General features: G+C 47.8%; 1 protein-coding gene across 2 annotated transcripts; it reads left to right on the top strand.

Annotated features, from left to right (window-relative positions):
- The first annotated feature begins 22,132 nt into the window (after window positions 1-22,132).
- On the top strand, window positions 22,133-49,419 carry LOC142310221 (lysozyme C, milk isozyme-like). Of its 2 annotated transcripts, none has more exons than XR_012754108.1 (3): window positions 22,133-22,239; window positions 26,607-26,682; window positions 49,209-49,419. XR_012754108.1 is itself a non-coding variant. In XM_075347709.1 (3 exons), exons 1-3 carry the CDS (start codon window positions 25,901-25,903, stop codon window positions 49,300-49,302), a joined length of 228 nt encoding a protein of 75 aa, XP_075203824.1. In that variant the 5' UTR covers window positions 25,876-25,900; the 3' UTR covers window positions 49,303-49,419. The 2 variants fall into 2 exon arrangements, 1 of the variants encoding a protein (XP_075203824.1); XM_075347709.1 differs by lacking the exon at window positions 22,133-22,239 and adding an exon at window positions 25,876-25,958.
- The last annotated feature ends 22,670 nt before the right edge of the window (window positions 49,420-72,089 follow it).

The raw sequence follows: 72,089 nt of genomic DNA, 5'->3' as shown, positions 1-72,089 counted from the left end.
TTGTGTGCGACATGCTGGTGTAGCGCGGGCACACCTTTCTTAGAGAAGTAGTGGCGACTAGGCATCTGGTACTGGGGCACAGCGACAGACATAAGGTCTCTAAAATCCTGTGTGTCCACTAGGCGGAAAGGCAGCATTTCGGTAGCCAACAGCTTACAGAGGGATAGAGTCAACCTCTTAGCTTTGTCATGGGTCGGAGGAAGTGGCCTTTTATTTGACCACATCTGAGGGACAGAGATCTGGCTTCTGTGTGTAGACGGTGTTGAGTAGGGTGTCCCTGGAAAAATGCAGGTTTGTGAGGAAAGTGCAGGCGGAGACATGATGTTGCCTTCATCCAACGTTGGTGCTATCGATGTCTGAGAGAGCTGTACACACTCACTTGTTTCCCCTTCCAAACCAACTGACGACCTTACAAGCAAACTGCCTGTTGCGGTTACAGTGGTGGAAGTTTTGCGTGGAAAAACAGGTGTGACAGCTGTCCCCACAGTCCTAGAAGATGAAGAGCGCGCGGATGCACTGGAAGGGGCGGGCGGTGGATGGTTCGCTCCGCTAGCCGGCATTGCAGCACGGTGAGCTTCCCACCGGGACTTATGATATTTATTCATGTGACGATTCATGGAAGAAGTTGTCAAACTGCTGAGGTTTTGACCTCTACTAACAGAATCATGACAAATGTTACATATCACATGAGTTGGGCGATCTTTTTCGATGTGAAAAAAGGCCCAGGCTAGGCAAGGCTTAGAGGCCATGCGACCTGTTGATCCACCCCGAATAATGCTCATAGGCAGAGTGGTGGCTGAGGATGCAGTTGTAGACGTGCTACCAGTGCTCCGACTCTGTCCAGGAAGGCGCAAGGTAACTTCGTCGTCGGTTGCATCCTCCTCCACCGCCTCTGTTGACCTCCTCGAGTGCCTGACTGGGGGTTGACAGTAGGTGGGATCTAGAACGTCATCATCAATTGTTGTGTTTGCACTCCCCTCCCCCTCAGACCGAGCCTCTTCTTGCCCTGACCGAATATTTAAGTTGTCATCCCAATCGGGTATCTGCGTCTCATCTTCATCAGTATGTTCCTCATTGTCTATAACCACAGGTGTTACAGTTTGTGACAAAGGGTCAACATTATGCTCAGAAACTTGGTCCTCACGGCCTGAATCTGAGTCACAAAGGTTCTGGGCATCACTGCAGACCATTTCCTGTTCTGTACTCACTGTAGCTTGGGAGCAGACCTCTGATTCCCAGGCTATAGTGTGACTGAACAGCTCTGCAGACTCAGCCATCTCAGTTCCACCATACTGTGCAGGGCTGATGGAGACTTCAGAGCTGGGAGAAATCAAGTGTGATTGGGATGACAACTCAGAGGAATGGTGTTTTTTGGATGCGGTACTTGAAGTGGCTGAGAGGGCACTTGTTGGACCACTTGAGATCCATTCAAGCATTTTCCTTTTTTGCCCATCATCTACCTTTGTTCCTCTTGTTCGTGTCCGTAAAAAAGGGAGCACATCGGATTGTCCACAATAAGTAGTAGACATCTTACTTTTGCTAGTAGATGGTCTATCTTCAGCAGATGATAATGGAGCTTTGCCACCTTCCCCACTGACAAAACATTTTTTGCCTTTTCCACCACGCCTCTTCCCCTTTCCACCAGCATCTGTCATTTTGCCACTCATGTTGATTGCGACAAGATTGTGGACTGAAAATGTGGTAGTAAAAATTGAGAGGTGGTGAAGATTGCAGTGGTGGTCTAGCTTTATTAACAGCAGAATAATAAAGAATAAATATCCCTGACAATGTAACTTAGTTATAATTCGTTGGAGTGTGCAACGCAGGCAGACGTGCTGCAAATGTCTTGGCACTAGTGGGACTATAGCAAAGTCCAATAGCCACGTATAGGATGCCACTAGGTACACTGTGTGTTTGCTAGTATAATGGCTGAGTTTAAAAAACTTGGAGTGTGCAATGCAGGCAGATGTGCTCTGCTAATATCTTTGCACTAGTGGGACTATAGCAAAGTCCAATAGCCACGTATAGGATGCCACTAGGTACACTGAGTGTTTGCTAGTATAATGGCTTCGTTATAATTAGTTGGAGTGTGCAACGCAGGCAGATGCGCTCTGCAAATGTCTTGGCACTAGAGGGACTATAGCAAAGTCCAATAGCCACGTATAGGATGCCACTAGGTACACTGAGTGTTTGCTAGTATAATGGCTTCGTTATAATTTGTTGTAGTGTGCAACGCAGGCAGATGCGCTCTGCAAATGTCTTGGCACTAGTGGGACTATAGCAAAGTCCAATAGCCACGTATAGGATGCCACTAGGTACTCTGTGTGTTTGCTAGTATAATGGCTGAGTTTAAAAAACTTGGAGTGTGCAATGCAGGCAGATGTGCTCTGCTAATGTCTTTGCACTAGTGGGACTATAGCAAAGTCCAATAGCCACGTATAGGATGCCACTAGGTACACTGAGTGTTTGCTAGTAAAATTGCTTAGTTTAAAAAACTTGGAGTGTGCAATGCAGGCAGATGTGCTCTGCAAATGTCTTGGCCCTAGTGGGACTATAGCAAAGTCCAATAGCCACGTATAGGATGCCACTAGGTACACTGAGTGTGTGCTAGTATAATGGCTTCGTTATAATTAGTTGGAGTGTGCAACGCAGGCAGATGCGCTCTGCAAATGTCTTGGCACTAGTGGGACTATAGCAAAGTCCAATAGCCACGTATAGGATGCCACTAGGTACACTGAGTGTTTGCTAGTATAATGGCTTCGTTATAATTTGTTGTAGTGTGCAACGCAGGCAGATGCGCTCTGCAAATGTCTTGGCACTAGTGGGACTATAGCAAAGTCCAATAGCCACGTATAGGATGCCACTAGGTACACTGAGTGTGTGCTAGTATAATGGCTTCGTTATAATTAGTTGGAGTGTGCAACGCAGGCAGATGCGCTCTGCAAATGTCTTGGCACTAGTGGGACTATAGCAAAGTCCAATAGCCACGTATAGGATGCCACTAGGTACACTGAGTGTTTGCTAGTATAATGGCTTCGTTATAATTAGTTGTAGTGTGCAACGCAGGCAGATGCGCTCTGCAAATGTCTTGGCACTAGTGGGACTATAGCAAAGTCCAATAGCCACGTATAGGATGCCACTAGGTACACTGAGTGTTTGCTAGTATAATGGCTTCGTTATAATTTGTTGGAGTGTGCAACGCAGGCAGATGCGCTCTGCAAATGTCTTGGCACTAGTGGGACTATAGCAAAGTCCAATAGCCACGTATAGGATGCCACTAGGTACACTGAGTGTTTGCTAGTATAATGGCTGAGTTTAAAAAACTTGGAGTGTGCAATGCAGGCAGATGTGCTCTGCTAATGTCTTTGCACTAGTGGGACTATAGCAAAGTCCAATAGCCACGTATAGGATGCCACTAGGTACACTGAGTGTTTGCTAGTAAAATTGCTTAGTTTAAAAAACTTGGAGTGTGCAATGCAGGCAGATGTGCTCTGCAAATGTCTTGGCCCTAGTGGGACTATAGCAAAGTCCAATAGCCACGTATAGGATGCCACTAGGTACACTGAGTGTGTGCTAGTATAATGGCTTCGTTATAATTAGTTGGAGTGTGCAACGCAGGCAGATGCGCTCTGCAAATGTCTTGGCACTAGTGGGACTATAGCAAAGTCCAATAGCCACGTATAGGATGCCACTAGGTACACTGAGTGTTTGCTAGTATAATGGCTTCGTTATAATTTGTTGGAGTGTGCAACGCAGGCAGATGCGCTCTGCAAATGTCTTGGCACTAGTGGGACTATAGCAAAGTCCAATAGCCACGTATAGGATGCCACTAGGTACACTGAGTGTTTGCTAGTATAATGGCTGAGTTTAAAAAACTTGGAGTGTGCAATGCAGGCAGATGTGCTCTGCTAATGTCTTTGCACTAGTGGGACTATAGCAAAGTCCAATAGCCACGTATAGGATGCCACTAGGTACACTGAGTGTTTGCTAGTAAAATTGCTTAGTTTAAAAAACTTGGAGTGTGCAATGCAGGCAGATGTGCTCTGCAAATGTCTTGGCCCTAGTGGGACTATAGCAAAGTCCAATAGCCACGTATAGGATGCCACTAGGTACACTGAGTGTGTGCTAGTATAATGGCTTCGTTATAATTAGTTGGAGTGTGCAACGCAGGCAGATGCGCTCTGCAAATGTCTTGGCACTAGTGGGACTATAGCAAAGTCCAATAGCCACGTATAGGATGCCACTAGGTACACTGAGTGTGTGCTAGTATAATGGCTTCGTTATAATTAGTTGGAGTGTGCAACGCAGGCAGATGCGCTCTGCAAATGTCTTGGCACTAGTGGGACTATAGCAAAGTCCAATAGCCACGTATAGGATGCCACTAGGTACACTGAGTGTTTGCTAGTATAATGGCTTCGTTATAATTTGTTGTAGTGTGCAACGCAGGCAGATGCGCTCTGCAAATGTCTTGGCACTAGTGGGACTATAGCAAAGTCCAATAGCCACGTATAGGATGCCACTAGGTACACTAAGTGTGTGCTAGTATAATGGCTTCGTTATAATTAGTTGGAGTGTGCAACGCAGGCAGATGCGCTCTGCAAATGTCTTGGCACTAGTGGGACTATAGCAAAGTCCAATAGCCACGTATAGGATGCCACTAGGTACACTGAGTGTTTGCTAGTATAATGGCTTCGTTATAATTAGTTGTAGTGTGCAACGCAGGCAGATGCGCTCTGCAAATGTCTTGGCACTAGTGGGACTATAGCAAAGTCCAATAGCCACGTATAGGATGCCACTAGGTACACTGAGTGTTTGCTAGTATAATGGCTTCGTTATAATTTATTGGAGTGTGCAACGCAGGCAGATGCGCTCTGCAAATGTCTTGGCACTAGTGGGACTATAGCAAAGTCCAATAGCCACGTATAGGATGCCACTAGGTACACTGAGTGTTTGCTAGTATAATGGCTGAGTTTAAAAAACTTGGAGTGTGCAATGCAGGCAGATGTGCTCTGCTAATGTCTTTGCACTAGTGGGACTATAGCAAAGTCCAATAGCCACGTATAGGATGCCACTAGGTACACTGAGTGTTTGCTAGTAAAATTGCTTAGTTTAAAAAACTTGGAGTGTGCAATGCAGGCAGATGTGCTCTGCAAATGTCTTGGCCCTAGTGGGACTATAGCAAAGTCCAATAGCCACGTATAGGATGCCACTAGGTACACTGAGTGTGTGCTAGTATAATGGCTTCGTTATAATTAGTTGGAGTGTGCAACGCAGGCAGATGCGCTCTGCAAATGTCTTGGCACTAGTGGGACTATAGCAAAGTCCAATAGCCACGTATAGGATGCCACTAGGTACACTGAGTGTTTGCTAGTATAATGGCTTAGTTAGAATGAGTTGGAGTGTGCAGAGGACAAGAGGGTACAGTGGCAGGATTGTGGTGCTCTGGGTAGAGGAATGGAAGCCTGCCTTTCTATTCCCTCCTAATGGTGAAATGCAGGGAGGAAATCCCTGACCTGGGCTACACAGACGCTGTTGCTGTTTGCAGGACCTGTCACCTATGGCTCTCTGACCCTGCCGGTACGAGCCCTTAAAAGGACTGCTAGAATGTGCTCTCCCTAAGCTGTCTAACGCTGTGTATGCAGCGCATACAGCTGTATCGGCGATAGGACAAAGGACGGAACTGCGACAGTGATGTCTGACACCAAAGACGCAGAAGGCAGATAATGGCGATCGTGAAGAAAATGTCCGGTTTTATAATGCAGGGACATGTGACATGCAGATCCTATCACACATGCCGTTGCTTCTCTGCCTCAAAGTCCACTTAGGTGTGTGTGTGTCTGTGATTGGCTGACATGCTGGCCAGCCCCACAAGACGCGCGCGCTTAGGGAAGGAAGACAAGAAAAAAAAAAAAAAAAATGGCGATCGCCATTATAGAAACAGCAGTGATCTGAAGGCGCTGTTCACGCACACTATACACTGAAATGTGATAATAGTTTGATTCACAGAGTGACTTACACTATTACAGCAGAAACCAAGCTAAGATTTAGCTGTTTTTTGGCTGCTAGAACCGTTCTCGAACGTTTCTAGAACTATCGAGCTTTTGCAAAAAGCTCGAGTTCTAGTTCGATCTAGAACATGCCCCAAAATCACTCGAGCCTAGAACTGGAGAACCACGAACCACGAACCGCGCTCAACTCTACCACCCACACAATTGTCATGCCTGGAAAAGACACCCATAACCGCAACAAGTCATGCTTAATATCTTTTATCAAAATGCGAAAAAGCCGCTCACCCAAATAATTTCCTCGACACGTAAAACCAAAATGTCAGGGGGCCAGCCCAAATGGGCATAGTTATGTATCTCCTGCAACAACGTATTCCACCCCATACCCCTGATCCCAAGCCATCCGACAAGAGCCCTATCCCTCTGAAAAAACTAGCTGTCTCCTGTTCCTTCTCGTATCTGCTCTCTGTGCTCCCCAGTACACATTAGAATGGCCCAGGATCCAGACCAGGTAAGAAAAAGGGTGGGGGGTGTCTGAAAAACAAAGCACTAACAAAAATACCAAGTAGCTCCAATACAAACACAAAGAATGACACCCCCCCCCCCACGCCCACTGCTATCAGAACCAGTCTTCCGATCAGTTGCCCATGAAAACCCTTGGGAACCTACGACTTACAACGCTGAGACTTCCATCGACCAATCTGTTTAACTGTCTCAGCAGGGAGACCACACATAGAGGCTTCCATCGCCGCCCCAATACGAAAAGAATACAACGCAAACATCGCCGAAACCAACCCCAATGATCTCAAACATGCCCAAAAACACTAATGAACTGATATCTGGACAAAAAGACCCGTCCTCGCGACATACCAATGGACCATCCTGACTCGGGTGGATCTTTGCAAAACTCAAAAACACACTGCCAATGGCACATCCCTGATGCCGTAACCTTCCCTAAACGAACCCGTCTGCCTGCCCCTACTTGATCCGTTTTTGATTTCTGGATCCAAAATTCGATCCCCATGCTCCAAAATTAGGACGTATTTAAATTAGGACTTAAATTGGGCGTATTACCCAAGCCCCCGGGGCACGTCATACTGGGAAATACCAATTTGCCAATACGCAAAGCCCCGAAAAACCGCCAACGAAAAAACAACCGGAACAAGGATACCTCAATGCAGATGTACAAACTACTCGCAATACCCTACCCAAACATTCCAATAAGGTGAATAACACAGGCCGTCTACCATCACGTGGCCTATGGCCCCCATGAAAACCTTTCAGCGCCTGAACTTCCCAAAAATTCTTTGTCAAATCCTGTACACCTCGCAACCAGAAATCGAATGCCAAACCTGCAATCAAACGACTCAACTTTGTGAAAGACCAACCTGTTATCGCCACTTCCCCCAATTTTCGCAGGAACAGTCCTAACTGAGAATCCTCAGTCAGCATGCAACCACCCAACCACTACTCCCAGAGAACCCATGTAGCCTGATACGCCGCCCACGTGGTACCAGCCAAACAGCCCGAATCAGTGGCCTTGCTGCTTGAAGACCACGCTCCAAAGCTGCGCAGGGGACTACAAGCTGCTGCCGTCCGCCTCTACCGCAAAATCCCGGAAGCGATCTCACTGAAAACAAGAGAGGAAATCCACTATTAGGTTCTCTATACCTGGTACCTGAGCTGCTGTGACACGTATTAATTTCCAAATAAATAAAGACCAGCTGCCGCAACCCCAGAACAACTTGTGGGAGAATATGCCGAGCCATTATTAATCGCCAGCACCACCCCCATATTGTCACAGTTGAACCGGATTTACTTATTCGACAACTGGTCCCTCCCCAAATGAAGTGCGACCATCATTGAAAAAAATTTCCAATAGCGACACATTCCTTGTCAACCCCTCCGCCATCCAACTTTCTGGCCACCAATCCGCACACCACTGACCCTGAAAAAAGGCCCCGAAACTTGAGTCACCCGCAGCATTTGTAAACAATCCCAATTTGAAATTATCCACTACCACATCCTTAAGCAACGAACGACCGTTGTCCTGCTCCCCAAAAACTCTTCCCAAACCGACAAGTGCACTCTATGTTCCGCCGACAAACGTATGTAGGGGTGAGGATCAAGCACTCCAGCTGTAGCGCAAGCTAGCCGATGTGAAAACTCGGCCCATTGACATTACTCGACACGCAAAATTAAGTTTTCCCCAATAGTGATTGAACCTCCTTTAATTGTAATTTCCTCACCCGGCATGCCCTTGCTACCTCAACCTTAAGCGTGGCAACCTGTCGTCAGGAAGCCGAACCTCCCAAATCACTGAGTCAATTACAATGGCCAGAAAATAAATACAGGTATTTGGCCCAACAGTTTTTTCCAGGTGCCAAAGGCACCCCAAAGCCTCTCACTATCCATTCCATTGCTGCTAGAATGCTGGTAACTGTGCCGAAACAGCCAATCCCACACACCAAAAATTCATCCCGGTAAGGTACCAGTGATGCCAAACCAGAAACATCATGCCCCACCCATTTTAAAAAAGAACTAAAGGTTTCATTAAATGTGCACGATACTGCACAACTCATTGGTAAGCAGGGGTCTCCAAAACAATCTCGCTCTCAAAAACAACCCAATAACCGAACACTGTTTGGATGAACTGGTCAGAGCCAGAAAGCTGCCTCAATATCTGTCTATTGCCATCAACACACCCCTCCCACAACTCTTTACCTACTTTGTAGCCTCATCAAATGACGTATACACCACCTAACGAAGCTCAGCCAGTATACCATCATTCGCCTACCCCTGGGATGAGACAAATGGTGGATCAGCCGAACTTTACCTGGCTCCTTCTTGGGCCCCACCCCGAATGGCGAAACCACAAAATTAGAAAAAGGTAGGAGGGTCCTAATTGTGCCCCCCATTCTCCCCAACGCCACCTCCTTTCCTAACTTTCCACCTACCACCGCCACATGTTGATACGCCGAGGGAGATTCCTGGTTGTCCCTGGAATTTCAAAACAGGGAAAGGAATCCTAAAACCCTCCCCAAAACCCAACCTCAAAACTTCAGCTTTGTCCTTATCAGGATCCCTATTTAGGTACGGAAGCATCGCAGGTAAGCTCACCGGTGTCTGACCCTTGGACGCCCCATGGGATGCTCCGTTACAATGGGTGCAGAGGTGTTCAAACAACGGCAAGTGGCACCGAACTTGCATTCCCTCTCATTAACTTACCAACACGAACCTGACTTCTAGGACCCTGTCTGTCCGTACTGACCACTGGCACCCCAGCTTCCTGACCGGCCGGGGAACCCGGCCCCGCCCTGAAATGACTGCCCATATCTGGCTGCCGCCATCACCCACAACCACAAACCTATATCCTTCTGATCCCATCTTATGGATGGACGGTAGCCATCCTCTGATGAAACTGCTCGTCATAACGGGTCTACCCCCCATAAATCCTATAGGCCTCACCAATCGAGCCCATATAGCAAAACAAATGAAAAACAATTCTCCGGCGCCTTTTCGCCAATTACTCTTGCCCAAACTGCAATGCCTGCAACCAATTAACAAATGTCTGAGGAATCCAGCACCATCGCCACTTCTCCACATCTTCCTTCTTGCTATCGCCTTTTCCCCTTTGTCAAAATACATCTTGTCACCTCCGTACTCTTTTCTGTTTGAACTGACACTAATACTAGGGAAGAGATACTCCCAACTGTGGACTCACTAGCCGCAATGACGGACGAATGAACCCAAGCCACCACTGGCCCCGGGGTTTTTCCTGGCCCCCAATCCGTGCCTGCAACTGGCGAACGCAACTTAAATTCTGACAACTCCCCACTTAACGCATTCCCCCCAACACCCGCTGGCACCCCCAATCCTAACCCCAGCTGACCTGTCACCCCCCCTTACTGTGTACCTGACCAGCATGTGAAGACAAACAAGACATTGAATCATACTCACCAGGCTGCACAAAGGTAGAAACCCCGCCAGCTGGACCACCTGCATCCTGACGTCCCTCCTGCCGATCTAGCATGACTTGACTCCTCCCATCTGACTCTGCTCCATTGCTTGTGTAGCCGCGCGGCCCGAGGACCCCACCGGCCGCATATCCTGGACCTGAATCAGTAGCGCCGACCAACAGGGGGAGCCACGTATTATCCTCTGGGCTCTCCAAGCACGGCCCCCCTGCCCCGCTCCATGTGGCCCCTCTTCCAGACAGGGCCTCTGTAGCCGCAGGCCCTGAATGCCAGGCCCGATGCATTTCCGACCGCAGCCGCCTGGCTCCGCCCACCTCACAGGGATCCATCCGGGGTACTATCGCTGCAGGGAGGGGCTCAGGGCGCTCGGCAGGTACATCACCAGAGCGCCCCGCCGCACCGCCGACGTCACTCGCAGACAAGGCGGCAGCAGGCCCCGTCCCCGAACTCCAGCGCAGGCCTGCTAACCACCGCTGGGCCCAGCCGCCCATTAGAATTCCTCAAAGGCCAAGGCCTGCTGAACCTCTCAGCTCGCGGCGTCCGGCCTGGAGGGTCCCCGGAGGGGCTTCTGTGGCGACGCTGGGCCCTGGGAGTCAGGTCAGGCGACAGCCTCTCTGGCGGTCCAGACCTCCGGGGGCGCCGCTGTTGTAGGGATGCAGTCCCTGCCCCCACCAGACTCCCACCGGTGATCCCCGCTAAAGTGTTCTGCAGCCACCTAGGGGGATGGTCGCCGGCAGCAGCTCTCATGCTCCAGGAGCTAATCCACAGACGGGGATGGGGACTCTCACTCTCACTGGTGTCCCAGAGCGGGAAAAGTGCCACTCCTCCCCAGGCTTCACATTTTAACTGTACCCTGACTTACTCCCCCTCCCCCACCAGTGACATCATGACCTCTACTCCAATCAGTGTCATGCTGGCCTCCACACATGCCCGGGGGGAGGGGGGTCAGTGCTCCGGCCATTCTGGAATTTTTGATTTTTGAAACTTAAATGCCGGACCACAGCCTGTGTGCTGCATAGACTGTAACTCCTTGGTGTTTTAACCCCTTCACCCCCAGCCAATTTTCCTTTTGCTGGTGTTTCTTTTTCTCTTCCCTTCTTCCGTGATCTGTAACTTTTTTATTTTTCAGTCAATCTTGCCATGTGATGGTTTGTTTTTTGTGAAACGAGTTGTACTTTTAAATTAAACCATGAGTTTTACCATATAGTGTACTGGAAAAAGGCAAAAAAAATTAAATGTGGAAAAATTGCAAAAAAAGTGTGATTCCACGATTGTTTTTGAGATATTTTATTCACTGTGCTCACTATATGGTAAAACTGATGTGTGATGCCTCAGGTTGGTGCAAGTTCATGTAAGAAAAAAGAGAACTCTGGCACTCAATATACCCCGTAAGAAGGAAAAAAACAAAAGCAATGATTCAATCTTTTTGCTTTTATTGATTCAAGTGCATAGTGGTATATAGTCCGTACAAAACAGAATTTGACGTTTCGGCCAGATGGCCTTTATCAAAACCGGACCGTCAGATGGATTGACACTAGAGATGAGCGAACCGGTCGCGGTTCGGCTCGAGGTCGGTTCGCCGAACGGAGCTCCTGTTCGAGTTCGGTTTGTCGAACGTTCGACAAACCGAACTCGAACTGCATAGTAAACAATGGCAGGCAATCACAAACACATAAAAACACCTAGAAAACACCCTCAAAGGTGTCCAAAAGGTGACAAACAACTCACAACACAAACACATGGGAAAGTGACAAGGACAAATTCTCATGTGAAAACAAAACAGTGTTACGAGGAAAAAGAGGACGAGACACAGATATAGGCATGGCATGCCCTTCTAAAATCATGTAAAACACCGCAAGGTGACTCCAAGCGGAGTCTCCCTTTTTTCCAAAATTTGGGCCACACAGACACCCCTTCAGTGGCAGCACTTGTGCCCCAGTTGTACACTTCACAACTAGATTTGCATCAAGCACATTCAAAAATACGCCATATTTAACCGTCCCCAGGATGACTCCGGGGTAGGTAGTAAAGTCTTTCCTGATCCCAGCTCTGTTCATCTTGGATCATTTTTAAAAACAATGTAAGTAAGGATTACTCCAAGCGGAGTCTCCCTTTTTTCCAAAAATTGGGCCATACAGACACCTTATCAGTGGCAGCACTTGTGCCCTAGTTGCAAACAGGATGTTTTGATTTGCATCAAGCACATTCAAAAATACGCTATTCTTAACCGTCCCCAGGATGACACCGGGGAAGGTAGCAAAGTCTTTCCTTATCCCAGCTCTGTTCATCTTGGATCATTTTTAAAAAACACAGCAAGCAAGGGTTACTCCAAGCGGAGTCTCCCTTTTTTTCCAAAAATTGTGCCCCACACACACCCACCCATTCAGTGGCAGCACTTGTGCCCTAGTTGTACACTTCACAGCTAGATTTGCATCAAGCACATTCAAAAATATGCCATACTTAACCGTCCCCAGGATGACACCGGGGTAGGTAGCAAAGTCTTTTCTTATCCCAGCTCTGTTCATCTTGGATCATTTTTAAAAAACACAGCAAGCAAGGGTTACTCCAAGCGGAGTCTCCCTTTTTTCAAAAAATTGGGCCACACAGACACCTTATCAGTGGCAGCACTTGTGCCCTAGTTGCAAACAGGATGTTTTGATTTGCATCAAGCACATTCCAAATCCACAAGCATTTACTCTCCCCAGGATGACACAGGGGTAGTAAATTCCTGGTGGATCCATGACTTGTTCATTTTGATGAACGTCAGTCTGTCCACATTGTCACTGGACAGACGCGTGCGCTTATCTGTCAGCACACACCCAGCAGCACTGAAGACACGTTCAGAGACAACGCTGGCAGCTGGACACGACAAAATATCCAAGGCGTAACTGGAGAGCTCTGGCCATTTTTCTAGATTTGAAGCCCAAAAGGAGCAAGGCTCCATTTGCAAAGTCATGGCATCGATGTTCATTTGGAGATACTCCTGTATCATCCTCTCCAGCAGTTGACTATGTGTCAGAATTGTTGTCTCTGGTGGCCTTGCAAAGGAGGGTCTAAAAAAATTATGAAAAGATTCCATAAAATTGCTGTTACCAGCACCAGATACAGTCCTACTGGTACGGGTAGACTGTTGAAGATGACGAGACCGTCCCGTTTGTCAAGTTACAACTGGGAGAATCACTCCCTGCACCTGCACGGTTGTTTGGTGGAAAAGCCGAGCTAAGATCGAGTAACAGCTTCTGCTGATACTCCTGCATACGTGCGTCCCTTTCTATGGCTGGAATTATGTCACAAAATTTGGACTTGTACTGGGGATCTAATAGTGTGGCAATCCAGTAGTCATCATCACTTCTAATTTTGACAATACGAGGGTCATGTTGGAGGTAGTGCAACAAGAAGGCACTCATGTGTCTTGCGCAGCCATGCGGACCAAGTCCACGCTGTGTTTGTGGCATAGAGGTGCTACCCGTTCTTTCTTCCTCTGACATCTCCCCCCAACCTCTTTCAACTGAAATTTGACCAAGGTCTCCCTCATCCGCTGAGTCTTCCATGTCCATGGACAGTTCGTCCTCCATTTCTTCATGTTCTCCTGCACCTTCCTCAACATTTCGCCTGCTACTATGCGCCCTTGTTGATCCCTGTCCCCCATGGTCCCATGCCTGCTGCGTTGGTGATGATGAACGTCTGGACCTTGGTGATGTTGTTGTCCCTTGCGCATATGAATCCTCCTGTAGTTCCTCCCCTTCCTGTTGTCCCACCCCCTGACTCCGAATAGTGTTTAGCATGTGCTCCAGCATGTAAATGACTGGAATTGTCATGCTGATAATGGCATTGTCAGCGCTAAACAAATTCGTCGCCATGTCGAAACTGTGCAGAAGGGTGCATAGGTCCTTGATCTGAGACCACTCCATCAGGGTGATCTGCCCCACCTCTGCATCTCGTTGGCCCAGGCTATACGTCATGACGTATTGCACCAGGGCCCGGCGGTGCTGCCACAGTCGCTGTAACATGTGGAGAGTCGAATTCCAGCGTGTCGCCACATCGCATTTCAGGCGATGAACCGGCAGGCCGAAAGACTTCTGGAGAGATGCAAGTCGCTCAGCTGCGGCGGTTGAAAAGCGGAAGTGAGCAGACAGTTTTCGTGCCCTGATCAGAAGGCCATCTAGGCCGGGATAGTGTGTTAAGAATTGCTGGACGACAAGGTTCAACACGTGAGCCATACAAGGCACGTGTGTCACCTTGCCCAGGCGAAGGGCCGCACCCAGGTTTGCAGCATTGTCGCACACAGCCTTACCAGGCTGCAGGTTGAGTGGAGACAACCATTTATTAAACTCTGACCGCAGAGCTGACCACAACTCCTCAGCTGTGTGACTCCTATTCCCAAGACATGTCAAGCTAAAGACCGCCTGATGCCGTTGCGCTCTGTTGCCAGCATAGTAATGAGGGGTGCGTGATTCCTTCTGCGCAGTGAGAACGCTGGTGGCCTGATCAGGCAGGTTTGGGGCGGAGGTGGAGGACCCAGATGAGGTGGAGGAAGCAGAAGCAGTGGCGGAACTTGGACAGACAGAGGATTGACACACAAGTCGTGGGGACGGCAAGACTTGTGCAGCAGACCCTTCACCATCTATCACCATAGTTACCCAGTGCCCAGTCAGCGACATGTAACGTCCCTGTCCATGCTTACTGGTCCAAGTATCGGTGGTGAAATGCACCCGTTCACACATAGAGTTTCTCAAGGAAGCGGTGATGTTGTGTGCGACATGCTGGTGTAGCGCGGGCACACCTTTCTTAGAGAAGTAGTGGTGACTAGGCATCTGGTACTGGGGCACAGCGACAGACATAAGGTCTCTAAAATCCTGTGTGTCCACTAGGCGGAAAGGCAGCATTTCGGTAGCCAAGAGCTTACAGAGGGATAGAGTCAACCTCTTAGCTTTGTCATGGGTCGCAGGAAATGGCCTTTTATTTGACCACATCTGAGGGACAGAGATCTGGCTGCTGTGTGTAGACGGTGTTGAGTAGGGTGTCCCTGGAAAAATGCAGGTTTGTGAGGAAAGTGCAGGCGGAGACATGATGTTGCCTTCATCCAACGTTGGTGCTATCGATGTCTGAGAGAGCTGTACACACTCACTTGTTTCCCCTTCCAAACCAACTGACGACCTACGAAGCAAATTGCCTGTTGCGGTTACAGTGGTGGAAGTTGTGCGTGGAAAACCAGGTGTGACAGCTGTCCCCACAGTCCTAGAAGATGAAGAGCACGCGGATGCACTGGAAGGGGCAGGCCGTGGATGGTTCGCTCCGCTAGGCCGCATTGCAGCACGGTGAGCTTCCCACCGGGACCTATGATATTTATTCATGTGACGATTCATGGAAGAAGTTGTCAAACTGCTGAGGTTTTGACCTCTACTAAGAGAATCACGACAAATTTTACACATCACATAATTTGGGCGATCTTTTTCTATGTCAAAAAAGGACCAGGCTAGGCAAGGCTTAGAGGGCATGCGACCTGCTGAGCCCCCCCGACTAGTGCTCAGAGGCAGAGTGGTGGCTGAGGATGCAGTTGTAGATGTGCTACCAGTGCTCCGACTCTGTCCAGGAAGGCGCAAGGTAACTTCGTCGTCGGTTGCATCCTCCTCCACCGCCTCTGTTGACCTCCTCGAGTGCCTGACTGGGGGTTGACAGTAGGTGGGATCTAGAACTTCATCATCAATTGTTGTGTTTGCACTCCCCTCCCCCTCAGACCGAGCCTCTTTTTGCCCTGACCGAATATTTAAGTTGTCATCCCAATCGGGTATCTGCGTCTCATCTTCATCAGTATGTTCCTCATTGTCTATAACCACAGGTGTTACAGTTTGTGACAAAGGGTCAACATTATGCTCAGAAACTTGGTCCTCACGGCCTGAATCAGAGTCACAAAGGTTCTGGGCATCACTGCAGACCATTTCCTGGTCTGTACTCACTGTAGCTTGGGAGCAGACCTAGGATTCCCAGGCTATAGTGTGACTGAACAGCTCTGCAGACTCAGCCATCTCAGTTCCACCATACTGTGCAGGGCTGATGGAGACTTCAGAGCTGGGAGAAAGCAAGTTTGATTGGGATGACAACTCAGAGGACTGGTGTTTTTTGGATGCGGTACTTGAAGTGGCTGAGAGGGCACTTGTTGGACCACTTGAGATCCATTCAAGCATTTTCCTTTTTTGGCCATCATCTATCTTTGTTCCTGTTGTTCGTGTCCGTAAAAAAGGGAGCACATCGGATTGTCCACGGTAAGTAGTAGACATCTTACTTTTGCTGGTAAATGGTCTATCTTCAGCAGATGATAATGGAGCTTTGCCACCTTCCCCACGGACAAACCCTTTTTTTCCTTTTCAAGCACGCCTCTTCCCCTTTCCACCAGCATCTGTCATTTTGCCACTCATGTTGATTGCGACAAGATTGTGCACTGAAAATGTGGTAGTAAAAATTGAGAGGTGGTGTAGATTGCAGCGGTGGTCTAGCTTTATTAACAGCAGAATAATAAAGAATAAATATCCCTGACAATGCAACTACGGCCCTTAAACTGGCAGCATAAATTGCTAGTATAATGGCTTAGTAACTATCAGTTTGAGTGTGCAATGCAGGCAGACGTGCTGCAAATATCTGTGCACTACTGGGACTATACAGAAGTCCAACAGCCACGTTTAGGATGCCACTAGGTTCACTCAGTGTTTGCTAGTATAATGGCCTAGTAACAATGAGTTTGAGTGTGCAATGCAGGCAGACGTGCTGGAAATATCTTTGCACTAGTGGGACAATACAGAAGTCCAACAGCCACGTTTAGGATGACACTAGGTACACTCAGTGTTTGCTAGTATAATGGCTTAGTTATAATGAGTTTGAGTGTGCAATGCAGGCAGAGGTGCTGCAAATATCTGTGCACTACTGGGACTATACAGAAGTCCAATAGCCACGTTTAGGATGCCACTAGGTTCACTCAGTGTTTGCTAGTATAATGGCCTAGTAACAATGAGTTTGAGTGTGCAATGCAGGCAGACGTGCTGGAAATATCTTTGCACTAGTGGGACAATACAGAAGTCCAACAGCCACGTTTAGGATGACACTAGGTACACTCAGTGTTTGCTAGTATAATGGCTTAGTTATAATGAGTTTGAGTGTGCAATGCAGGCAGAGGTGCTGCAAATATCTGTGCACTACTGGGACTATACAGAAGTCCAATAGCCACGTTTAGGATGCCACTAGGTTCACTCAGTGTTTGCTAGTATAATGGCCTAGTAACAATGAGTTTGAGTGTGCAATGCAGGCAGACGTGCTGCAAATATCTTTGCACTAGTGGGACAATACAGAAGTCCAATAGCCACGTTTAGGATGACACTAGGTACACTCAGTGTTTGCTAGTATAATGGCTTAGTTATAATGAGTTGGAGTGTGCAATGCAGGCAGACGTGCTGCAAATATCTTTGCACTAGTGGGACAATACAGAAGTCCAACAGCCACGTTTAGGATGCCACTAAGTTCACTCAGTGTTTGCTAGTATAATGGCTTAGTAACTATCAGTTTGAGTGTGCAATGCAGGCAGACGTGCTGCAAATATCTGTGCACTACTGGGACTATACAGAAGTCCAATAGCCACGTTTAGGATGCCACTAGGTTCACTCAGTGTTTGCTATTATAATGGCTTAGTTATAATGAGTTTGAGTGTGCAATGCAGGCAGACGTGCTGCAAATATCTGTGCACTACTGGGACTATACAGAAGTCCAACAGCCACGTTTAGGATGACACTAGGTACGCTCAGTGTTTGCTAGTATAATGGCTTAGTTATAATGAGTTTGAGTGTGCAATGCAGGCAGACGTGCTGCAAATATCTGTGCACTACTGGGACTATACAGAAGTCCAATAGCCACGTTTAGGATGCCACTAGGTACACTCAGTGTTTGCTAGTATAATGGCTTAGTTATAATGAGTTTGAGTGTGCAGAGGACAGGAGGGTATAGTGCCAGGGTTGTGGGGCTCTGGGTAGAGGAATGGAAGCCTGCCTTTCTATTCCCTCCTAATGGGGAAATGCAGCGAGGAAATCCCTGACCTTAGCTACACAGACGCTGTCTCTGTTTTCAGGACCTGTCACCTATGGCTCTGACCCTGCCCGTACGAGCCCTTAAAAGGACTGATAGAAAGTGCTCTCCCTAAGCTGTCCAGCGCTGTGTATGGAGCGCATACAGCAGTATCGGCGATAGGACTCAGGACGGAGCTGCGCCAGTGATGTCTGACACCAAGGACGCAGAAGGCAGATAATGGCGTGCTGGAGGAAAATGTCCAGTTTTATAATGCAGGGACATGTGACATGGACATCCTATCACACATGCCGTTGCTTCTCTGGCTAAAAGTCCACTTAGCTGTGTGTGTGTCTGGGATTGGCTGACATGCTGGCCCTCCCCACTACACGCGCGCGCTTAGGGAAGGAAGACAAGGAAAAAAAAAAAAATGGCGATCGCCATTATCCATACAGCAGTGATCTGAAGGCACTGTTCCCGCACACTATACACTGAAGTTTCATAATAGTGTGAGTCACAGAGTGACTTACACTATTACAGCGGAAAGCCAGCTAGGAATTAGCTTTTTTTTTTGCTGCTAGAACCGTTCTCGAACGTATCTAGAACTATCGAGCTTTTGCAAAAAAGCTCGAGTTCTAGTTCGATCTAGAATAGCCCCCAAAATCACTCGAGCCGCGAACTGGAGAACCACGAACCTAGAACCGCGCTCAACTCTAATTGACACGGTAAGTTCTATTGTAATAATTCAAATAAATGTGTCTACATATCATATGCAGAAGCCTGATGGCAATGATGTGACGCCCTGGCACCGCCAGGTGGTCACACAAAATAGGCCCCCGAACAACACCTTCCCTCACATGGTAAAACCTTGCCAACCAAATCCTAGTCACCCCGCTCAGGGTAGGAATGCCACACCAGTGGGCGGGATCAGGAGGATGGAGAACACCCACCTAGGGGTCTAGAGAACCCGGGGCGGGAAAACAGTCAGTTGAGTTGAGTTGAGTTCAGTGAAGTGAAGTGGCGTTAAAATCTATGAGTATAAAACAAAGTTGCTTTTACATAGTCATTATATAGACTGGTTAACTATGGTGGGTGTAAAAGGGTGATAGATACGATTAGTGAGGATAGTGTTAGTTGTTTGCTATTCTCAAGGTAGGGACAACTATAGTAGTTGTGCTTCTTACTCAAGTAGTTTTTTAGAATGAATTGTAGGGAGATTGGGGACAAACTATCTATCCCTCCCTTTCACCTACCTACCAGCGGAGGTGCACCATACATTGTTGGGTACCCCCCGCTCCTCGTCGTCCTGAGAAGGAGGATGGAGAAACAGTCAGGGGTGGACATACAATTGGTGCAACCTGTTCGGCAGCACAAGGGCGCAAGAGTTAAGGGGGCCCATTTCTATCTCCAAAGCAGTTGGAATTGTGCATTTTTATGAGCTCTTGATCTGCAAATGGCCCATATATTGTTCTTGCACAGGGGCCCTTTTCTGTCTGGGTCCACCAGTCACAGGTGACTGCACAAGTGACAAAAAAGTTAGTATATTATGAGTGTTAAAATTGTTTGACAGCTCCTTGCAGTCCCAGAAACTGAATTATCACACGACATAAGAATCATACTTCATTGCATTGTCGCTGGAGCTGCTATCTCTGGCGCGGCTGTCACACTTGCTTCCAAGTCCGCAGTCAGTGCAGTGAATATTCATGAACATAATGAGTGGGCCCGGAAGCAAGTTTCACAGAAGTGTGAGAGACAGATGAGTATAGAAATAGTTTTATTTTTCAGTGACACATCTTTCCTCCGCTATGTGTCTCACTGATGTCGCATGGATCACATCAGTGTGCGGTCCATGTGACATCCGTGCTGCCGGCGGAAAACGTACATGTTCGCCGTATGGAACACATGCACACACTTGTGCGCCAGATGGAAACACGGTCCATGTTAAAGCATGGATGTGTGTGCGAACCTATTGATTTTAATGAGTCTACATGTGTCCGTGTCTTCGGTACGTGTGAAAATAGAAGATGTGTGAAAGAGCCTAAAGGTGACTTTACACGCATCAACATCGCTAAAGCGATGTTGTTGGGGTCATGGAATTCGTGACGCACATCCGGCATCGTTAGCGATGTCGTTGCGTGTGACACCTACGTGCGATCGGAAAAGGTCGCAAAATTGCTCCAAATCGGTGATCGCTTACATGCCCTCCTATTCCCAGTTACTGTTGCTACTACAGGTACGATGTTGTTCGGCTTAGTATCTTAGATCTTAGACTTAGTGATGTTGCTGTGACACTGAACGAACCACCCCCTTAGAAAGGAGACGGTTCGCCGGTCACAGCGACGTCGCTAGGCAGGTAAGTACGTGTGATGGGTCCGTGCGATGTTGTGCGCCTCGGGCAGCGATTTGCCCGTTACGCACAACCGATGGGGGCGGGTACTCATGCTAGTGTGACGCCCTGGACTAGCCAGGTAGTCACAGACAGGCCCCTGCACAACACCAACCCCCCTTAATAAGGTAACAGCAGCCACCCTTAAAACCTAGTCACCTCCCTCAGGGTTTAATGTCCACACCAGGGGGCGGAGCCAGGCAGTTGGCCACGCCCACCGAGGAGTTCACATGCCCTGAGGCGGGAAAAACACAGTTAGTTGGTTAGTAGTTGGAGAGAGAGTGAGTGGAGGTGAAAGGAGGAAAGCAGAAAGAGGAGTAAAGCTGTCCGGTGTCCTGGGTCGGAGCCTGGGCACTTTGGCTAGGAGGCAGACAGTGGTGGCTGCCTGCAGGAGCTGGGATTACAGCCGGTGGAATCGTAAGGGACCGGGGCAGGGTAGTGGCCCGCCGATACCAAACCGGGGAACCGCTTAGAAACCGGAGCACCAGTTTAAGGGTACTCAGACCCTGTACGAAGCCCAGAAGCCACTGGACCGAGTCGAATTCACTGATTGGGGTCTGGATTCTAGGTCCTTTCCCCACCCAAGACTCGAAGGAAGACAACAGCCCAACCAGAGGGATAGAAAGCAACCGCCCAGGCATCGAGATCCCACGGGCCAGCGTCTGGGGGCAAGCGGGCTCTACTGGCACATACAAAGCTGGGGAGCGGACTACCATTGCTCAGGCATAGGAGTCAAATTTTTAATACAAGTGATGTGCAGGAGAAAGGCGACAACCACCAACCTAAAAAGGGGAGAAGCGCAGCCGGCTGTGGGCATCGTCCACCATCTTGTTTGGTTTACCAGAGATTCCAGTGTGTCTGTAATAGTGAGTAGAGCAGTGCCCTCGGGCAGCACACTGCACCGACACGCCAGCACGCACCCGCATCCCCTCGCCTCAGCAGCCTTTTCCCTAGGGCCCCCGGGACCATCATCCCCTACCCACGGAGGGGTCAACACCCAGCTGCGCAACACCATCCCCGGGAGCCTAGTCAATGGCAGCGGTGGTGTCCATCCATTCACCACAACCCGTGGGTGGCGTCACGAACCCTAAATCCAAAAAGAAAACCCCTTCAAAGCACCAGCCCCCCCTTGCAGAGCGACGTGACCCCCGGGTTCGGGGGCGCTCGAGCCACCGACACGCGAGCCCGGATCCAAGCGGATCGCAGCATGTAAAGCGGCCTTAAGGCAGAAAATCAGGCAGCTGCAGTTTTTAATAAAATAACAAATTGCTCAGTATTCACTGTCTCCTGGTCCATCTCTGAGTCTTTGGCACTTCTTCCAGTGTCTGGTATTGGCTGTGGAGCAGAGGGCACGGCAGCCAATCAGTGAACTCAGTAGCTCTGACAGTGAAGACTGAACACCATCATTAGCGCTGCTGAGCTTGCTGATTTGCTGCTAGTCTGTCAACATGACATTAGAGCCATAGCCAATACTGGACACTGAGCGCAATGTCAGAGACTCAGCACTGGGGATGAGAAATATACAGCAGGTTGTTATTTTATTACAAGCTGCAGATTTTGTGAAACAGACAAACTCTTTAATAAAAACTCAAACAATGATGTGTACCCAGCGCGGGCTCCAGGGCTTTACCTGTAGGGATTGTGTGGACACATTGTATTACTATAAATATGAACACTGCAGATCTATCCCCGCAACACATCGACATGAAGATCATAATTGTCCTGATCTTTGCAGCTGTCGCTGATATAAGTTGGGCAGTAAACTACTGCAGCTGGATAACAGCAATCAAAAAACATACCCAGGATGAGAATGTGATTGCAAATCGTAAGCATATCTTTTATATAATGTATATTGTGCTTTATTGGTCTAGACATTCTATCTATTTATCTATTTATCTGTCATCACAAGAATCAATTAATCTGTCTTGTGTTTCTCCATGCATTTCTCAGTTATCTGTTTATCCATCTGATAATCTGTACAAAAAAGCAGTAATCTCCAGGTATCCAAGTGAAAAGTGGGGACTTGTGTTAGCTTTTTTTCCTTCAAAAAGATTTTTATTCAGTTTTTCCATATACATCATATACATGTGTCGTTCTGACAAACAATGTAGTTTATTGATCACATTTAAGCATAAATAAATGTTTATAAAGGGATAAGATGTACAATAAATACCACTTATCCATAGTGTCAAGATTGTTTGGACATCATTGTGGAATCTGGTGCCTATCTTACTGATAAGACATCAAAATGGTATGAGCGTTTTTACTTCAATGTGTTCCATGTTGAATAATATTTTATATTTGGACTGGCAATATTTGCTAGTTAGAACTAAGACATCTTTTGGCCACCAGTAACAATACTTGAACCACATCTGGTATGTTTCCAACAGGAGACGTCATGAAAAAGTCAACCATAGGGATTTTGCCAGTTGGCTTCTACCAATTTTATAACTTCTTTCCAGAAGGTAGTTATAGCATTGAATGACTAAATACAATGAGCCTGATTCATTAAGACAGGCGTTTTTCACACTAGTCTTAATGAAGGCATTGGCTGGAGTACAATGGACCTAATTCATTAATAAGAACATGCCGCTTAATGAGTTGGGTGCATCTGTTAATTGGTCTAAGACTGGAGTACATTTCTGGAGTAACTTACGCCACCAAGGTGGTGTAACATATCCAGACTTTGTTGGCCAACTGTTGACATGTCCCGTTCCACCTATGCTCCATTTATATTGCCATAGCTGGCTGGTGTAACATATCTAGACTGTTGGTCGACTGATGACATGCCCCGTTCCACTTATGCTCCACCTATATTGATATAGCAGGCTGGTGTAAGATATCCAGACTTTGTTGGCTGACTTTTGACACAGCTCGTTCCACTTATGCTCCACTGATATTGACATAGCTGGCTGGGACTGTTGTGTAAACTCAAAAAGTCGCAATATTTTTACAAAACCTCCAAGTTGCAGAGTCATAAAAAGGAACTTGTCACGTGGTTTCATTATGACAAACCAAACACATCTATGTTAGGTCACTGTAAACCAGAATTAATCCATTGTTTTCTTCTTTTTGCAATCCTTCAGGGGATTGGATGGATAAGCTATTCGAAGGTTGGGTAGAAGTGTTTCCAGTCACAGAGGGATAGTAAAAAAAAAGAAAAGCCAATGTAGATTACAGATAGTAAAAAAAATGAAAAGATCTATGTAGATTATGAATAGTAAAAAAATATAAAGGTCTATGTAGATTACATAGGGTAGTATCTACTTCAAGCTCATTCTTAGGGCTCATGCAGTTGAGCATATAAATTGGACATGTGCTCATTCAATAGGGATGTTCTAATGCACAATTTTAGTCTTGGCCTGACGCCTGTGAGAACAAAATGGCAGCATGCACTAGGGAGCAAGAAGAATCAAGGTCACTCAGATAAGAGTGATCTATCTTTTTTAGGGATCAAAAGTTGGTGGAAAATTAGAAAGAAGAAGGGAGAGCTATATGTGCATGATCAAGCTCTCTGCACTTGCGACTCATTAGCATAAAAATGGAATAGACGTTTACTTTAGAACACAAGGAAAGACCGGACCTTAGTTTATCATAGATGTGAGCTGTCAAACCTTCCGCTCCTATCATGGTTTCTAATTAATTAGATTTGTGGTCGTTTGTAATATTTTGGAGCCTTTGTTAAACCCCCCCAAAACACTACTTGGTAATATGGAAGAAAATGGGAGGCATTTAACTTGTATCTTTCCGGTATTTCTGGGAAGGTCTGATAACATGGTTCCTCCAAAAGAAACAAATCTTTCATGCAATCTATAACCCTTTCCCTTTATGGAATGATTTATTGGAAGACACTTGATGGAAACCCCAGTGACCCCACAATCTTCAATGTTTTGGAAGTCGAACTGGTAGCCACATCAGCTCCCTCTAGGCATTCCAGGCCAATGTGTAGTTTCTCACATCCTGAGTTATTTCAGAAAAATTAGCATATGTACCAAATCCACTAGATTCCATGGAGATGTCAATCTTACCTCATAAATCTATTACAGTAGGTTTATCCAGATTACACAATCTTTTAGGAGGCTTGCTACATTATATTTGTTAATGTGAAGTTTATTCTTCCTAGCTTTTTGGGGCTCTATCACACATCCGTGGAAAACACACACGTTTTCATGGACGTGTTGAAAATACGTATGGCCCTCCATGTGCCGTTATTTTGACACATTTGTGACAGCACATGGAGATAAGAACTTTTTACTCACTGATCCGCAGTGCTGCTGTCCATGGTGCTGCTGTCTCCGGCGCTGTGGTCACACTTGCTTACGAGTCCGCGGTGCAGTGAATATGCAATGAGCATGATGAACAGGCACTGAAGCCAGTGACAGCAGTGTAAAAGACAGCAACGCTGGAGACAGGTGAGTGTGACATGAGTGCTGCCGGAGAAAAACGGACTTGTCTCTGTGCTGAACACACGGACACATGTGTGCTCCATACAGACACACAGTCCTTGTGAGCACACTGATTGATTTTAATGGGTCTGGACATGTCCGTGAATCTGGTATGTTTGAGAATGGCGTCATATGTACCGGAATCACTGACGTGTAAAGGAGGCCTTAGAAACATCATTTTCCTCAAACAATTCTTAGGGGCACTTTGCACACTATGACATCGCAAGCCGATGCTTGCGATGCTGAGCACGATAGTCCCCGCCCCCGTCGCAGCTGCGATATCTTGTGATAGCTGCTGTAGCAAACATTATCGCTATGGCAGCTTCACATGCACTCACCTGCCCTGCGACGTCGATCTGGCCGGCGACCCGCCTCCTTATTAAGGGGGTGGGTCGTGCGGCGTCATAGCGACGTCACACGGCAGGCAGCCAATAGAAGCGGAAGGGCGGAGATGAGCGGGACGTAAACATCCTGCCCACCTCTGTCCTTCCGCATAGCCGGCGTGAGCCGCAGGATGCAGGTAGGAGATGTTCCTCGCTCCTGCGGCTTCACACACAGCGATGTGTGCTGTCGCAGGAACGAGGAACAACATCGTAACATCAATCCTTCCGAAATTATGGAAATGACCGACGCTACACCGATGATACGATTTAGACGCTTTTGCGCTCTTTAATCGCATCAAAAAGGATTTACACACTACGATATCGACTGCGACGCCGGATGTGCATCACTTTCGATTTGACTCCACCGACATCGCAGCTGCGATGTCGTAGTGTGCAAAACCCGCCTTAGTCTTTTTGAGGTCTAAGAGAATGCACTTTTTATCTATCTCACAACCTTCTTCTGCTCTTTCTATGTATATTATTATTATTATCTATCTACTTTAACTTCAGTATTGTTAATTATAAAGTTATTTTAGTCTATTTCCATGTTTGTCGTTTTCTCCTTTCAGTCATGTGCATAATTGACCATGGCAGTGGGTTCAATGAAATTAAAAAAAAAGACAAATATGACTATGGTGCTTTCAGAATAAATTCTCGCATGTGGTGCAATGACTATAAAACCAAAACTGAAAATCTTTGCAATATGTACTGTGCTGGTAAGATTTTTCTCCATAATCTGACAAATCCTTGTTGTATATGAAGCTTCCAGTAGGGATGACTGACCAAAAATGCCCATCCTTTGTATCTTAAAGAAGCACTCCCATCTAAGTTTTTATTCCCTTAATAAATTGTAATCATCATATTATATAGCACGGTGTACTTACAATTGCTCATTTTGCCCTTCTACCCAGGTAATCCTTCTGTTTTCAATTAGGTCTATGACATCATGTGATTAAAAACTGTCTTCCAGCAATGTCAGCCCCAGTCCTCCCTGCATTTGCTTGACATTGTTAAACCATGTGAGCACTCCAGTTAAACAGAGGCTGCTGGTAGGTTGCTTCTCTCACACTTCTCTGAAACAAAACTTGGAAAAAACGCACACGTCCAAGGGAAGTGTGAGCGCTGCAGCCCATCATCAGTTGCTGATTGCCTGTGATGTCTTTGTTTCATACTATTGTCATGCGAGTTCAGGGAGACCCTGCTCCAATGTCATTGGAACGTCATTGGTTCGAAAGGGGTATTAAGAGATTTTTTTTTTCTTTAAATGTTCATAAAGCATTTAAGAGGGGGTTACCCAAGTAGTGGACCACCCCTTTAGTACTATATATCATTTTTTACATCTAATGTTGTGTTCTTTTGTTTAGACATACCAAACCAAAACCTAGATGGTGATGCCAAATGTGCTGTCCAAATTGCAAAAACCCAAGGATTTACTGCCTGGTAGGTCTTATCTCAGATATGATACAGAATTGTAGGCACTTTCTGCATACTATACATATTACTCTTGCCATATAGCAATCCGCACATGGCTGGGAGAGAAATGGATTGAGGTTAATTTATACCACTCCCTATAATTGAGATGTCATGGGGATTTTCAATATCTTAATCAAGCAAGCCATAAAAGTGTACCTGTAGAAACTAAGGTTTGGCATTTCCATTGATTTGTAGATTCATCAAAGCTATAATACTACACAACTTGAAAGCTTTGAAAACTTGCAAAACGTTTGCACAACACAAAAAATGTTGCCACTTTTGGTGTTCTCCCTCCATTTTGGAGCTGCTATAGGTGGAGCTGTGAGGAGTCGGAGTGGGGCTGTGTTTACACCCACTCTCTAACTCATAAAATCTGTCAACATTTTCTACAGTAGAAATACAACTAATTTCAGGCGCAGCGAATGTAAGTGCATGCCACTAACCAGCAGCAGTACATCCTCGGGCCCTTCCTGGTATAATGTCCACATTGTTTATATAATGTATTCCATTATTGGCCGCTTCCTGGTATAATCTTCTGCATCCTGAGCCCCTTTCAATAATATTGTCCCCCATCCTGTCCCCTTTAACAATGATGCTCATCCTAGTTTAATATCCCCAATCATGGGCCCCTTCCTGGTATATTGTCCCCCATCCTATACCAATGTCCCTCATATGGCCATGCTGTCCTCTATCCTGGGCCACTTCCTGCTATAATAACCCCCATCCTCAACCCTTATCCTGGTATAATGCTCCCCATCCAGGACCCCTTCTATCTATAATGCCACCAATTCTAGGCCCATAACTGGTGGACTACCGAGACCCACCTCACCGGTTCCCCTCCCCGCTGTGCCATGAATGACCACACATGGATTGTCTTTTATTTTGTACTTTATTGAAGGTATCTACGTAACACCATTCAATATTGATATAAAAGGGGGGTTGCTTGTTATTTTGGCCATAGCTCTATCCACAGGCACAAATCCACCTTAAACCTGAGGGAGGAGGCCCGATACCTACAGCCGTCCGTGGCAGGTTGGCTCTCACCAAATCCCTCTTCCACCAGCTGTGACTTCTGAACTTTGTAACAAAAACCTTCTTAAGGGAGGGAGGGCGGGCGATGCTCACCCTGAGGGCAGATTGTTCTAAGAGGAAGGATGGACTCCAGACGCTGCTTATAAGGTCTGGGGGAGGTCCCAGGACAGAGAAGGGGGGAAGCGGGGGGCATTGCACAGCGGGGAGAGGAGAGGTAAACATGGGGGCCGTAGCAGGGGCTCAGCAGTCAGGGGCAGCGGCATCAGCCGCAGTGCCCTGCAGACTGACGAGACCCACCCACCAGTCGCCCTCCCCGCTGTACAATGAATGAGACCACACATGGATTGTCTTTTCTTTTGTACTTTATTGAAGGTATCCACGTAACATCATTCAATATTAATGTGAAAGAAGGAAGAAGCAAATCCAGCGGTGTTCCTCAGTAAGCAGAAGATGTGAGTAAAATCATGTAATTTTATTGAAACATTTTTAATTATTAAATTAAATTAAATTTTTAATATTTTTTAATATTATTTTTAAATATTTTTTCAATAAAATTACAAGATTTTACTCACATCTTCTGGTTACTGAGGAACACCGCTGGATTTGCTTCTGCCTTCTTTCACATTAAGCTTTTTTGGATTGCTTCTTCCTAAATCATGAGCGGGTCCCACCAGTTTCAAACGGAATCCAGCAGCTGATATAAGGGTAAGACGGCTCCTCCACATTATTTGTTTTGTTTCTACTTGAAGTTTAAGGTAATTGTCCAAGTCTGTTTTTCACCCTTAACAATTTAAAATTCTTACAAGGAAAAACTCTGTGGTGTAGTGAGAAATTCTTTTTGTGGACATGGATACTTATGCTGCACGATTGAAGCTGTCAGCTTGTATTTTTAAAAGCCCTACTAACAATACTATGGATACACCTAAGGAGTTAAGGGTACTTTACACACTGCGACATCGCTAGTGATCTCATTAGCGATGTGAAATTCTAGATCGCAAGTGCGATCGTTCGGATCGCACATGCGTAAAATGACCTATGTGCGATCTTGTAAGATCGCACTTGCGATCTAGAATTTCACATCACTGATGAGATCGCTAGCGATGTCGCAGCGTGTAAAGTACCCTTTAGAGGAATTAATGGAGCATCTGGAATATAAACTCCGTAAGGAAACAAAGATCTGGAGGGACCAAAATACGCTCCAAAGTTATTTGGCGGGAGGGGAAACTTGGTGTTTGGTAGGGATCAGGGGGTCAAATTAGGTCTGGCCTGATATAGCGGTAGAAACAGTTTGATCGCCATCGCCCTATCCGCTGTATCTCTTCATTCGTGAAGCCGGCCATTGCTGCCTAGGTTGCTGCGCCGATGCGGAAGGAGTGCATGCCATAATCTCCTGGTTGTAGACCCAGGTTGAATATTGACATTTTGAGCAATGCCAAAAACTGTGTCACCGTGATCTGGGATCATCTGCGAACCCGAAAGGGAAAGGCTATTCCTCCGAGTCGCTGCTGCGCTACTGTGCCCGACACGCCACTGGTATGTAGATGCTTTATGTATAGAGCAACGGAATTGCTGAGAAAGACCAGGGACACCTGGCTAGACAGCGGTTGAGCTATATTGAACCATTCATCCCAAGCCTAGTACCCGCCCCCGTTGGTTGTGCGACACGGGCATATCGCTGCCCGTGTCGCACAACCTCGCTTAACCCTGTCACACGCACTTACCTGCTCTGCGACGTAGCTCTGGCCGGCGACCCGCCTCCTTCCTAAGGGGGCAGGTCGTGCAGCCTCACAGCGACGTCACACGGCAGGCGGCCAATAGAAGAGGAGGGGCGGAGATGAGCGGGACGTAACATCCGCCCACCTCCTTCCTTCCTCATTGCCGGTGAAGGCAGGTAAGGAAATGTTTCTCGCTCCTGCGGTGTCACACACAGCGATGTGTGGTGCCACAGGAATGAGGAACAACATCGCTAACATCCTGAAAACGATTTTTTGTTTCAGGACGACATCTCCACGGCAAACGATTTTGCCCTCTTTTGCGATCGATTAAGATCGCTCTTAAGTTTTACACGCTGCGATCTTGTTAATGACGCCGGATGTTCGTCACAAATAACATGACCCCGACGATAATTCATTAACGATATCGTAGTGTGTAAAGCCCGCTTTACCGTACGAATTCCACGTTGATGGAGCAAGAGATGCCTGAGCCAACGGCATCAGCTGTTCTCGGGGACCGTCCAGAGGAACTGTGGACACTTCTGGCCATTGTTGTCCGATTCTGGGTGCATTGCTCGAAACTTCTGAAAATCAAAAAGCGATAAGGCATCAGCAATACTGTTATCAATCCCCAGTACGTGGCTGGTCCTGAACCAGATGTTATGTTCAAGGCACATGAGAACTAAGTATCGCAGAAAGCTGATCACCGTCGGGGAGGAAGATGCGAGGTGGTTAGCGGCGTGGACGACACTTATTTTGTCAGTCCTGAAGCGGATCCGTTTTTTCGCCAGCTGTTCGGCCCAAAGAGCCGTAGCTACTATTATGGAGAACAACTCAAGTAGAGTGATGTTTTTTGTCCAACCTGACAGGCACCATGTGTCGGGTCAGTGACTAGTGCACCAATTGGAACCTAGGAAAAATCCAAAACCGCTGGACCCGGTAGCATCCAAAAATAGAGATATATCAGAGCTGGAAATATCCTGTTCATGGAAACACGTGTGTCCATTGTAAGTAGCTAGAAAGGACCTCCAAACACCCAGGTCCTTACGTAGAGATCTGGTGATGCGAATCCTGTGATGCAGGGCAGCTATGCCCCTAGTGGCCAAACATAGCCTACGGGAAAAGACCCTTCCCATGGGCATGACTCTGCATGCGAAGGCAAGCAAGCCTAAGAGAGATTGCATTTGCGCCAGGGTTACCTTGCGATTGGCGCAGAACCCGTCAGTGAGTGATGTGGGTTTTTTTTACCTTTTCCAGAGGTAACCGAAACGTCATGTTAGTTGATTCGATTTCGATTCCCAAAAATGACAGGTAGGTCACAAGATCAACTGTTTTTTCGGCTGACAGCGGATTCCCAAACTTGTCTGCTATGACCTGGAACGACTCTAATGCGGCTGAGCATGCTCCAGAGTTTGCGGGACCAAGGAACAAGAAATCATCCAGATAATGGGTGAGAGATTTTATTTTTGCTACGTCCTTAACCACCCATTCCAGGAAAGAGCTGAAGAGCTCGAAGTGTGAGCAGGATATGGAGCAACCCATGGGAAGGCACATGTCATAAAAGAATTTCCCATTCTGGTGGCACCCTAATAAGTTGTGGCAATCGGGATGCACTGGTAGCAGATGAAAGGCGGACGCTATTTCTGATTTCACCATGAGTGCTCCCTGCCCGGCTTTCCGGACAAGGTTAGACCGCTTTATCAAAAGACACATAGGAAACCGTTGAGTCCTCTGCGGGGATGCCGTCATTCATTGACCTCCCAGCCGGGAAGGACAAGTGGTGTATGAGGCGAAATTCGCCCTTTTCTTTCTTGGGCACTACCCCTAAGGGTGAGACGTGAAGGTTTGAAAAGGGTATATCTACAAATGGGCCTGCTACGCCCATTAGTTTGCTCTCCAGGACCTGTGGGAGGTCCCGGGCAGATTTGAGGTTGGGGGCGAAAGTTGGTTCTGAGGAGAAAACAAAGGGGATAAAGAAACCGTGGGTGAAACCGTCCCTGATGGTGTTAGCCGTAGCCTTATTGGGGTAACCTTCTAGCCATGGTTCCATCTCGTGCGCGTTCACTGGAGTCTTTGGGACCTGGTAGCGCAGTTTTGTTGTGGTGCCTGGCTGGTTGTTTGTTGCATTTGCAGGAGGTGTGGTTGCCCCCGCACGATCAGCACTCGTGTTTGTATTTGCAGAGTCCCTGAAACTTGCAGTGGCCTTCGTTGAAGAGCCAGCAGCAACCGGGTCTGCGGACGTTAGCAGCTCCCAATGTAGCGTGGTGGGATAGAAAGGAAGGTGGCCCAGGAAAGGATTGTTGGGCCTTTTGCGCCATCATAAGTCTGAGCCATGAATCAGTGGCTTTCACGCCCCAGTCCAGTTGGGGTAGGAGTGCTAAATGTCTCCTGAATTTCTCACCATACTTCCACTACGCAGAACCCCCATGGGTTTTAAATGAGTTGGAAATGGTGTTGCAGTGTGTGAAGAGTTCTGAGCAGCGTTCGAGGTGCTTTTGACCCATCGCGCACCCCAGAACGCAGATAGCCTGCAACCAATTATTTTTGGTCTTGGCTACAGTAGGTTTTTTGCGAGTGGGCGATCATTGCCTCGTCTTTCTTTGTCAATAGTGTTCTGGTCCACTGATACTAATGACCAGATGTCTACATATTCGTTTGCCCACATTTTTTTGTATAGTATCGGGGTTAGGTGTGTTCCTAGCGGTGATACGCCACAGTAAAACATGTCCCTGTGTAAGTCAGGTTGCTGTGTTACCTCTGGGAGTTGGACAAACGCGGGGTTGACCAGAACGATACCCGATGGTGTACGACCCGCTTCACTCACTACCCCTGGATGGGCCCCTCCTGCCCATGCACTGGTAAAACTATACTCACCGGCCGATGTCGTAGGTTGGTCCGCTGGCGACGCGTCTGGTTTCGTTGTTCAGATGCTGGTTCAACGTGTGAGCGGTGGATAGAAGACCTGGAGGGCCACTTAGCGAGCGGCTGCTGCGTGAGTCAGATGAAGTAGTGCTGGATGGTGCGCGATATCTCCTGCGCGATGCCCTCTCGCTGCGCTTGGAGGAACGAGAGTGGCGATTCCGCCGTCAGCACTGGGAATGGCATTTGTGGCTCCCTCGGCTCCTGCTGCGGGGGGTGGATGTTGATCTTCTGGGCTCATGACCCCTAAGGGGCTCCCGACGGGGAGCCGTCATGCGCTGCTCAGCTGACCCCACTGGGGAGGCTGGCAGGATGGGCAGTGGGTGGTCTTGCGAGGATCGGCAGGGAGTACAGGGGGTTAAAGCTAGTGGCTGGGGAGTACCTTGTGTTTCTCGCTGTCCTGGTGGTAGGAGGGAGCATGGGGGTGTTATAGGTAATGATGGGTCCTCCGCTCCGTGGAACTCCATGCCCTTGGTAGAAGATGCCTGGTTATGGTGCCCATAATGGTCCCCGCATTGCTGGTGTGAGTCTGTATATGATGGCTCCTCCACTGATGAGCTTCTGCTTTTAGAGGCTCCCATGGTGTGACCTGGATGCTGGGATTTGTTAATGGGGCAGTGGACTCTGTTGCTTGGGGGATGCGTCGAGGCTGCTGGTGGCCAGTACGTTCAAGCTGAAATGTGCTCTAACGCCGAGCCGGAAGTGACGCTGGAAGACATGGGGCTTGGCTTTTTGGTGTGGGAAATTGTTGTTTCCCTTTAAATTTCGCACTTTCCCGGGCCGTGATGTCAGTTCCGGTCCGGGATCTGGAAACTGGAAGTGACGTGTGGTCACATGGGCGCCGCATCACAGGAAGTGATGCGGCGGCCATGGATACCGAATGTGATGGTGAGTCACATGGGGGCTGCCCCATCCTGTGGGACGCACCGCGCTGCGAGACCGAAAGGGGGAGGTGCACAAGATGGCTGTGGGGACCACGCGCTCGGGGAACCCGGGGGCTCGCGAGCTAGAGGTGAGAGCGGACTGGTCCTTCTGGAACGGGCCGCCCTGCGCCTGGGGTCTGAAGTGGGGCTCAAACGCTGCGGTGGATGGGAGGGTCTGGAAGACCTGCGCCCACCGCTGCTGGGAACCGGCAGGAGAGAGCTGGTGCCCACAAGGGAGGCAAGCCATTCGGCTCCCTCCTGTCCGATCCTTTCTCTTACCGCTGCTTCCAGGGGGTCCATCAGCGATGCTCACCCTGAGGGCAGTTTGTGCCACTCTTTTGCAAATATATATATATAAAAAAAAACAAAAATGTTTATTCTTACATATTTCCACTCACTCGACAAGTGGTGTCATCTTTTGTATATAGAGTCGACTACGATTTGGTGTACGCCTGCAGAAAATGTACAGTACCGAGCAAAAGTTTGGACACACCTTCTCATTCAAAGAGTTTTCTTTATTTTAATGACTCTGAAAATTGTAGATTCACATTGAAGGCATCAAACTATGAATTAACACATGTGGAATGAAATACTTAACAAAAAAGTGTGAAACAACTGAAAATATGTCTTATATTCTAGGTTCTTCAAAGTAGCCACCTTTTTCTTTGATTTCTGCTTTGCACACTCTTGGCATTCACTTGATGAGCTTCAAGAGGTAGTCACCGGAAATGGTCTTCCAACAGTCTTGAAGGAGTTTCCGAGATGCTTAGCACTTGTCGGCCCTTTTGCCTTCACTCTGCGGTCCAGCTCACCCCAAACCATCTCGATTAGGTTCAGGTCTGGTGGCTGTGGAGGCCAGGTCATCTTGCGTAGCACCCCATCACTCTCCTTCTTAGACAAATAGCCGTTACACAGCCTGAAGGTGTGTTTGGGGTCATTGTCCTGTTGAAAAATAAATGATGGACCAACTAAACGCAAACCGGATGGAATAGCATGCCACTGCAAGATGTTGTGGTAGCCATGCTGGTTCAGTATGCCTTCAATTTTGAATAAATCCCCAACAGTGTCACCCTCACATCATCACACCTCCTCCTCCATGCTTCACGGTGTGTCCAAACTTTTGGTCTGTACTGTATATGCCCGAATAGGGTACAAAACAGAAACAGAGCACACGCTAACGTAGTCTGCTCGATTACAGTCAATGGCCCTGTAAGTGCATGCGTCCGAAACATGCTTTGTGGGGTGGGGAGGCGGCGGTTGCAGGTTGTTGCAGTTCTAAACGCATCCTCTGGCAGAAATGTTTTTTGCCAAAGTTGGTTTTGACCACAAAAACGCGATAAATACGCGTGCGTTTTTACCGCGCTTTTTCCGCGTTTTTAGTGCGATTTACATGCTTTTTCATTGCTTAAAGTCAGATGCGTTTTCAATACAAAGACACTACTAAATAAAGTTTAACCATTCAAACACTATGAAAAAAACGGAAAAAATGATAACAAATATCAAGATTATTATCAATCAATAAATGGTTTTTTTTTATTAAAATAAGTTTGTGATAATAATTATGCATACAATTACAATTATTTATGGATTTTCTTAAAAATAATTGTCGGACTATGTTTGTGTGTAAAGGGACATATCATGCCATTAATATTTTGCCAAAAACGCATGCAATTAATTGGTCCAAAACGCATGAATTCAGCATCAAAAAAGCATGTAATATGCTAGAATTTTAATGTTGCCTGCGTTTTGCAACTTCTCATTGACTTCAATGTTAGCAAAACGCTGCTCAAATCGCAAAAACAATTGACATGCTGCTTCTTTAAATGCTGAGTTTTTGCCTCAAATTATGCAAATTAAACACAGCGTTTAGAACAGCATAGGCGCACAAGAAATCCCTATTTCTCATAGACTTTGCTTGGGAATCAAAACGCATGCATTTTGGCTTTAAAACGCTGCAGCTGAAAACGCTGCGGAACGCAGGTATAAACGCTAAGTGTGCACATAGCCTAAGGGGTACTTTGCACACTACGACATCGCAGCTGCGATGTCGGTGGGGTCAAATTAAAAGTGACGCACTTCCGGCATCGCATGCGACATCGTAGTGTGTAAAGGCTTGATGATACGATTAACGAGCGCAAAAGCGTCGTAATCGTATCATCGCTGCAGCGTCGGCGTAATCCATAATTACGCTGACGCGACAGTCCGATGTTGTTCCTCGCTCCTGCGGCAGCACACTTCGCTGTGTGTGAAGCCGCAGGAGCGAGGAACATCTCCTACCGGCGTCACTGCGGCTTCCGTAGAATATGCGGAAGGAAGGAGATGGGCGGGATGTTTACATCCCACTCATCTCCGCCCCTCCGCTCCGATTGGCCGCCTGGCGTGTGACGTCGCTATGACGCCGCACGACCCGCCCCATTAACAAGGAGGCGGGTCGCCGGCCAGAGCGACGGTCGCAGGACAGGTGAGTCCATGTGAAGCTGCCGTAGCGACAATGTTCGCTACGGCAGCTATCACAAGGATATCGCTGCTGCGACGGGGGCGGGTACTATCGCGCTCGGCATCGCAGCATCGGCCTGCGATGTCGCAGCGTGCAAAGTACCCCTAAGACTGGAGTAGGATTTCTGGAATGGTACATGGAGGCACATTTTACTTGTCAGACTCTCCTAATTCATTAAGAGATACAGTTAGGTCCAGAAATATTTGGACAGTGACACAATTTTCGCAAGTTGGGCTCTGCATGCCACCACATTGGATTTGAAATGAAACCTCTACAACAGAATTCAAGTGCAGATTGTAACGTTTAATTTGAAGGTTTGAACAAAAATATCTGATAGAAATTGTAGGAATTGTACACATTTCTTTACAAACACTCCACATTTTAGGAGGTCAAAAGTAAGGCTGGTTTCACACTACGTCTTTTTAACATCCGTTGAAAACGTTATTTTAACGGAAGTACGGATCCTGTGCAAATCCGTTTTCACTTCAATGCATTTTCAATGGACTCGCGTCCACCTGCGTTCGCATGCGTTTGCGTCCGTTAGACGCAGGATCCGTCCTTTTGCGTTATTTTAACATGTTTCAAAAACGCAACATGTAGCGTTTTTTTGCTTTGTCAAAATAACGCATCTCACAGGATCCTTCACATTGCGCCGCGAGCTGCAATGCATTTCAATGAGTGCTGGATCCTGCCTAGCAGAATGCGTTCAGTTGCGTTGTAACAGGATCCTGCTTTTGTACTGAGCATGCCCAGAAAGTACTGAGCATGCCCAGAACCAGTCTCCAGTGATCTGTCTATCTCTCTACTCCCTCCCTCACCCCCTCTCTCTCTATCTCTGTCTTTCCCCCTCCCTCTCTCTCCCACCTGAGAGCTGCGGACACTCGTAACCAAGGTAAATATCGCGTAACCACTTCTCTTAGTTACCCGATGTTTACGTTGGTTACGCGTGCAGGCAGCCCGGCTCCTAGCAGCTGCAGACACTCGTAACCAAGATAAATATCGGGTATCCAAGGCCGATGTTTACCTTGGTTACCAGCGTCTGCAGCTGTCAGAAGCCTCTTCCCAGTCTAGCTCCCCTTACTCCCGATCACATGACTCCAATGCCCGCCCCTAAATATCCAGTGCAGGATCCTGCAAAATAACATATGCGTTTGCATACGTTATTTGCTGTAAAAGCAGGATCCGTACTTCCGCTAAAAAAACGTTTTCAGCGGATGTTAAAAAGACGTAGTGTGAAACTAGCCTAATTGGACAAATAAACCAAACCCAAACAAAATATTTTTATTTTCAATATTTTGTTGCGAATCCTTTGGAGGCAATCACTGCCTTAAGTCTGGAACCCATGGACATCACCAAACGCTGGGTTTCCTCCTTCTTAATGCTTTGCCAGGCCTTTACAGCCGCAGCCTTCAGGTCTTGCTTGTTTGTGGGTCGTTCCGTCTTAAGTCTGGATTTGAGCAAGTGAAATGCATGCTCAATTGGGTTAAGATCTGGTGATTGACTTGGCCATTGCAGAATGTTCCACTTTTTTGCACTCATGAACTCCTGGGTAGCTTTGGCTGTATGCTTGGGGTCATTGTCCATCTGTACTACGAAGCGCCGTCCGATCAACTTTGCGGCATTTGGCTGAATCTGGGCTGAAAGTATATCCCGGTACACTTCAGAATTCATCCGGCTACTCTTGTCTGCTGTTATGTCATCAATAAACACAAGTGACCCAGTGCCATTGAAAGTCATGCATGCCCATGCCATCACGTTGCCTCCACCATGTTTTACAGAGGATGTGGTGTGCCTTGGATCATGTGCCGTTCCCTTTCTTCTCCAAACTTTTTTCTTCCCATCATTCTGGTACAGGTTGATCTTTGTCTCATCTGTCCATAGAATACTTTTCCAGAACTGAGCTGGCTTCATGAGGTGTTTTTCAGCAAATTTAACTCTGGCCTGTCTATTTTTGGAATTGATGAATGGTTTGCATCTAGATGTGAACCCTTTGTATTTACTTTCATGGAGTCTTCTCTTTACTGTTGACTTAAAGACAGATACACCTACTTCACTGAGAGTGTTCTGGACTTCAGTTGATGTTGTGAACGGGTTCTTCTTCACCAAAGAAAGTATGCGGCGATCATCCACCACTGTTGTCATCCATGGACGCCCAGGGCTTTTTGAGTTCCCAAGCTCACCAGTCAATTCCTTTTTTCTCAGAATGTACCCGACTGTTGATTTTGCTACTCCAAGCATGTCTGCTATCTCTCTGATGGATTTTTTCTTTTTTTTCAGCCTCAGGATGTTCTGCTTCACCTCAATTGAGAGTTCCTTAGACCGCATGTTGTCTGGTCACAGCAACAGCTTCCAAATGCAAAACCACACACCTGTAATCAACCCCAGACCTTTTAACTACTTCATTGATTACAGGTTAACGAGGGAGACGCCTTCAGAGTTAATTGCAGCCCTTAGAGTCCCTTGTCCAATTACTTTTGGTCCCTTGAAAAAGAGGAGGCTATGCATTACAGAGCTATGATTCCTAAACCCTTTCTCCGATTTGGATGTGAAAACTCTCATATTGCAGCTGGGAGTGTGCACTTTCAGCCCATGTTATATATATAATTGTATTTCTGAACATGTTTTTGTAAACAGCTAAAATAACAAAACTTGTGTCACTGTCCAAATATTTCTGGACCTAACTGTACGTGCCTCCTAATAAATCAGGAGTGTCTGACTCCAACCTGCACCCTTATTAACACCAAGGAAAAAAACACTGATCATTATGAATTGGGATTTATACGAGAATAAAAGCTGATAGAAAAATCAAGTCTGAAGAGTGGCCATGCCCGCTGTTCTCAGACTGCAGGGAAGCAGCTATTAATATGGGGGTTGGCTGTTACTAAAGCATTTAGCAGGCCATGCCCCCTGTTCTCAGACTGCAGGGAAGCAGCTATAAATGACGCGGGCGGAGGAGGGGACGCAGCACTCTCCCACTGCTCGGGTCCGGCTGCTGCTGCTCGGTGGCTCGAGCGGTGGGCCGGATCCTGGGGACTCGAGCGGCGCTCCTCGCCCGTGAGTGAAAAGGGGGGGTGATTTGGGGGATATTGTCCGTGACGCCACCCACGGTTGTGGTGATTGTGTGGACACCACCGCTGCTCTGGACGGGGATCCCGGGAGCGGTGACAGGGAGTAGCTTTGGTTGTTAATCCTCCCCTCCGTGGGTAGGGGGTTGGTTGTCCCGGGGCCCGGTGATGGGGTAAGGATTGATGACAGGCGGGTTGCGGGGCCTGATGAGGTGCAGGGTCGCAGGGGCAGCGCTGTGCCGCACGGCACGGAGGTACTCACTCGGCCCAATGATGATGACACAGTTCACGGTAAAACAAGCGGCTGGATGGACGGGTCCCTCGGATGGCTGCGGTGTTGTTGTTCCCTGCAGGTTAGCGGTGACTGTCTTTTCCCTGCACCTACTCAGTCTGTACGGTTTCGATGGGTTCCCACCGGTAACCCGCTCCCCGACTTGGATATGGGCCAGAGGAGCCCCTTTTGCCCGCAGGTTGGACTGTTGCCTTCTGTCGAGACTTGACTGTTTGGAAACCCGGAGGTCCCCTTCACTAACGGATTCGGCAACTTCACGGCGACTCCTAGCCTTGCCGGGGTCCGAAAGGCCCCTGCCACTGGTGCTGGCTTCTCTTTGTATACCGGTCCGGTACCGCCGGGCCACCACCCGTCCACGGTCCTTACGGTAGACTCCAATCGGCCACTCCTGCAGACGATCACCACCGTCTGCCAACCTTGCTGTCTCGCCCGGGCCACACACCCGGACGCTCTTCAGACTGTTTGTTTGCTCTAGTACCACTTCACTTCCTCACTCCTCCAACTCCTGAACTAATCTGACTCTTTTCCCTCCTCCAGGACTGTGAACTCCTCGGTGGGTGGAGACCAACCGCCTGGCTCCACCCCCTGGTGTGGACATCAGCCCCTGGAAGGCAACAAGGGTTTTGTGTCTGACCTTGATGTGCCTGCAGGGAGTGTGGGGTGTGTTGGTGTTGTTCTCTGTGGCCCCTGGCTTGTCCAGGGCGACACATTCCCCCTTAGTTTAATGCAGACCGTCCTCGGGCTGCCCATCCAACATCGGTTTTATTTTCATCAACTGGAAAAATATGAAAAGGTAAAAACGGTAACACACTTACAATTAAAATAACATCTTCCCACATCGGGAGGTACTCTTACTTAAACGTTACGGTAACGGTTACGGCTTCCGCTCTCACCCACCCAAGCAACCTGGCCCTGATGCTGCCCCTAAGCAAACAGGCAGGACCCCTTGACCCCAGTCCTGCACAAGTTGCCCGAGCGGGTTCTGTCCTTTTCAGGGGACCCACGTCCATGGGGAACCCCTGAAACCCCCAGAGGATTGCCACCGGTTCCGATGCTGGCTGGGCCCCAGCCTACTCCACTGCGGGCCCTTGCTCCAATCTGCCTCTCCGGAGGCGGCAACGGTGGGAGCTGTAACAACATAATTATTTACAGGCCACAAGTTTGTGGTTGCCTTGCAAGTTCTCAGGCATGTTCATAGTAGTTTCTATGTGAAGTGGTGAAGGGGGGTCCCAACGGGGACCAGTTGCCGCCTACGACTGGTTCCAAATCAGGGTGCAATCAGGTGACTTTTCACGGTTATCATTGACTTATCATTCATTCCTTTAAAACTTTCAAAACTTTAAAACTTTTAAACAGTGCTTTAACCCCTTCAGCCCCCGGGCACTTTCCGTTTTTGCGTTTTTGTTTTTTGCTCCCCTTCTTCCGAGAGGCGTAACTTTTTTATTTTTCCATCAATCTTGCCATATGAGGGCTTGTTTTTTGCGGGACGAGTTGTACTTTTAAATGAAACCATAAGTTTTACCATATAGTGTACTGGAAAATGGCAAAAAAATTCCAAGTGCGGAAAAATTGCAAAAAAACTGGGATTGTACAATAGTTTTTGGGATATTTTATTCACCGTGTTCACTATATGGTAAAACTGATGTGTGGGTATGATGCCTCAGGTCGGTGCGAGTTTGTAGACACCAAACATGTATAGGTTTACTTGTATCTAAGGGGTTAAAAAAAATTCACAAGCTTGTCCGAAAAACGTGGCGCACGTTTTGCGCCATTTTCCAAAACCCGTAGCGTTCTCATTTTTCAGGATCTGAGGCTCAGTGATGGCTTATTTTTTGCGTCTTGACCTGACGTTCTTAACGGTACCATTTTTGCGCAGATGCTACGTTTTGATCGCCTGTTATTGCATTTTGCGCAAAATTTGCGGCGACCAAAAAACGTAATTTTGGCGTTTGGAATTTTTTTGCCACTACGCCGTTTACTGATCAGATTCATTGATTTTATATTTTGATAGATCGGGCATTTCTGAACGTGGCGATACCAAATATGTGTGTATTTTTTATTTTTTTAACCCTTTAATTTTCAATGGGGTGAAAGGGGGGTGATTTGAACTTTTAGGTTTTTTTATTTTTTTTTAATTTTTTAAAACTTTTTTTTTTACTTTTTTTTTTTATTTTACTAGTCCCCCTAGGGGGCTATAGCGATCAGCAATCTGATCGCTTTGCACAATCTGCAGATCTCAGCTACAGAGCTGAGAACTGCAGATTTGCTGCTTCACTTTCATTCAATGCCGGCTGTATTCCGGCATTGAGAGGAAGTGACTCATGTTAGCCACAGGCGTCATCACATGACCCTGTGCTACCATGGCAACCGCCGAAAGTCACGTGATCATGTCACGTGACTTCCGGCGGGGGCGGGGTAAGTCACTGTAATGGCGGCGCCCATATACATGTAAGGGGTTAATGGCCGCGGGTGGAAGCGATTCCACCCGCGGCTAGCAGGCACACATATCAGCTGTTGATAACAGCTGATATGTGCGCCGATCGCCGCCGGCGGGCGGCAGGGGGCGGGGCTTACCGGAAAACGATCCATGACGTATCTAGTACGTCATGGGTCGTTAAGGGGTTAAACACACAATGTTCACCCCCCCTCTAAATAGTAGTTTCCCTGTACCTAAGTGGGGGTCTACCTAGGTTGGGGCGAGTGGACCTCCGGGGTCCGGTGTCAGTGGAGACAGGCAGCGGGGGAGAGGGAACAATCAGTCTCTCTTCCCTGTTATCGTGTGGGGCAGGCGGAGGCATAGGGGAGCTGGGCACAGGTTCATCCCTGAGCACTGGTACTGGCTCTGGCTCACGGTTGACCACCTCCATCACTTCTTCATCCACAGGTTGTGGGAACAGTATCACTGGAAGAATCACTGCGCCGTTCTGTGTAGGCCAGTCCGCTGGGAAGTCCCCCATTATGGTGTGGATTACCTCTTTTGCCTTCTCCGCTGGTGGAGGAACCGGAACTTCAGCCGCTGCCCTCAATGCTGGTGGGCACCTTTTCAGATGGTCATGGGAAACCGTGGCCAAAGTGCCCCCTTGGTCACGACTGATCTGGTAGGCCTTCCCATCTTCCCATCCTGTGGGCTGTATGACGTATGGGGTTTGTTCCCATTGATCATCCAGCTTGTGGGTTCTCCTCTTCCGCTTCAGCACTACATCTCCAGGGGCTGGAAAGGGCCAGCAGACACCTTCTGGTTGAAGCGCTGCTCTTGCTGTTCCCGACTCCGACTCAAGTTCTTCTCCACATATTCTTGAATCTGTCGGTATTGCACCCTCCGCCGAGTTTCCCATTCAGCTGTCGAAGGGAGTGCTTCTGGGGCCTCCAATCCCATGTCCAGATCCACCGGTAGCCGACCGGGGCGAGCCCTCATCAGGTATGCTGGGGTGCACTTCGTTGAGCTGGAAGGGATATTGTTGTACATATCGACCAAATCGGGTAGCTTCTCCGGCCACAGGTTCCGCTCTTCCAGCGGCAACGTCTTGAGGAGGCCCAGGACCAAGTGGTTCATCTTCTCACACATGCCGTTGGTCTGGGCATGGTAAGGGGTGGTCCGGATCTCCTTGCAGCCGTACAACTGGCAAAACTCATGGAACACCTCCGCTTCAAAGGCCGGGCCTTGGTCAGTAAGCACCTTCTCAGGGTATCCATGTGGTCAGCAGAAATAAGCCTGGAACGCTCTAGCGTTAGTACGACCAGTTAGGTCTTTGACTGGGACAACCACCATGAACCTTGAATAGTGGTCTACTATGGTTAGAGCGTAGGTGTACCCACTTCGGCTGGGGGTGAGCTTTACATGGTCCAGGGCGACCAGCTCCAGCGGTTGATGTGTAACGATCGGGTGTAGGGGCGCCTTCTGGCTGGCCTCGTCCTTCCTTCTCAGCGTGCAAGGACCGCACTCTCGGCACCAGGCCTCTACAGACTCCCGCATCCCACTCCAATAGAACCGCTCCCTCAACAGCATCTCCAGCTTCTTCCATCCGAAGTGTCCGGCACCATCATGGTACGCTTGTAGAACGGTGGGCACATTAGCTTGGGGAATCACCAACTGGCGGATTTTCTCATGAGTCTTCGGGTTAATCAGCTCACGGTACAACTTCCCCTGGTGTAGATACAACCGGGTCCGTTCTAGCCACAGGCGCTGGGCTTCAGATGGGGCGGCAGGGTCTATTCCAGCAGCACCTTGCTCCACCAGGATCTTAACTACGCGGACAGCGGGCGCCTGGTTTTGAGCTTCCTGCCACTCCTGACTGGGCAGCGGGTCCAGATTCGCCCGTTGCTGGTGGACATGCACATTCTCAGTTGGTGGCTGGTGAAATGCAGGCAACTCGATCTCTTCGAGGTCGTCATCCTCGCACCCTTCTTCTGACAAGTGGGGCATCCGAGAGAGTGCATCAGCATTAACGTTGGCACGACCGGCCCTGTATTTGATGGTGAAATCGTAGTTGGCTAGCCTGGCCACCCACCGCTGTTCCAACGCGCTCAACTTGGCCGTGTCCAGGTGGGTCAGCGGATTATTATCCGTGAAAGCGGTGAACTTTGCTGCGGCCAGGTAATGGCGGAACCGCTCGGTGATAGCCCACACCAGCGCCAGGAGCTCGAGCTTGAAAGAGCTGTAGTTCTCAGGATTCCTTTCAGTCGGTCGGAGCTTTCGGCTAGCATAAGCAATCATTTTTCCTTCCCATCTTGGACCTGGGACAAGACTGCCCCCAAGCCCACATTGCTGGCATCGGTGTAGAGGATGAACGGGTTGCTGTAATCGGGATACGCCAGGATCTCCTCTCCAGTCAAGGCCGCTTTCAGTTGACGGAAGGATTCCTCATGCCTCTCTTTCCACACCAGTGGGGCTCCGATGGGTCTACCACCTTTGGTCTGTCCCACGAGGAGGTCTTGCATGGGGGCAGCCATCTTCGTGTACCCCTTGATGAAGCGCCGGTAGTACCCCATCAGACCCAGAAACTGCCTTACTTCCCTCACTGTGGTTGGTCTCGGCCAGTCTTGGATGGCGGTGATCTTCTCGGGGTCGGGGGCGACACCTTCTGCACCCACCATATGCCCCAGGTACTGCACTCTGGGTTTCAGCAGGTGACACTTGGAGGGCTTCAACTTCATCCCGTATTTGGCAAGGGACGCGAACACTTTGGTCAGGTGCTCCAGGTGGGCATCATACGTCTGGGAGTACACAATCACATCATCCAGGTATAACAGGACGGTCTTGAAGTTTAGATGCCCCAGAAAGCACTCCATCAGCCGTTGGAAGGTTCCAGGGGCGTTGCACAGCCTGAACGGCATACTATTGAATTCACAGAGCCCCATTGGGGTGGTCAAGGCAGTTTTCTCCCGGTCCTCCAGTGCCACAGTCACTTGCCAGTACCCGCTGGTGAGGTCAAGGGTGGAGAAGTAATTTGCAGTTCTCAGTGCGGCCAAAGACTCTTCAATACGGGGCAGTGGGTAAGCATCTTTATGCGTTATCTGGTTAATCTTCCGGTAATCCACACACAGCCGCATGGTGCCGTCCTTCTTCTTAACCAGTACCAACGGGGCAGCCCAGGGACTACAGCTATCCCTGATGACCCCTGCCTCCCTCATGTTCCTCAACATGTCCTTGGCACATTGGTAGTGTGCAGGGGGAATAGGCCTGTACCTCTCTTTGATAGGGGGGTGTTCACCGGTGGGAATATGGTGTTGGACCCCTTTAATCTGCCCAAAGTCTAGGGGATGTTTGCTAACAACTTGCTCATACTCCTGTACCACACGGTATACTCCTTCTTTGTGATGTGTAGGGGTATCGTCAGTGCCTACATGTAGCTGTTGGTGCCACTCATCTAACTCCCCTTGGGGCGGGTGAGTGCTGGCAGTCGGTGGTGAGGTTGGGGGAACTGCCTCGCGGATGGTGTGGGGCTCCAGAGTGAGCAACTTGGCAAGTGTAGCATACCGGGGAAGCCTGACTTCTTCCTCCCCGCAGTTCAGCACCCTCACAGGAACTCTCCCCTTCTTTACATCTACCACCCCTCGGGCGGCCATTACTGTGGGCCAGTGTTCGGAGGGCATGGGCTCTATCATGGCAGGGTAGTCACGTCCCTGGGGCCCTACTGCTGCCCTACACCAAATCATCATCTCACTCCTAGGGGGCACAATCAACTGGGCAACATCCATCACTCTCACCCCACCAATCTCTCCTCCTGTCGAGTTCACATGCTGGCGGTACATCAAGGCTCAGATCTCACGCTGCACAGCTCTCTGTCGACTCCCCGCCGCTGTGGCGGCCAGCTGCTGCAGTAGGGTCAGCACATCACTCATACAGTGCTCCATCACATTGGTTCCTAGCACTATCTTCGGGTTATGATCACTGGGTTCATTCATTATCACAATCATACCCTGGTGTTGCAGTTCAGCTCGCCCCACAGTCATGGCCACTTGTTTGTATCCCACTTGGGTCAATGGGAGTCCATCAGCAGCAATCAGTGTTATACTAGCATCTGGGGGAGCCAGCTCATCTTTCCCCCAATACCGTTGATACAGTGTGTATGGTATAGTGGTTACCTGTGATCCAGTGTCCAGGAGAGCCATCACCGGTATGCCGTCCACAGCCACGGGAATGATAGGCCGGGCCCCGATGTACCGGTCCCGCCAGTCTGGGGGGCCATGGGGTTCTACTCCTGAGGATTGGCCCGTGGCCCCAGGGGTTGCTCGTTTAACGGACACCGTCGGGCGTAGTGGCCGTGTTTGCTGCACTTGTAACAGATTGGGGCCCCGTTCCGCGAGCCATTGGCCCTTCTCCGCTGCATCCAGGGGACGTCCTCCGGGTCGTCGGTGAGCTGTATCTCCACCGGTGCTTGAGATCTGGTTGGAGGCTGGAGTGCGGCGAGAATCTTAGCAAGGCCCCCATCCATGCGGCGAACTCGAGCAGCGAGCTCCTCCATTGCCCCGCTTGGGGCTGCAGGCACTGGAGGTGCCGGTCTGGTAGGAGCCACCACAACAGGAGCAGTCTCAACTGGCCACATGGTTGGCTCAGGAGCTTCCAATGCGGGGGGTTGCAGAGCTTTGATGGCCCGTTCTTTTAATACGGCAAAGTCCACGTCAGGGTGTTCTAGGGCCCACAGCCGAAGCTGCTTATGGTCCTCGGAGGACCTCATCCCCTGCACAAACTGCTCACTTAGCATCTTGTTACTGTCCACACTGCTGATGGTGTCCACCCGCTTCAGTGTGCGGAGTGCGGTTTGCAGGCGCAGAGCATAGTCCCGGATGCTATCTGCGGGCCGTTATCGGCATTGATAGAACTGCATCTGCAACTCTGCCTCGGTACGGGTCTCAAATGCAGTCTGCAGCTTTTCACAGATGGTGGCTACAGAGGACCGGTCCCCCTCGGCCCAGGTCTCCGCCTCTTGCTCAGCCGCGCCGGTTAGCTGCCCCAGCACTAGCGCTGCACGCTGCTTATCAGTCAGGGGGTACAATTCTAGCAGCGGACTAAGTTTTTTCCGGAAAACCTGCAAGGTATCAGGTTTCCCATCGTACTGCGCTAGCCAGGCAGCTCCGGGCACATAGGGCAAAGAGAACGGCATCACATGAGCGAGAACTGGGGACGCGGCGCCTCCCGCCAGCGCGGCCGGGACCTGGGCAGGCCCATTCCCATTTACGGGTGCCTCCGCGGCTGCGTCCGCCGCTCTTCCAGCGGCTTCGTCGGGCGCAGACATCTTGTTTCCGTCCCCCTTAGTTTCTTTCCGGCCCCTCCTCTATCGGGGCGGGGGTTTTGGCCTTCGCGCCTCCACTACTCGAGGAGACGCTCGAGCGGGAACTCTTCGCGCCCAAGATGGCGGCTTTTCAAAATTTCTGGCCGGACACCTCCGGCGGTAACAAGGCGCACCTCTACCCAACAGCAGAGCGGTAAGATCCTGTTCGTGACGCCAAGTTGTCGCGGGTGGAGGAGGGGACGCCGCGCTCTCCCACTGCTCGGGTCCAGCTGCTGCTGCTCGGTGGCTCGAGCGATGGGCCGGATCCCGGGGACTCGAGCGGCGCTCCTCGCCCGTGAGTGAAAAGGGGGGTGATTTGGGTTTTGGGGATATTGTCCGTGAAGCCACCCACGGTTGTGGTGATTGTGTGGACACCACCGCTGCTCTGGACGGGGATCCCGGGAGCGGTGACAGGGAGCAGCTTTGGTTGTTAATCCTCCCCTCCGTGGGTAGGGGGTTGGTTGTCCCGGGGCCCGGTGATGGGGTAAGGATTGATGACAGGCGGGTTGCAGGGCCTGATGAGGTGCAGGGGCAGCGCTGTGCCGCACGGCATGGAGGTACTCACTCAGCCCAATGATGATGACACAGTTCACGGTAAAACAAGCGGCTGGATGGACGGGTCCCTCGGACGGCTGCGGTGTTGTTGTTCCCTGCAGGTTAGCGGTGACTGTCTTTTCCCTGCACCTACTCAGTCTGTACGGTTTCGATGGGTTCCCACCGGTAAGCCGCTCCCCGACTTGGATATGGGCCGGAGGAGCCCCTTTTGCCCACAGGCGCTGGCCCTGAAAAATGGTTGCCTTGGCGGTGGCGGTGTCTCTCCCACTAGGTTGGACTGTTGCCTTCTGTCGGGACTTGACTGTTTGGAAACCCAGAGGTCCCCTTCACTAACGGATTCGGCAACTTCATGGCGACTCCTAGCCTTGCCGGGGTCCGAAAGGCCCCTGCCACTGGTGCTGGCTTCTCTTTGTATACCGGTCCGGTACCGCCGGGCCACCACCCGTCCACGGTCCTTACGTTAGACTCCAATCGGCCACTCCTGCTCACTTAGCATCTTGTTACTGTCCACACCGTCTGCCAACCTTGCTTTCTCGCCCGGGCCACACACCCGGACGCTCTTCAGACTGTTTGTTTGCTCTAGTACCACTTCACTTCCTCACTCCTCCAACTCCTGAACTAATCTGACTCTTTTCCCTCCTCCAGGACTGTGAATTCCTCGGTGGGTGGAGACCAACCGCCTGGCTCCACCCCCTGGAGGAAGGCAACAAGGGTTTTGTGTCTGACCTTGATGTGCCTGCAGGGAGTGTGGGGTGTGTTGGTGTTGTTCTCTGTGGCCCCTGGCTTGTCCAGGGCGACACATAAATATGGGGGCTGGCTGTTACTAAAGCATGGAGCAGGCCATGCCCCTGTTCTCAGACTGCAGGGAAGCAGCTATAAATATGGGGGCTGGCTGTTACTAAAGCATGGAGCAGGCCATGCCCCCTGTTCTCAGACTGCAGGGAAGCAGCTATTAATATGGGGGCTGGCTGTTACTAAAGCATGGAGCAGGCCATGCCCCCTGTTCTCAGACTGCAGGGAAGCAGCTATAAATATGGGGGCTGGCTTTTACTAAAGCATGGAGCAGGCCATGCCCCCTGTTCTTAGATTGCAGGGATGCAGCTATTAATATGGGGGCTGGCTGTTACTAAAGCATTTAGCAGGCCATTCCCCCTGTTCTCAGACTGCAGTGAAGCAGCTATAAATATGGGGGCTGGCTGTTACTAAAGCATTTAGCAGGTCATGCCCCCTGTTCTCAGACTGCAGGGTAGCAGCTATTAATATGGGGGCTGGCTGTTACTAAAACATGGAGCACACCATGCCCCCTGTTCTCAGACTGCAGGGTAGCAGCTATTACCAATAGCATAGAGTAGGCCACGACCCTGATGTGTCTTGTAATGTCCCAGAGGGGAGGGGGAGCAGCAAAGAGCAGCTCCAGCATCACCTGAATTAGAGGTACAGGAACAGTATTGTGCATATCATTTTTGTAGTTATTAATAATAATAATAATAATAATAATAACATTTATTATTTGTAGTTTATGAGGGCAGGGACAGTAGAAGAATTTATTTTCTCTCTGGAGTACCCCTTTAACCAAATGAAACAACTTAAAAATGTGATTCACTTGCAACACCACGTACAACCAATAGACATGAATGGGAAAAATGCAACCATGTTTCTTTAACCTCATGTAGCCCTTTATTTGCTTTGCTTATATTAATATATCATGTGTTTCTTTCTTGTACAGGAAGAGTGTTTGGGAACCGAAGTGTAAGGACAAGGATCTTTCAAAATATGTGACATATCAAAGTATTCGGTCAGAACAGACAATATGGCTGTGATTTAAAGCTTTGCTTGTCTTCTCTGTGGATCTTTTATCAAGATTAGTAGCAATCTTCTGAAATTGTCTCAAATAATAAAAAAAATATGATTTCTCATTCTACAAATCAATAAAATCTGTTGAGCATTGAAAATATTTTTTTTTTTCCCCAATAAATAAAGCTACGTACATATAATCACCCTGGTTAGTGAAACATAGTATTAGTTGCATAGATTTAGCTGTGTAACCATTTGTCCAAAGTGTCTCAAGGCTGCTTTACACCAGGCAATCTATCGTGCGATAGATCGTCGGGGTCACGGTTTTTGTGACGCACATCCGGCATCGCTGGCGATGCCGGCCTGTGTGACACCTCCTAGCGACGCAGTATCGCTCAAAAATCGTGAGTCGGGTACTGCTCGTTAGGTTCCATAATATCGTTTACTTTAGTTGACCATCGTTTCCGTGGTAGCACACGTCGCTCCGTGTGACACCACGGGAACGATGAGCAGCTCACCTGCCTCCCGCGGCCCGCCGCCGTCTCTATGTGGAAGGAAGGAGGTGGGCGGGATGTTTACGTCCCGCTCATCTCCGCCCCTCCGCTTCTATTGGCCGGCGCCCGTGTGACGTCGCTGTGACGCCGAACGTCCCTCCCACTCCAGGAAGTGGACGTTCGCCGCCCACAGCGAGGTCGCACGAGAGGTAAGTATGTGTGACGGGGTTTACTAACTTTGTGCGACACGGGCAGCGATTTGCCCGTGACGCAAAAAGGACGGGGGCGGGTACGATCGATTGTGAAATCGCACAATCGGTCGTACCGTGTAAAGCAGGCTTCAGTCAGGAGATATTTTTCAACATGACATTTCACCTGTGTAGCCTAAAGCCTGCTTTACACGTTGCAATTAGTTGTACAATCGCATTTGCGATGTGACACGCCCAGGTTGCATACGGGATCTTATGAGATTGCACGTAGGTCATTCATTTGCCGTCACACGAGCGTTGGTAGTCTATGTTAAATTGATCAATTTTGTGTGCGATCCTTTAGATCATGTGTTCTGTGACGTATGCATTGGGTACCCTTTTTTTTTTTTAATTTATTGACTTGCCAAGCGTGTGTAATGTGTAGGGATGCGTTTTTATTATGTCATCTGCCATTCAGCTCTGCTACATGGCCGCTGACAGTAGATACAGACAGCCATGTAGCAGAGCTGAATGGCAGATGACAGCAGACACAGACAGAGCCGCACTGTCAGAATGAACTCGGGTTAACTTCACCAGACTTCATTGTCATGCTGCGGCTCTGTCTGTGTCGTGTCCTGATTAGCGGTCACCAGTGAAGGACTCACCGGTGACCGCTAAACTCCTGAGTGACTGAAGTGAGCAGCCCTCTCTCATACTCACCGATCCCCGATCAACGGCGTGGCACTGCACGGCATTCACACTGCTCCGGCGGCTTTTACTATTTTGAAAAAGCCGGCCGCTCATTAAACAATCTCGTATTCCCTGCTTTCCACGCCCACTGGCGCCTATGATTGGTTGCAGTGAGACACGCCCCCACGCTGAGTGACAGGTGTCTCACTGCACCCAATCACAGCAGCCGGTGGGCGTGTCTATACTGTGCAGTGAAATAAATAATTAAATAATTAAAAAAAACAGCGTGTGGTCCCCCCAATTTTAATACCAGCCAGATAAAGTCATACGGCTGAAGGCTGGTATTCTCAGGATGGGGAGCTCCACGTTATGGGGAGCCCCCCAGCCTAACAATATCAGTCAGCAGGCGCCCAGAATTGCCGCATACATTATATGCGACAGTTCTGGGACTGTACCCGGCTCTTCCCGATTTGCCCTGGTGCGTTGGCAAATCGGGGTAATAAGGAGTTATTGGCAGCCCATAGCTGCCAATAAGTCCTAGATTAATCATGTCAGGCGTCTCCACGAGATACCTTCCATGATTAATCTGTAAATTACAGTAAATAAACACATACACCCGAACAATCCTTTATTAGAAAAAAAAACACTAACAAATTGCCTTGTTCACCAATTTTATAAGCCCGAAAAAGCCCTCCATGTCCGGCGTAATCCAGGATGGTCCAGCGTCGCTTCCAGCTCTGCTGCATGCAGGTGACCGGAGCTGCAGAAGACACCGCCGCTCCTGTTAGCGCCACGCAGCTAATGAAGGGAATAGCGCAATCAGCTGTATTCAGCGTTGGCCGCGAGTAACCTCAGTGACAGCACAGCTGATCGCGCTATTCCATTCATTAGCTGCGTGGAGCTGACAGGAGCGGCGGTGTCTTCTGCAGCTCCGGTCACCTTCATGCAGCAGAGCTGGAAGCGATGCTGGACCATCCTGGATTATGCCGGAGGGCTTTTTCGGGCTTATAAAATTGGTGAACAAGGCAATTTCTAAGTGTTTTTTTTTCTAATAAAGGATTGTTCGGGTGTGTGTGTTTATTTACTGTAATTTACAGATTAATCATGGAAGGTATCTCGTGGAGACATGATTAATCTAGGACTTATTGGCAGCTATGGGCTGCCAATAACTCCTTATTACCCCGATTTGCCAACGCACCAGGGCAAATCGGGAAGAGCCGGGTACAGTCCCAGAACTGTCGCATATAATGTATGTGGCAATTCTGGGTGGCTGCTGACTGATATTGTTAGGCTGGGGGGCTCCCCATAACGTGGGGTTCCCCATCCTGAGAATACCAGCCTTCAGCCGTATGGCTTTACCTGGCTGGTATTAAAATTGGGGGGGACCGCACGCCGTTTTTTTTAATTATTTATTTATTTATTTTACTGCACAGTATAGACACGCCCACCGGCTGCTGTGATTGGGTGCAGTGAGACAGCTGTCACTTAGCGTGAGGGGGCGTGTCTCACTGCAACCAATTACAGGCGTCTGTGGGCGGGGAAAGCAGGGAATACGAGATTGATTAATGAGCGGCCGGCATATTCAAAGTAATTGTTGCCGCGTATTCTCTGCACAGCTGTTCCTCGCAGATGACCGCTAATCAGTATGTGGCACACAGACAGAGCCACGGCATGACAATGAAGTCGGGTGAAGTTCACCCGAGTTCATTCTCATCGCGCAACTCTGTCTGCTGTCAGCCGACATGTATCAACGACATTGTGCAACACACAAACGGACATTCCACACGGATATTCCACGTACACATACACGGGCATTTTACACACAAACACGGACATTTTACACGTACACACAGCTCGCATACGCCATCACACGGACGCCATACGTACCGGAGAAACACCCCAAAAAAACGGACCACGGACCCGAAAAACGGACCGTGTCACAGGGACATTTTTTTTGCGGAAGTGTGTTTTAGGCCTAAAGCAGTGTGTGTCACTATGTCCATCCACTATCATCCAGAAACCAGAATACAAGAGCACTTTTAAGAGCTGATAGCACAGAACAAAGTCACAGAAGGGAGGGAGAGATTGTGGATTAGGTAGAGAATTGGGACCTATTTCCACAATATTTAGGGGTTCTCAGCCTGCCTTGTGGCATCCAGATCGCCCACATTAATACATTGCTAGTGGCTTTTGCAAATAATTACAAAGCAGCACTCTAGCAATCAGTGCTACCTGATACAGTAAAGCACCATTCCTGTTTCCACGATATTTGGGGGTTCACAGCCTGACTTCTGCTGTCTTTCCACATCAGCCACATTAATACGTTGCTAGTGGATTTTGAAAAAAATTACAAAGCAGTACATTACTGCTGTCTGATAGAGTAAAGCATTGTTCCTGTTTCCATGATATTTATGGGTTCACAGCCTGACTTGTGACATCTACGTCACCCATATTAATACGTTCCTAGTGGCTTTTGCTAATAATTACAAAGCAGTACTCTAGCAATCAGTGCTGCTTTTTTCAAATAATGTGTAATTAAACGCAAATAGCCACATTAATATGTTGCTAGTGACCTTTGCAAAGACAAAGCAGGACTCTACCATTTTGTGCTGCCTGGTACAAAGTACACACTTGTACTTTCTCCACAATATTTTTGGGGTAAAAGTTTGCTTGGCTTGGGCTATCAACATCTGCAAATATGTCAGCAAAACGCAAAATTACAAAAAAGGCAGTTGTTAAGGGACAGGGACGTGGATGTGGGCATGGTGTTGTCAGTGGTGGGCGACAAGGCACTGAGTCTGTGTCAGGTCAGAAGATTGCTTGATGCATACACACAGGGTCGGCCTTAGGCGGGCTTTGCACTCTACGACTTCGCAGGTGCGATGTCAGTGGGGTCAAATTGAAAATGACGCACTTCCGGCATCGCATGCAACATCGTAGTGTGTAAATGCTCGATGATACGATTAACGAGCGCAAAAGCGTCGTAATCGTATCATCGGTGCAGCGTCGGCGTAATCCATAATTACGCTGACGCGACAGTCCGATGTTGTTCCTCGCTCCTGTGGCAGCACACATCGCTGTGTGTGAAGCCGCAGGAGCGAGGAACATCTCCTACCGGCGTCACTGCGGCTTCCGTAGGATATGCGGAAGGAAGGAGGTGGGCGGGATGTTTACATCCTGCTCATCTCCGCCCCTCCGCTCCTATTGGCCGCCTGCCGTGTGACGTCGCAGTGACGCCGCACGACCCGCCCCCTTAACAATGAGGCGGGTCGCCGGCCAGAGCGACGGTCGCAGGACAGGTGAGTCCATGTGAAGCTGCCGTAGCGATAATGTTCACTACGGCAGCTATCACAAGGATATCGCAGCTGCGACGGGGGCGGGGACTATCGCGCTCGGCATCGCAGCATCGGCCTGCGATGTCGCAGCGTGCAAAGTATCCCTTAGGCTAAATGGCGCCCTGTGCCAAATTACCCTTTGGTGCCCCCAAACCATGTCACAGGCGACCTGCAGCCAATCAGCAGCTGGTTTACGCTCTCATCCTTTAGATAAAACTGACATCCAGACGAAGTCATAAAACAGCAGCAGCTGGATTACAGTTTTGAAAGAGGGATAGTGAAGCAGCCGCTGATTGGCTGCAGATCACAAGACCCGCGTGCCTGGTTGTATTGCTTTTCTGCTGCATTTGTTTTTTTCATGTACTGTAAAATGACAAAAAAGCCTCGCCCTAAGTATACTGCAATTTAGTTATTAAAAAAAAATCATTTGCAAAAACCACCCTGAAAGTCTATATGTATGCGCCGTTGTTACTGGCTTCATTTCTGGTGTCTATTCAATGACGGTATTCTGTGTCCTTTAAGTATATAGAGCGAGTGGCTTCTTCCAATTTTAGCCGCCCCACGAATGAGAAGGTCACTTCTTTTAGCCGTTTCATGGCTTTTGAAGCCCACAGCAGCTAAAATAATTAACCAAAGACGGAACATGTGCACAGCAAAATAATTTTGAAATTGCTGTGCATCATGTCCCTTTGCTATGGTGTATTTGCAGCGCTTTTTTAGTCAGGTACTCCCTCTGTTGCTCTCACGCTTTATCTGTTGCGCACAGAAACATGTCCGATTTTTTCCGGCATCACTGATATCCCACAGACCACACTATGGTGTGATCCGTGAAACATGTACCAGAAAAACACGGACATTGAAAATAAAGTGATTTTTACATTCAACTTCTCCAGCTGTCTCCGATCTCTGCTGGCTGCTGCTTCCTGCCCGGCTAATTACTGTCATGCATAGTCATTTATGCATGGCACAGGCGACCCGGAAGTACTTGCAGAGGGCAGACACAGCGGCGGCCAGATGCAGCAGAGCCGGAGAGTTCAGCACCACGGACAGCAGGAGCGGGGGCAGGTGAGTTTATCTCCATGTGTTATCATGTATCACAGATCACGGATTGCACATTGACAACCCACGTGTGCTGTGAATCACGGCACACAGAGGGACACATGCGCTTTTAACACGTCAGTGAAAAACGTCTGTTTTTCACTGACATGCAAAACAGGCCTAAAATCTTAAATCTTAGCATATGTCAGAACGGATGCAGTCAGTAATCTCTGGTGAGGTAGCAAAAGCCTGCTGACAGATTCTCTTTGTTGCTGCTGTTACAGTGATACCAGATTTATATTGTTCAACTTCTATCACACAGTGAAAATGCTTTTTTTATAAAAAAAAAAAAGTTTTTTCGTCGCCATATTGTGAGAACTGTAACTTTTTTCTTTTTGGAGCGAACAGGGCTGTGTTTTTTGCACAATAAGCTGAAGGATTTTTGGTACTATTATGGGGTACATACCAGTTCTTGTTTGCTATTTATTCAGATTTTTGAGGGAAAACCAGCGGTTCGCTTATTCTTTTAAATTTTTTGCTCAGTTCACCATGCGATAAAAGTGATGACTGATTTATTCTTCGGGTCAGAACGATTACACTATACCAGATTTATACAATTTTTTATACTTTGCGACTTTTGCACACTAAAAGCAATATTTTACAAAAATTAATTTCTTTTTGCATCGCCATATTCTGAGAGCTGTAACTTTTTTAATTTTTTTGTTCAAAAGAGCTTTTAGGGCTTATTCCTTCACATATGACTTTTGTTGGCTTTTTATTCCATTTTTGTGTTTTCAGTAAGACTAAAAAACAAGGGGAATGAGAAGGGGTTGTCCATGTAGTGGACTTCCCTTTTATGGACTGGAGTGGGGCATCATTTTATTACAAAGGGTGTATGTGGTTATGCTTCAAGGAGGTGCCATTTTACAGTAATGGTGCATATTAATATACTACTATGTACGGACTCTCACATACACACACACACACACACACACACACACACACACACACACACAAACACACAATTACTGCTGCTACGCAGACGGCTTAGCAAGCAGTAGGCAACTGAATAGATTGTTCTATTATTTCAATTTAATGTATGGTTCTTATTGTTTGTTTTGGGAAAGTGAAACAATAATTTATGAACCCAACTGCAAACAGTGCTTTTCATGTTGCGTGGTTTTGCTGTACACTGTGGGTCCCACCAAATACAAGACTTAAAATGAAGCATAAATCGCAAAGGGAATTTCACTGTGCTACAATGCGGCCTAGCGGGGCTGTGCAACCACCGCCTGCCCCATCACGTGCATCTGCGTGCTCTTCATCCTCTGTCACTGTGGGGACAGCAGTCTCACATGGTTTTTCACACTGAACTTTCACCCCGTTACCCGTAAGCGAAAGTGTGATTGGCAGGTCATCACTTGTTTTTTAAGTGCAAACAGATGGTATTGTTGAGCTGTCAGACATCGAGAGAACCACCATTGGCTGAAGGAAACATTATATCCACGCCTGCACCTTCGTCACAGATTGGCTGGACTACCTGCAGTTAATAATTGCGTTCCACAAATGGAAAGGAGTGTAGAATGCACATGTGTTGTACCTTGCTTGGCAGCAAAGGAACACTAACTTAGTATTCCAAACAATTTTATGATGGCAGAAAAAGAGTCAGCTCTTTGGGCAAATAAAATAGCGTGGAAAAAGTGGGCAGGGGGGTACAGTGGCCGTGTTCTGTGGGTACCAGGACAATAAAGGAAGCCTCACTTTCTATCCCTCCTAATGATGAAATGCAGCAAGGAATTCCCTGAGTTTGCTATAAAAATGATTGATTGCTCTCAGTGAGAGAAACAAAATTAAAATTTTGTAGTTGTGATACCTTTTAATGGCTAACTAAAATAAAATATGATGTTATAAAGCAAGCTTTCGAGACATCTCAGGTCTCTTCCTCAGGCATTGTATCACAACTACAAAATTTTAATTTTGTTTCTCTCACTGAGAGCAATCAATCATTTTTCAACTGGCTAACACGGTACCAAAACCTTTTTCTTTTTGCTATAAAAATAGCGTTGCAAAATGTGCATGAGGGTGTCATGCAGAGGTGCTAGAAATAGCTTGGCACCAGTGGGGCACAAATGGAGTACAACAGCCACTTTTTGGATGCCACTAACTGGCAGCAGTTTTTGCTATTATTATAGCTTATTAAAAACAGAGCAGGAGGGTGTAATACAGGGGTGCTAGAAATAGTTTGGCACCAGTGGGGCACAAATGGAGTACAACAGCCACTTTTTGGATGCCACTAAGTTGCAGCATTTTTTGCTATTATTATAGCTTATTAAAAACAGAGCAGGAGGGTGTAATGCAGAGGTGCTAGAAATAGCTTGGCACCAGTGGGGCACTAATGGAGTAAAACAGCCACTTTTAGGATGCCACTAAGTTTCCTCAGTGTTTGCTAGTATAATGACTTAGTAAAAATGAGTTTGAGTGTGCAATGCAAAGGTGCTGCAAATATCTTTGCACCAGTGGGACAATTATGAAGTCCAACAGCCACTTTTAGAATGCCACTAAGTTTCCTCAGTGCTTGCTAGTATAATGGCTTAGTAAAAATGAGTTTAAGTGTGCAATGCAGTGGTGCTGCAAATAGCTTGGCACCAGTGGGGCACAAATGGAGTACAACAGCCACTTTTTGGATGCCACTAAGTTTCCTCAGTGTTTGCTAGTATAATGGCTTAGTAACAATGAGCTTGAGTGTGCAAAGGGCTGGAGGGTACAGTGGCAGGGTTGTGGGTCTGTGTAGAGGAAAGGAAGCCTCACTTTATATCCTTCCTAATGGGGAAATGCAGCGAGGAAGTCCCTGACCTTAGCTACACAGACGCTGTTATCTTGTGTAGCTGTTAAAATCTGTTTTCACGGACCTGACTGTCACCTATGGCTCTGAGCCTGCTGTTATTAGCCCTTACAAGGGCTAAAAGAAACTTCTATCCCTATTATTCTGTATAGCGCTGTGTGTAGAGCATACACAGCAGTATCAGGGACAGGAGCTACGCCAGCGGTGAATGACACCCAGACGCAGAAGGCAGATAATGGCGTCCTGACGGGCAGATGCCTGTTTTTATAATGCAGGGACATGTGACATGGACATCCTATCACACATGCCGTTGCTTCTCTGGCTAAAAGTCCACTTAGCTGTGTATGTGTCTGGGATTGGCTGACATGCTGGCCCGTCCCACTACACGCGCACGCTTAGGGAAGGAAGACAAGGAAAAAAAAAACAAAAAACGGCGGTCGCCATTATCCCAGAAGCAGTGATCTGAATGCGCTGTTCCCGCACACTATACGCTGAAATTTCATAATAGTGTGAGTCACAGAGTGACTTACACTATTACAGTGGAAAGCCAGCTAGTAATTAGCTTGGCTTTCTGCTGCTAGATCCGTTCTCGAACGTAACTAGAACTATCGAGCTTTAGCAAAAAGCTCGAGTTCTAGTTCGATCTAGAACAGCCCTCAAAATCACTCGAACCACGAACTGGAGAACCACGAAACACGAACCGCACTCAACTCTAATTGTGACGCCAGTGGTCCGTCTCTTCATGTTGTGCACTGTTCAAACGGAAAATATATCAACAACAGGCAGACTACAGAAAAGCTTACTAACAAAGGTTAGAGAGGGGCTTTCTGAGAGGGCTTTTTACAGTTTGTCTTTTCCCAATTAGCCGTTTAAGTATGCTTAATGAAAGTACTAATTCTTTCATAGGCCACCCATTCTTAGTATTTGACGTTACTTATGTTGCAGTATCAGGCTTCGCAGCAGGTTGCAACACATTCATCACCCTTGCCTGTCCCCAGTTGGGCTCAGAAGTAGAGATGAGCGAACCGGTCGTGGTTCGGCTCGAGTTCGGTTCGTCGAACGGAGGTCTCGTTCGAGTTCGGTTCGACGAGCGTTCGACGAACCGAGCTCGAACCGCATAGGAAACAATGGCAGGCATTCACAAACACATAAAAACACCTAGAAAACACCCTCAAAGGTGTCCAAAAGGTGACAAACAACTCACAACACAACACAAACACATGGGAAAGTGACAAGGACATATACTCATGCGAAAACAAAAGAGCTGGACAAGGAAAAAGAGGAGGAGACACAGATATAGGCATGGCATGCCCTTCTAAAATCATGTAAAACACCGCAAGGTGACTCCAAGCGGAGTCTCCCTTTTTTCCAAAAATTGGGCCACACACACACCCCATCAGGGGCAGCACTTGTGCCCCAGTTGTACACTTCACAGCTAGATTTGCATCAAGCACATTGAAAAATACGCCATACTTAACCGTCACCAGGATGACACCGGGGTAGGTAGCAAAGTCTTTCCTGATCCTAGCTCTGTTCATCTTGGATCATTTTTAAAAACAATGTAAGCAAGGGTTACTCCAAGCGGAGTCTCCCTTTTTTCCAAAAATTGGGCCCCACAGACACACCCACCCCTTCAGTGGCAGCAGCTGTGCCCCAGTTGTACACTTCACAGCTAGATTTGCATCAAGCACATTCAAAAATACGCCATTCTTAACCGTCCCCAGGATGACACCGGGGTAGGTAGATAAAGTCTTTGCTGAACCATGACTTGTTCATCTTGGATCATTTTTAAAAACAATGTAAGCAAGGGTTACTCCAAGCGGAGTCTCCCTTTTTTCCAAAAATTGGGCCCCACAGCACACCAACCCCTTCAGTGGCAGCAGTTGTGCCCCAGTTGTACATTTCACAGCTAGATTTGCATCAAGCACATTCAAAAATACGCCATTCTTAACCGTCCCCAGGATGACACCGGGGTAGGTAGATAAAGTCTTTGCTGAACCATGACTTGTTCATCTTGGATCATTTTTAAAAACAATGTAAGCAAGGGTTACTCCAAGCGGAGTCTCCCTTTTTTCCAAAAATTGGGCCCCACAGACACACCATCAGTGGCAGCACTTGTGCCCTAGTTGCAAACAGGATGTTTTGATTTGCATCAAGCACATTCCAAATCCACAAGCATTTACTCTCCCCAGGATGACACAGGGGTAGTAAATTCCTTGTGGATCCATGACTTGTTCATTTTGATGAACGTTAGTCTGTCCACATTGTCACTGGACAGACGCGTGCGCTTATCTGTCAGCACACACCCAGCAGCACTGAAGACACGTTCAGAGACAACGCGGGCGGCTGGACACAACAAAATCTCCAAGGCGTAACTGGAGAGCTCTGGCCATTTTTCAAGATGTGAAGCCCAAAATGAGCAAGGCTCCATTTGCAAAGTCATGGCATCAATGTTCATTTGGAGATACTCCTATATCATCCTGTCCAGCCATTGACTATGTGTCAAACTTGTTGTCTCTGGTGGCCTTGCAAAGGACGGTCTAAAAAAATTATGAAAAGATTCCATAAAATTGCTGTTACCAGCACCAGATACAGTGCTACTGGTACGGGTAGACTGTTGAAGATGATGAGACCGTCCCATGTTTGTCAAGTTACAACTGGGAGATTCACTTCCTGCACCTGCACGGTTGTTTGGTGGAAAAGCCGAGCTAAGATCGAGGAACAGCTTCTGCTGATACTCCTGCATACGTGCGTCCCTTTCTATGGCTTGAATTATGTCACAAAATTTGGACTTGTACCGGGGATCTAATAGTGTGGCAAGCCAGTAGTCATCATCACTTCTAATTTTGACAATACGAGGGTCATGTTGGAGGTAGTGCAGCAAGAAGGCGCTCATGTGTCTTGCGCAGCCATGCGGACCAAGTCCACGCTGTGTTTGTGGCATAGAGGTGCTAACCGTTCTTTCTTCCTCTGACATCTCCCCCCAACCTCTTTCAACTGAAATTTGACCAAGGTCTCCCTCATCCGCTGAGTCTTCCATGTCCATGGACAGTTCGTCATCCATTTCTTCATGTTCTCCTGCACCTTCCTCAACATTTCGCCTGCTACCATGCTCCCTTGTTGATCCCTGTCCCCCATGGTCCCATGCCTGCCGCGATGGTGATGATGAACGTCTGGACCTTGGTGATGTTGTTGTCCCTTGTGCATATGAATCCTCCTGTAGTTCCTCCCCTTCCTGTTGTCCCAACCCCTGACTCCGAATAGTGTTTAGCGTGTGCTCCAGCATGTAAATGACTGGAATTGTCATGCTGATAATGGCATTGTCAGCGCTAAACATATTCGTCGCCATGTCGAAACTGTGCAGAGGGTGCATAGGTCCTTGATCTGAGACCACTCCATCAGGGTGATCTGCCCCACCTCTGCATCTCGTTGGCCCAGGCTATACGTCATGACGTGTTGCACCAGGGCTCGGCGGTGCTGCCACAGTCGCTGTAACATGTGGAGAGTCGAATTCCAGAGTGTCGCCACATCGCATTTCAGGCGATGAACCGGCAGGCCGAAAGACTTCTGGAGCGATGCAAGTCGCTCAGCTGCGGCGCTTGAACGGCGGAAGTGAGCAGACAGTTTTTGTGCCCTGTTCAGAAGGCCATCTAGGCCGGGATAGTGTGTTAAAAATTGCTGGACAACAAGGTTCAACACGTGAGCCATACAAGGCACGTGTGTCACCTTGCCCAGGCGAAGGGCCGCACCCAGGTTTTCAGCATTGTCGCACACGGCCTTACCAGGCTGCAGGTTGAGTGGAGACAACCATTTATTAAACTCGGACCGCAGAGCTGACCACAACTCCTCAGCTGTGTGACTCTTATTCCCAAGACATGTCAAGCTAAAGACCGCCTGATGCCGTTGCGCTCTGCTGCCAGCATAGTAATGAGGGGTGCGTGATTCCTTCTGCGCAGTGAGAACGCTGGTGGCCTGACTAGGCAGGCTTGGGGCAGAGGTGGAGGACCCAGATGAGGTGGCGGAACTTGGACAGACAGAGGATTGACACACAAGTCGTGGGGACGGCAAGACTTGTGCAGCAGACCCTTCACCATCTATCACCATAGTTACCCAGTGCCCAGTCAGCGACATGTAACCTCCCTGTCCATGCTTACTGGTCCAAGTATCGGTGGTGAAATGCACCCGTTGACACACAGAGTTTCTCAAGGAAGCGGTGATGTTGTGTGCGACATGCTGGTGTAGCGCGGGCACACCTTTCTTAGAGAAGTAGTGGCGACTGGGCATCTGGTACTGGGGCACAGCGACAGACATAAGGTCTCTAAAATCCTGTGTGTCCACCAGGCGGAAAGGCAGCATTTCGGTAGCCAAGAGCTTACAGAGGGATAAAGTCAACCTCGCAGGAAATGGCCTTTTATTTGTCCACATCTGAGGGACAGAGATCTGGCTGCTGTGTGTAGACGGTGTTGAGTAGGGTGTCCCTGGAAAAATGCAGCTTTGTGAGGAAAGTGCAGGCGTAGACATGATGTTGCCTTCATCCAACGTTGGTGCTATCGATGTCTGAGAGAGCTGTACACACGCACTTGTTTCCCCTTCCAAACCAACTGACGACCTACCAAGCAAACTGCCTGTTGCGGTTACAGTGGTGGAAGTTGTGCATGGAAAACCAGGTGTGACAGCTGTCCCCACAGTCCTAGAAGATGAAGAGCGCAAGGATGCACTAGAAGGGGCAGGCGGTGGATGGTTCGCTCCGCTAGGCCGCATTGCAGCACGGTGAGCTTCCCACCGGGACATATGATATTTATTCATGTGATGATTCATGGAAGAAGTTGTCAAACTGCTGAGGTTTTGAACTCTACAAACAGAATCATGACAAATTTTACAGATCACATAATTTGGGCAATCTTTTGCTATGTCAAAAAAGGACCAGGCTAGGCAAGGCTTAGAGGGCATGCGACCTGCTGATCCACCCCGACTAGTGCTCAGAGGCAGAGTGGTGGCTGAGGATGCAGTTGTAGACGTGCTACCAGTACTCCGACTCTGTCCAGGAAGGCGCAAGGTAACTTCGTCATCAGTTGCATCCTCCTCCACCACCTCTGTTGACCTCCTCGAGTGCCTGACTGTGGGTTGACAGTAGGTGGGATCTAGAACTTCCTCATCAATTGTTGTGTTTGCACTCCCCTCACCCTCAGACCGAGCCTCTTCTTGCCCTGACCGAATATTTAAGTTGTCATCCTAATCTGGTATCTGCGTCTCATCGTCATCAGTATGTTCCTCATTGTCTATAACAACAGGTGTTACAGTTGGTGAAAAAGGGTCAACATTATGCTCAGAAACTTGGTCCTCATGGCCTGAATCAGAGTCACAAAGGTTCTGGGCATCACTGCAGACCATTTCCTGGTCTGTACTCACTGTAGCTTGGGAGCAGACCTCTGATTCCCAGGCTATAGTGTGACTGAACAGCTCTGCAGACTCAGCCATCTGAGTTCCACCATACTGTGCAGGGCGGATGGAGACTTCAGAGCTGGGAGAAAGCAAGTTTGATTGGGATGACAACTCAGAGGACTGGTGTTTTTTGGATGCGGTAGTTGAGGTGGCGGAGAGGGCACTTGTTGGACCACTTGAGATCCATTCAAGCATTTTCCTTTTTTGGCCATCATCTACCTTTGTTCCAGTTGTCCGTGTCCGTAAAAAAGGGAGCACATTGGATTGTCCACGGTAAGTAGTAGACATCTTACTTTTGCTGGAAGATGGTTTATCTTCAGCAGATGTTAATGGAGCTTTGCCACCTTCCCCATGGACAAACCCTTTTTTTCCTTTTCCAACACGCCTCTTACCCTTTCCACCAGCATCTGTCATTTTGCCACTCATTTTGATTGCGACAAGATTGTGCACTTAAAATGTGGTAGTAAAAATTGAGAGGTGGTGTAGATTGCAGCGGTGGTCTATCTTTATTAACAGCAGAATAAACAACAATAATTATCACTGACAATGCAACTACGGCCCTTAAACTGGCAGCAGTGTTTGCTAGTAATCTTAGCACTTGTGGGACAATACAGAAGTCCAACAGCCACGTTTAGGATGCCACTAAATTCACTCAGTGTTTGCTAGTATAATGGCTTAGTAACAATGAGTTTGAGTGTGCAATGCAGGTAGAGGTGCTGCAAATACCTTTGCACTTGTGGGACAATACAGAAGTCCAACAGCCACGTTTAGGATGCCACTAAGTTCACTCAGTGTTTGCTAGTATAATGGCTTAGTAACAATGAGTTTGAGTGTGCAATGCAGGCAGACGTGCTGTAAATATCTTTGCACTTGTGGGACAATACAGAAGTCCAACAGCCACGTTTAGGATGCCACTAAGTTCACTCAGTGTTTGCTAGTATAATGGCTTAGTAACAATGAGTTTGAGTGTACAATGCAGGCAGACGTGTTGCAAATATCTTTGCACTACTGGGACTATACAGAAGTCCAATAGCCACGTTTAGGATGCCACTAAGTTCACTCAGTGTTTGCTAGTATAATGGCTTAGTAACAATGAGTTTGAGTGTGCAATGCAGGCAGACGTGCTGCAAATATCTTTGCACTTGTGGGACAATACAGAAGTCCAACAGCCACGTTTAGGATGCCACTAAGTTCACTCAGTGTTTGCTAGTATAATGGCTTAGTAACAATGAGTTTGAGTGTGCAATGCAGGCAGACGTGCTGCAAATATCTTTGCACTAGTGGGACAATACAGAAGTCCAATAGCCACGTTTAGGATGCCACTAAGTTCACTCAGTGTTTGCTAGTATAATGGCTTAGTAACAATGAGTTTGAGGGTGCAAAGGGCAGGAGGGTACAGTGGCAGGGTTGTGGGTCTCTGGGCAGAGGAAAGGAAGCCTGCCTTTCTATCCCTCCTAATGGGGAAATGCAGCGAGGAAATCCCTGACCTTAGCTACACAGACAGTGTAATCTTGTCTAGCTGTTAAACTCTGTTTTCACGGACCTGTCACCTATGGCTCTGACCCTGCCGGTATGAGCCCTTAAAAGGACTGAGAGAAATTGCAATCCTTATGCTGTACAGCGCTGTGTATGGAGCGTACACAGCAGTATCGGCGATAGGAGCTGCGCCAGTGATGACTGACACCAAGGACGCAGAAGGCAGATAATGGCGTGCTGGAGGAAAATGTCCGGTTTTATAATGCAGGGACATGTGACATGGACATCCTATCACACATGCCGTTGCTTCTCTGGCTAAAAGTCCACTTAGCTGTGTGTGTGTCTGGGATTGGCTGACATGCTGGCCCGCCCCACTACACGCGCACGCTTAGGGAAGGAAGACAAGGGAAAAAAAAAAAAAAATGGTGATCGCCATTATCCATACAGCAGTGATCTGAATGCGCTGTTACCGCACATTATACACTGAAATTTCATAATAGTGTGAGTCACAGAGTGACTTACTCTATTACAGCGGAAAGCCAGCTAGGAATTAGCTGGTCTTTTTGCTGCTAGAACCGTTTTCGAACGCATCTAGAACTATCGAGCTTTAGCAAAAAGCTTGAGTTCTAGTTCTATCTAGAACAGCCCCCAAAATCACTCGAGCCGCGAACTGGAGAACCTCGAACCGCGAACCGCGCTCAACTCTACTCAGAAGCTAAATGTCTATCATGACTAGAGTTGAGCGCGGTTCGCGGTTCGAGGTTCTCCAGTTCGCGGTTCGAGTGATTTTGGGGGCAGTTCTAGATCGAACTAGAACTCGAGCTTTTTGCTAAAGTTCGATAGTTCTAGATATGTTCGAGAACGGTTCTAGCAGCAAAAAGCAGGGCTTTTTACAGCTACAGTGTGCAGGAGCCATCGCTGGCAGCCTGTCAGAAGCTGGTAACCAAGATTAACATCGGGTATCCAACCAAAGCGCTTTGGTTAGTAACCCGATGTTTATCCTAGTTACGTGCAGGAAGCCCACACTTCCCCGCTCAGCTCACTCCGCCCCCTCCTGCTTGCGGCATGTACGTGTACACACACACACACACACACACTCACTCACACACACACACACACTCTGCACACTGCACTCTGCAGACATGGTTCCGCTCGGCTTACCTGCGGTGATGAAGTCCCGCCATCCCGACGTTAGCGCTGTCACTGTCCTCCATGGCTGCCGCTTGTCACATCACCTTCTCTCGCTTCCGACCCGAGACTGACTAGCGGTGACGTCACAGGCCTCTCGCGATACTTGGCTGTGAAGGCGGCGGTCATTGAACTCAGTGACAGGTGCTGTCAGTGTGCAGGAGATCAGCGCAGGTAATGTACCTCGCTGACAGCAGCACTTGTCATGCCCTGCAGTGACCTGGGCTGACCCATTTATGTTAGCTCAGGTCACTGCACTGCTCTCCCAGCCAATGGGGAACATTCTGCTCTTCATTGACTGGGACAGTGTGGATCGTCATGGCAACCCCTTGGATTACACCAGACCTGGATTTGTTTTTCTTTCTAATAAATTGGTTAAAGAGGGAATGTTTTGGGGAGTGTTTTTTCAAATAAAAATGTGTTTGCCGTCTATTTTTTTTATTACTGACTGGGTTAGTGATGTCAGGTTCCTTTGTTAGGTTTTTATTTTTTATTTTACTTTTTTCAACACATGGATTGTATAAGCATATGTATGTCTTTGTTTGGTTATGTGCTATCATGATGTCATCAGAGATTGTTGTTACAATGAACGCCATAATCATGCTATGCTGATTTGTACATTTTTCATGCACTAATGGTGCGTATGTTCTTGTTATATTAGATAAATTTGTCCTTGATAAAGGCCTTCAAATGGTCGAAACGTCGGACGGATGAATTATCATCACTTTTTGGATCTATGCACAAAATAAAACCATTTAAGCATTTCAAGATTTTCTCTTCTTCATATATTCTCCAAGTGTGCCGGAATTATTTTCTATTAGACTTGCTGTTTTTTTCTGAGCACCTAATATATTACGCGGTGAGCCAGGAATAATCGTTTTGCAGTGATTGTGTTTTTTACCTGAGCTCCAGCAAATTTTCTGCCTACTTTTCCACATGTCATTTACTACCTTCTCATATGATGCTGATGAGGTCAGTAATATATTGTCTAGGGTAACTATACCCAATACATTTTTATCAGTACCCAATGAAGAAGTACGTTCTAGGGACTATGAAAAAGAATTAAGAAGGCACACTGCGCTGGAATTGCATTGTGCCACTCTAGCGGAGTATCATAGAGTGCAACGCATTCCAAGAGGCTTACGAGTATCACTGAAACCAACCCTTTTTTCAGATAAACCCGAATATTGTTCAAAATTCGAGAGTATAGTTAACAAGTGTTCAATGGACATTATAATCTTGACGATTGAATTCTTGCAAAAAGAAATTGAGGACCTGGGACACAACATCAGTTCGATTGAACAGCAACTTCAGAACACAATTCCCACTGCAGAGTGGGAGAGGATTCACTCCAAAACCAAAGCCACTATAGCTGAATTTAGTAAGACTCTTCAAGAACGGAAAAGGTCAAAGTTTTTAAGAGATCAAGAAGATTACGTCAAAAATCGGGTCTATCGTTGGCAATTTGTGGAAGACATTCCTAGGAGACCAGCACAGTATCACCGGTATTCAACATCATCTGGATCGGACACAGAACAATACACTTCACGACAGTCTCGTTTTTTAGTACAGCGACCAAACCAAAGAGGAAAACGAGGAGGAGTAAGAGGGGCCGCGGTGGCGCCATCAACATATCACATACAAACCAGATCACAGGTACCAATTTAGTGTATAATATTTCTTCGTACAACTTGTCTGTAATTGAATCTCAGGTACTACAAAAAGGGTTATCATTCTGTCCCACTCCACCTCTCAACACATTTGGTTTAGACCAGGAGATGAGGAGGTTTTTTAGGACCTTGAGATTAAAAGCCCATTTTTGCACTGATAAAGCCACAACGGTTGTCAATACTCCGACTGAATCCGATACCATGTTTCGGTTGAAACAATTGGACCTTAGAGTCCCGAGTTCGTTCAACCCTCCCAAGACGTATCACCCCATCGAGACGTATGTTGCTTTGGTCTCTAGGGATATTAATCACACATTAAGGACAGTGGATGAGGGTCAATTCAGGATTAAACGTAATGTCACTATAGAGGAAAGTCGTGCAATACGGGATTTAAAAAATAATCCCAATATCGTTATCAAACCGGCCGATAAGGGTGGGGCCATTGTGGTACTTAACAAGAAATATTACATTGATGAGATTTTGAGCCAATTAGGTGATACAAACACTTATGTACCTATTTCACGAGATCCAACATCCCATATACAGGGACTCATTAAACACATTATCCATACCTACTTGGCCAATAATACCATAGACCAGAAACTAGCCGATTTTCTCATTAAAGCCCACCCCATCACACCGGTGTTTTATACCTTACCCAAGGTTCATAAAAACATGAGCCATCCTCCCGGTCGCCCGATTGTCGCTTCAACAGAGTCCGTTTTATCGCCCCTTGCCATCACGGTTGAGAGAATCCTTACTCCTCTTATACCCAACATCAAGTCGTACCTAAAGGATACTTCTGACTTCTTGACACAATTACAATCTGTTGGGTCGTTACCTCCTGAGTGCCTTCTGGTATCCTTTGATGTCAACAGTCTTTATACTAGCATTCAACATCTTGATGGCATACAGGCGGTAAAATGGTTCTTGAATAGACATAGTACTCACTCTTCGTCACAAAACCAATTCTGTATTGATCTTCTTCAACTGGTTCTAGAAAATAATTTCTTTCTGTTCCAAGACCAGTTTTATTTGCAGAAACGGGGGACCGCGATGGGTTCAAATTTGGCACCCCCGTATGCTAATATTTTTATGGCACATTTTGAAGAATTACACATATACAATCATCCACTATGGTTGGAACATGTAATTACATGGAAAAGGTATATTGACGACATCTTCCTCATTTGGCGGGGTGATGTCGCTTCTCTATCACAGTTTCACACTGAGATTAATTCTTTCACACAAGGTCTCACCTTTTCCATTCAATTTGATAGCCATAATATTAATTTCTTGGATACCATGGTGACATCGTCCGACGGCATCCTTAGCACTGATTTGTATGTGAAACCGACCGACCGTAACAGTCTTTTGCATTTTACAAGTTGCCATCCCCGTCACACTAAACAAAGTCTTCCCATTTCCCAACATCAGCGTGTGGCGCGTATTGTATCAGACCCAGAAACAACAAAGAGCCAGCACCAATGTGCACTAAGGCATCAAATATTCCAAACTGCATTATAAAAAAATTTTTTTGAGATTTTTGGCAAAAAATTGCAATTTCTTGAGCTGCTTCGCCACGTCACGGCAAATCTCATTTGAAGCAGTCCTACACTAAAATATTTTTATAAAATGTGCCATGCGGCCTCACACATGAATAACAGAACTGCTGATTTTTATAAAATGTGCCATGCGGCCTCACACATGAATAACAGAACTGCTAACGTGATTTAAGATCCTCAGAAATGAGTATGAAGTTTCTCCAGAGGGGATATCCTATTGACATTGCCAATAGGAGATCTTCTCAAAGACCCACTACTGGGAAGAACATCCCACGTATTCCTTGTATAAACACTTACCATCCTTTCTCTCCTCTTATTAAGAGCATAGTCTGCAAACATTGGCCGCTTCTGAATAAGGCTTATCCAGAAGTAAGCGAATTTAGTGTACCCCCTTTATTTTGCAACAAGAGGCCTCGTAATCTCCGGGATAGTTTCGTAAGGGCTGACATAGGTTCCAGTAAGACTGTACCGAGGCAAACTTTTCTCGGTACTCCCAAAAAAGGCAATTTTCCATGTCACCACTGTATACAGTGCAACAATCTCACCAGGGGTGACACCTTTACTCATCCCCTGTCAGGACGAATTTTTTCCATACAGGGGTTCTTTACATGTGAGTCCTCCTTTGTAGTTTACCTTATTAAGTGTCCATGCGGTCTCGGATATGTTGGGGAGACCACCCAACATGTCCGAGACCGGATTAGTAAACACAAATCCACTATAAGGTGCAAACAGATGATGCTCCCTATCCCGTACCATTTTATCACATATGGTCACACAATTGCGCAATTGAAGTACCAGGTGCTGGAACAGGTACCCATACCTAGAAGGGGTGGTAATAGAGTACGTACCCTGAAGGAGAGGGAATCTTATTGGATATTTACCCTGAATACGCTGGAACCAAGAGGTCTTAATAGGGAACACGACATGTGCATTTAATTTAGTACAGTATCCGATAGGTTTCGTTTTTATGTTATTCTATATATTTACTTTATTAATTGAGTTCGGTCGACTTTTGTTGCTTTTCAGCCTCTGAATGGTCATTTACAACATGATTGTCAAAAACCCAGTATAAGGATAAGTGAGAATATTATTCTAGTACACATAGTGACATGTATCTTTTTCTAATTATTTTTTCTTTGTTCCAGGCTCCACCTCCTACTTGATCCCTTCACCGTCCTTGCACCAATCCTGGGTCACCACAGCCACGGTCATCTATAAGGGACCATCACCATGCTTCACTGTTGTTGTGCACTCTCTATAATGTAGTCCATAGGTACGTCCTTACTGACATGTGCTCTGTACCTGGCTCATGCGTTAGTGTAAAAGGTCTAACACAGCGCACTTGCCATGCGCAATCCACAGGCCAGCACACCGTTATCCTTTATTTTAGGATCCCACACATTCACTTATTGTTACACATCGCATGTTTGTTTCCTCTGTTTGGTGTCTTGTGCCCTGCTGGCGCGCGGTGCCAATTAAGGGGCGCTGTGTGCGTGCTGGGCACAGCCTCTTGTCATGTTTACCTCCCTGTCACCCACTATTGGCCTGTGTTCCATGCTGGGCGCGCGTGCTGGGCCACTAGGTGGCGCTGTGCGCGCTCTCGGTGCGATTCACGGGCCAATCCCTGGTTTCCATACACTCCTCTGACACACTTCCTCCCATTGGGCTGATGCTGCGCTCCGGGCGCATGCGCGGTGCGGCACGCCGCACTGCGCATGCGCGGCGTGCGCTCCACCGACTCACACTGCGTTCCACCATCCAGGAAGCAGGATGGTGGACGCTGCACTGCTCCCACTACATAAGGACACACCACCACCGCACAGTGCACGTCTCCCTGGGGCCCATACCCTACATCACCAACGCAAGGTATGTGTATTTACCTCTTTGAGCCATAGCCTGATGGAACAGCATATTTATGTATTCTCCATATTTCATTTAGATACGTGACACCATATATGGCTCACTAGCCTTACCCTGTCTCTAATACTTCCAATACCTCAGGTATGTGTCTATATCAGCCCATTATTTATTTCACACATACTATTTTATACTTAAATTCATACATTTTCCATAGGGTCTCTTTGAGAACCCCACAAGGAGTCCTTTTCACTATATGATTCCATACACGTTCACCTTGTTGGAACAATATTAAGGTAATATTGATACATCTTTGATCCTACTACATGTACCTTATACTGGTTTTTCTATCCTGCTTGTAACTCCTGATGTTCATACGTTTTGTCCATAGTACTGATGTTACCCTGAGGCCATTGTGAATTCCTTAGTGCAAGTATCAGTATACTATCTCTGCATTTTTCAGGTAGTTTTATGCCTTCTCACCATTTGTTGTATAAAACACAGAAGTCACTGTATATGTCTCTTTTCCCTACTTTATGCGTTAATGCAAGTATATGTGACTCTCTTGCTCAGAATATTCCTCTGTTTCTGAGGCAACTGAGAAACCATCAGTGAAGGAAACACGAAACTTTCCCCTATGCTCACAGGTATCTACCTTTGACAGCGAAACAGTTTTTCCAGGTAGATTACTTTCCCTCAGGATGTATTATTTCACTTTAATTATATGGTTTAAATAATCCATGTATCATTCTAATGCGCATATTTATATCCACTTGCATTTAGAATTGTCTATATCCCATTCCCTCCGAAAAAGGTCACTACTACTGATCATCAATTTACTTCAGTGCATAAGGTATAAGTGGGGAAAGACACACCTGTAGATAGTTATTGTGGAAGAATTCAACCCTTCTGATTTGCATGATTGTATGTCATGTATACGATATTCATTTGTTTTTGTCTCCTACATAGGATCACATCTTTGCCCATTTCTTTGACTGCATTATGATGTCTTCATAGTCTTGAACATA

Source organism: Anomaloglossus baeobatrachus, chromosome 5 (genome assembly GCF_048569485.1).
Source record: "Anomaloglossus baeobatrachus isolate aAnoBae1 chromosome 5, aAnoBae1.hap1, whole genome shotgun sequence".
Classification (NCBI taxonomy): Eukaryota; Metazoa; Chordata; class Amphibia; order Anura; family Aromobatidae; genus Anomaloglossus; species Anomaloglossus baeobatrachus.
The sequence above is the reverse complement of the archived record's forward strand: the minus strand, read 5'-3'. Positions and strand labels throughout refer to the sequence as shown.

Coding starts and splice junctions, on each gene's coding strand:
- LOC142310221 (XM_075347709.1), top strand. CDS start 25,901: ATGTGGTGCAATGACTATAAAACCAAAACTGAAAATCTTTGCAATATG. Junction 25,959..26,606: donor TTGCAATATGTACTGTGCTG/GTAAGATTTTTC, acceptor TCTTTTGTTTAG/ACATACCAAACCAAAACCTA. Junction 26,683..49,208: donor ACCCAAGGATTTACTGCCTG/GTAGGTCTTATC, acceptor TTTCTTGTACAG/GAAGAGTGTTTGGGAACCGA.